General features: G+C 45.6%; 2 protein-coding genes across 3 annotated transcripts; both read left to right on the top strand.

Moving 5' to 3' along the window:
- Positions 1-43319: 43319 nt before the first annotated feature.
- On the top strand, positions 43320-59202 carry ARPC1A (actin related protein 2/3 complex subunit 1A). 2 transcript variants are annotated; one of them, XM_075058727.1, is made up of 10 exons: positions 43320-43473; positions 46788-46869; positions 47460-47564; positions 49812-50034; positions 51770-51877; positions 55283-55495; positions 56636-56711; positions 56912-57105; positions 57829-57919; positions 58810-59202. In XM_075058727.1, exons 2-10 carry the CDS (start codon positions 46806-46808, stop codon positions 58846-58848), a joined length of 1113 nt encoding a protein of 370 aa, XP_074914828.1. In that variant the 5' UTR covers positions 43320-43473; positions 46788-46805; the 3' UTR covers positions 58849-59202. The 2 variants fall into 2 exon arrangements, with proteins under 2 accessions (XP_074914828.1, XP_074914827.1); XM_075058726.1 differs by having other exon boundaries at positions 46765-46869.
- A 4220-nt stretch (positions 59203-63422) lies between these two features.
- Positions 63423-70764, top strand: ARPC1B (actin related protein 2/3 complex subunit 1B). Its single transcript, XM_075058962.1, has 10 exons — positions 63423-63629; positions 66071-66144; positions 66914-67018; positions 67583-67805; positions 68155-68262; positions 68619-68825; positions 69090-69165; positions 69243-69439; positions 69904-69994; positions 70458-70764. The coding sequence occupies exons 2-10, from the start codon at positions 66081-66083 to the stop codon at positions 70494-70496; spliced, it is 1110 nt and encodes a 369-aa protein (XP_074915063.1). The 5' UTR covers positions 63423-63629; positions 66071-66080; the 3' UTR covers positions 70497-70764.
- The last annotated feature ends 205 nt before the right edge of the window (positions 70765-70969 follow it).

The following is a 70969-nucleotide window of genomic DNA, read 5'->3' as shown; positions in this document are numbered from 1 at the left end:
GGGGCTGGCCCAGTCCCACTGCTGGGGCTGGGAGACGGTCCGTCTCCGGGACGAGGTTGGGGCTCCCGATGGCCTCTGGCTAAGCATAAGGATTTGGTTGGTGGTGGTCCTTGGCCAGAACCAGACATAGAGCCCTGAGGCTGACAGTTGGGGTTAGGCGAGGACTAACTGATAGATGTGCTTCAGGTTTAGGGTGGGCTCTGAGGGTTTTGGCTATTCCTGACCTCTGTGTCAGGAACATTTGGAGAACTACGGTAGGAGAGACAGGCAGGTGCTCGAGCTGTTAGTCTCCACTCCTTTCCAGATCTGGGCAGAGACCTGTTTTCTGACTTAACACTCCTCTGCTGTTGGCAGACACAGCTAAACCCTGGTGGAACAGTTGGCTCAGCCCTCTGTACAGCTGGTCCACCTAGGGCAGAGACACTCGGCAGAGCTCTATGTCTCTCCATGAGCTCAAATGGCCAAAGTCTGTGCTATGGATTAAAAATTCCCAACCTTGCCAACGGTCTGTGTGGGGTCAATTTGACGCCACATGCCAGAGGTTTCAGGGTTTTTTTTCCCCTCTTTTTCCTTTAAAAAAACCCTTCAGAAATTTTGGAGCTGTTTGTTTTGCCTCCATAATTCCTTGCATTAAAAGAGTGCTACAACTGAAAAGCTGAGCACTGAAAAGTTAAGACACCAGAAAGACAGACTTGAACTTCTCTTTCATGTGCATACACCTCTCCGTAGAGTTTTTGATCGTATTACTGCAGACTGTCTTCTGCAGGACCCATGACTCACTGAGCACCTAGTGGGATTTGAAAGTACTTGCTTGGCATTGTCCCCATCAGACCCTCTGTGCCTCACGAGCAGCGATCTGCCCTTGTTTGGTTAGAGACTGGTCTTGTCTCCGTACAGCCAATACCCCTCCAGCCCTCACAGGAATACACTGATCCTCCCCAAGCAAGCAACAGACGACAGCTGAGAATGAGGATACAGCTTTCGTTACAGAACCAGCATTATTTTTTAAATGACTAATAAATGCAAAAACATCTTGCAGTCTCCTGGGCCAGATCTTTATATAACCCAGTGATCCTTCAGCGGGGCTTTCTGGTCCGGATACCGTTCCTCCCCTAACCACCAGAGATCAGTTTGCTGCTGCTGCTGCTACTGAAACGCAACCCCAAAAGGCAGCATCTGAACCGAGTTCCTTGTTACTCCAAGGCTCGTCACTACAGCACAAAGGCTGAGGCTCTAGAGCGAGCCGACAAAAGTGATTTTGTATTTTCTGTTCCTCACCCTGCCCTCCTCCGTTTACAACCTCCTTCTTTGTAACTGGGAATGTTGCTATGGACACCTGGGCTACTGAGTTTAGCCTGGGATCCCTGGCAGCACTAAGAGGGATTGACCAGAGCCCTTCTTCCACATGGTCTGTATTACATGGGCTGGTTTGCCCCTTACCCGAAGACCGTTTTCCAATCTAAAACCTAGTTATGCTCCCCATCCCTTCAGGCAAGAAGGCTGGACTCTCAGTTTCACCTTAACATGATGAAGAAATCTGTGTCAGGGCAAGAAACTGAGCCCACACCGAAGGCAAACATCCTGCTTAGCAGACAACTCCCTCCCCATGATCTGTTGGCCGCAGAGCTTGCTGTGCAGCGCTATCAGGCCACGTTACTGCACGTCTCCTTCATTTTCTAAGAGAACCTTCAAAAACCTCCTTACCAGATAATGTAATCATGGTAACGGGAGGTGGCTGGATGAACCAGCTGCAGCCCAACGCGGGCTGTCGCAGTGGGATTTACCGAGTGCGGTGATGTGCTGGAGAACAGCGTGGCCAGGGATGATACAGGACGGGGTCTGTGCTATAGAAACTGCGATGACATTTCATTAAACTCAGCAAGAGGCATCCTAGTTACTCAGGAAGCAATTTGGCTGAGTTCTAGTCGTTGCTGATCTGTCCATGGGCTGAGTGAGCTTGTAGCTATTTAAGGTTTGCCATTTTGACCTGTATCACTTCATAGAGAGATCCGATTGCTCCCTTTGCAGCTCACTCCTCCTATGCGCTCAGAACAGACATTTATGCACATTACACATGAGCGAACAGGTCAGAACCCATTATTTATTTGCTGCATTTCACGTCTTTCTCCAAGATGTTTGTCTGAGAACTGTTTATGATCTCCATTCACAGATTCAAGGTTTGAAATAATGACCTAAAAAAGCCCAGAAAATATGACTTGCTGCGGATACATTCCTGAGACGTTAATCACAACTCTCAATATTCAAGACTTGAGCTGGCCACGGTTTCTGTGGTATTATCCTGCTCCTGATGGGACATGCTGAGTTCTTAGAATCAGATTTTCGGGGTGAATAGTCAGTTACAAATTCAAGAGGTGGGTGTAACATGAACTCTCTAATTTTCACCTCAAAGTGGCTGTTTATCTGAATCTTCCTGCTTGGAAACTCTATCCCAAGCGTATTCACCCGAAACACCCACAATGGCAATACTTGCAGAGTAACCACATCCCAGACACTCCAGCTGAGGCAAATATAGCAGAGAAATACTTAAAGCTGATACAGAAGCAGTTGCCTTTCAGGGCAGTTCACATCCCCTAAGCAACTGAAACAAGACCATAACACGACAACGGCCTTTATCCTCTCTGCTTGTAGGAAACACGCAGAATTTATTCATCATAAACATGGGGCCTAGAAATGATTTAAAAATGAAACTTTAATTCCATCACCAACAAGGCTGCTCCTGCCAAAGCTTCAGCCTGAGGTTTGTCTGCCAAAGATCAGCTCCTCTCACCGATGAAATCCGCCAGTCCGCCTTGGCAAGAAGGGCACAGCCAAAGACATGACTTTGAAGGAAGGCTTTATTAGACGGTCTTTCTATTTCAGCCTCTTGTCCCTATACTCCAGCAGCTGGGTTCATAAAACACCCTATAAGGAAAGGAAAGACAAGGAGAAATCCCCACGAAACGAAGCATTATCTGATCTCTCCTGAGGGACCACAGCTTTCCCAATCGGGCTCCCAGCATTACAGTCCGCTGAACTTACGGATAAGGAATGTGTTGTCTCTTTTAAAATCTAAGCGCTGGCTCAGGCCCTTTGGGCAGCTGTGGAAGAGCCTGGCCAGCCCTCGTAAACACACATCTTCCAGGATCATGGGTTTAGCCAGGTAGGTACTTGCAGAGTGTGGGGTGGAGATCAGGAAGGACCACGTGGCAGAAATCACAAGCAGAGGCAGAAAGAGAAAAGCACAGCGCCTGCAGGTGTACAGGAAGCCCGTCTGGATCTATATTCACCCTCTTTTATAACAGATAGACTTGAACTCACAGGTATTTTAACCATAAGTTTATTAAGTTCCGTGTGATTTGGGGGAAGTGAATTTTCAGAATTTTAACTCACCCCCAATTGTTGGCATGGCCTTACCACTTGACCTATGGCTTTTGGGACTACATTTACACCTAAGCTTTTAAAAACATATATTGCCTCTGGGTACCTAAACAACACGGTTGAGGGCTGCCTTTAGAGAAGCTAAACACCAGTCACTCCTACTGACTTTAGACTGAAAGGCCGGAATAAGATAGACTTTTTGTAGGTACTTAGTCTGCCAAAGACTGGACTGACAATGAGTGGACAACTCTGAAGATGTAAGTTTTCATGCTGTGCCTCAGTTTCCCCAGCTGTAAAAGCATGGTGAGGCATAAAGAATGTAAAGTTCCTTTAAGGCCTGAGACCTGCACCCAAGAAACTCTGTTTGATGCAGGTATGAACTATTTTCAGTCACATGCATTTATCTTCTGTAGGTGTTTGGTTTAACATTCATTGATCTGTTTCAGAGACCATGCAAGTCCATGTATTTCAGGAAGGTGACAGATAAAGCGTACACCTGCATCAAGTCTCAAATATACATTGCCAATCTGGGCATCTAACACCAGCGAGTCTACAGATTTAACTGTATAGATTGAGAGGGGAAATGATTGCTGAGTTGCTATCGTCTCTTATCGCTGCCTGAACAGAAGTGGAAATGGACAGAGGACAGTTTCTCCTTCCTGCTTTATGGGTGAAATTCATCCCAGAGCAGCAGATCCCAACTGACGGTGTTACACCAGGACCTCTGCGAGCCCTAAAACCGGTTTCCGAAGGTGCGGCACTGCTGTCTTGGAGTCCTTGCACGCATATATTTTTAGACCACCAAGCTTTTCAGGAGGATGGTGGGGAAAATGAGATCACCAGAAGGGCCAGCGCCGTCACCGTCTCCAACCAGTGCCAAGCTATTCTGATTTCAGCCCAAGCAGCAGCCTCTGAAACCAAACCCTGCTGGCAAAGAGTCCCCCCGCCGCCCACCCCAGTTACCCCAGTTAACTCCAGTGCGGCCGGCTGTGACTCACAAGACTGGCGTGAAGCATTGCTTGGGGCTGTCATCACGGGGGCTGCTGAGGTGGAACGGAGAGCAGCCCTCAGCCTGGGCAGTGTGTCCACACTGCGAAACAAAGCCACAGCACAGCCCGTGTTCCCTTTAATCTAAGTAATGCACAGTAGTGATGAAATCAGCTTTGCCTCTGCAGGGAGCAACAAGTCGAGCAGGTATCGTAGGTCCCAGGGAAGCATGTCTTTAGGTAGCTGGACACTAACGAAGACTACTCACTATCAGCAGTTTGACTGTTGCCTTGACAACATTAAAGCTAGTTCAGATGTGTGGGTGGGGGAAGGAAGACTGCTTGGAGTGTGGGACATAGTCTGCTCCCAACACGGAACAGGTCCCCAAAAATGCAAAGCCTTGGGACATGTCATGTCCTTGAACTCCCCTGTTCCCTCCTGTGGAATGGCTTTGCCACGGGTATGGTCTCAGGTTGTGACAGGGGTGAAAACCACCAAGGGGCACGTGAAGTGGATGTGCCGTGGACTCTCGTGGATGACCCTGGTGGTTTTTGATGCCTGAGGACAGGAGCTGATGAACCAGGTCCTCCCTTTCAGCTTCCTCTGAACCCCTTTCACAGCTGTGCCTGCATTTCTGCTATTTTGTGCACTGCTGTAACCTTTCACAGCAGAAAGGAGTGTGGGGGTTTATGCCCATACTGCATAAGAGGGTTTATGCCCATACTGCACAGGAGGCATCTGCACAGGAGTTGCCTTACCCCAGGGAGCGAGTGAGAAGCTCCGTGATTGCCCTGACTTACAGCTACTTCAGGGGTTTCTCTGGGAACTACAGACAACCACCAACACCCTCACTACTCCTGAAATCCCGCTGGCACCCCCCATCCAAGAACTGCCCTCATCAGAATTGGGCCTTAGAGTCTTGTGGCGTTCAGGAGCAAAAGATGGAAGAAATACCCTCCTTCTCAGCCATAGGCAGGTTGCCAGTGGCCCGGCACTGGACAGTGAGGAAGGCTGAAGAGAAAGTGGGAATATTCTCCCTGTGTCTCCTCAGTTCATCTCTCACTTTCTGGCCCCTCTTAGGAACTACCACCCAGGTTTGGATGTTGACTTGCCTGTTCCTTCTGCTGCAGGTTCCTATAGAACTGGAAGGTATTGTTGGTGTGAACAGGACAGCACCACAGGAAATTCCAGGCTTCTTCAATCTGCTTTCTCAGCAATGTGGGAAGCACTGTTCCCCTTCTTTCCTTCTAGTTTTACCTTCTGCCTAAAAGAGAAGCCAAGATGTCTGATGGTTATAAGGAAGAATGTGTGGATGATGCTGACCCCATGCAGTTCCTGGGTCCTCCTGAGAAAGAAAAAACTGAGGCCATGAACAAGCCCTATGACATCAAGATCTCCTGCTGGGTGAAGGATGGGAAAGGGGGGTTCCTTGCTGGGGAGATCCAGTCTGAAAAGGATGACAAAGCCATGGTGAAGATAGTAATCAACCAGCTAAGCTCTACTTTATGGGTTCAACAGGAAAGCTGTAGCCTGCTGCCCCCAGAGGAAGTGCAATGACGTCTGGGTGCAGACCTGTTTTGCTCTGTGGGTCAGCCAATTTGTGGGACACCTTTCCTGAGGCCACCGGCCAGGGGCAGTGGCTGCTAGAACCAGACTTGGAGTGGAAACATGTCCAAGAGAGTGTCTTCCCACGTGGTCCACAGAGACCCATCTGGGATAACGTCACCGACTTCCTCTTCCCCAACGCTGCAGACCATCACAGTGAAGAATGTCCAGCAGATGGATGGAATGGTGGATGATGAACCCACCTGAATTCAACCAGATCGATGACATGGCAAACGTGACCTTGCTGAATGAGGCCAGCATCCTGGACAACCTATGTCAGCACTACACCCAAATGAGGATCTGTGATTTGAAAGGGCAGAGGGGAATGGCAAAGCAGTGTGGGGTAATGGCAGGACAGGAACCTGTCCCGTCTCAGAGGGCCAGCCTGTGCTGCTGAAAATTGTGTGTGTGTGTGACTTAAATCTTCCAATGTCAGCTCATACCCAAGCCCCTTTTCCCTGCCTGTCTTCTGTCACTTGTTAAAAGCAAATGGCAAAGCACCAGGACACTTGAGTTCTCTGCTTTGCTCTGCCCTGTCTTCAAATTAATTCCCTGTCTTTCTTTTTTCCCATTCATAAAACAGGGGGTGATACTGATCTGTGGCTGCAATGAATCTACCCTCACACAGAGCTCTGGGGGCTTGCAGGTGGTCTGGAAACTGAAATAAATAGCAGTGGGAGGAATAATCACAGTGTTTGCAGAGAGCATGGAGATTCTTGAGAAAAGAGTGCTGTAGAGCAGCCTCAGGGATCCTCGGCCAGGTGGGATTTCCCAGCACTTTATTTCCTGCCACCTGCAAAACCAAAACACAGTAAAAAGTGTTTTATCTGGGTAAAACATTGTGAAGAGCACGTTATCCAAATAATAAAAGAGATGTAAGCATCAATAATCAGGGAGGGAGACCTGGTCTTTTTTCTCATGATAGCAATGAAGGATGTTGTTTGGTAGCAAACAAAAAGAAGCCCTCCATGCTACTGGCTGCTTCAGCATGCAGAGGCATTGCAGCTTGTAAGGCTGAGAGCAGTGGTTTCTCTTTTCCCCTTCTCTCTTCTCCTCTTCTCTTCTCTTCTCTTCTCTTCTCTTCTCTTCTCTTCTCTTCTCTTCTCTTCTCTTCTCTTCTCTTCTCTTCTCTTCTCTTCTCTCTTCTTTCTTTTTCTTTTCCTTTTTCTTTTTTCTTTTTTTTTTGTTACTTCTTCTTCTTCTTCTTCTTCTTCTTCTTCTTCTTCTTCTTCTTCTTCTTCTTCTTCTTCTTCTCCCCTCTGACTCTGCTCTGGGGGTCGATAAAACAATTCGGAATTTAAAGACATACATAGCAGCTACATTTGGTCTTGCAGCAAAAATCCTGTTATTCTAGCCTTGTGGGATTCCTTCGGTGGCTTCCTATTTCTCCTTCCAGCTTCCTCACCACCAGAGCTCTGAATTGTCAGGTCCCAGCTTGTACCTCTGCGCCTGTTTCCTCCTCCACAACTTCTCCCTGCGAGGCTGTCCCTACCCTACACACATTCCTAGCCTGTCTTATGCTGCCCTCTATCCTTGGAATAACCTTCCTCTTCCTACAAGCAATAAACCTCTTCTTTCCTAGCTTTCTGCCTGCAGACCCCAGCGTTGCCCTACCATTCCTCCGTGGGTCTCAATCCTGGCACGTCCCCAGAAGTCTTTTCTGGAAGACTGAAGTACTAAGCACTGAAAACTGCATTACACTTTGCATTTGGTGTTCCTTCCTGGAACTCAGGAGATTAGCCAGACTCCTGCCTGCTCCAAATCCACAAGGCTGGACCTCTGTGGAGAGCCTTTGGTAGGGCTGAACCTGAAAAGGAACTACTGCTCGCAGCAGTAATTCAGCTTTCTGTGGGAGCTGACTGACAGAAAATGTATTTACTGGGTTGCTTTGGATGGTGAGGAGTAGTTGTGCTCAAAGCCTAATTCTTTAGTGTTGAGCATCCTGCCAATGCTGACTTTTATCTTCTTTTTGTAGGAATCCCTGGAAGATCAAATCATCCAGGTGAATCCTGTTCTGGAGACCCTTGATAATGCTAAAACTACGAGGAAGAACAGTTCCTCCCGTTTTGTAAGTACCAGCCCTTCACTGATAGGTCACTGGTAGGTCATACAAAGATGGCCCCTCAGAAGAAATAAAAATTATTTTAAAATGCCTCCTCAAGCATTACAGTTAGTTTATATTTACTAACATTTCACATGAAGCATTATTGGTTCCCATTTTCTTGAACCAAGTTTGTCGGTCGATTTTGTTTTGACTTCATATTTTTATATGTCAAAAGAAAAAAATAGTTTTGATCAACCCCAAATCAATGCCCTTTCAACTGTTTACTTCTGCAAAGATTCAAAATGCTTTCATTTTTGGCAGATCATTTTTAATTTTGAAATTGTCAGTGAAAATGTAAAACGTTGGGGTTTTCAACTGAAGTCTCATTCCTCTCTTTCTGTGTGCTACATGCTTCTGCCATATGCTGCAGAGAAAGGAGGATTTCTTTAAGCTCTAATACAGAATCCAAGAAGAAAGAGGTTTTTTATAGATCTGATCTTTGAAAAGATTAAATTTCCTCTCACTGACTTGCAAATTTGCCCCTACAGGCAATGCTGTCTGTCCCTGATGAACGCTCAGAACCTCCCAGCCACTTTCTGTTTTCCTACAGATATTGCAATCTTGATTAACAGACTCATTTTTTATTTTCTCATCTAGGGCAAATTTATCTGAATTCACTTTGGTAGCACAGGCAAGCTGGCTTGGGCTAACACTGAGAGTTGTAAGGAAGTAAGCACATAATTCTTTATATTAATTTTGCTTTGGATTTTTTCTTGTGTTGAATGGAACCTGTTCTGATTACATCAGACACGTGCAAATCTGAAATGAATTCTGTTAACTTGCGGGATCTGCACTGCTGTAAATGAAACCAAAATCTGCCCCTACTTCCACAGTGAAGTTACGTGCTTTAGATGATGACAAATTTATTTCTTCCTTCTTTAGTTGCCTATGAGACTCTGTGAGCACATGAACGGCACAATGCCTCCCCCAAAAGCTGTACACTTTTCATTCTACAATTATACTGGAACCATTACTCACATTCATCAGTACAACACTATAATTGTCTTGCAACCAAGACCCTAAAAATAGCTATCCAGGGAAGGTGCATTGTTCTTTGTTTGCACACGTGCATCCAACACTAAATTGAGAACCACAAATCCCAGCTCTCAAGGTAAAAAGACCCCACCATGTTTCCTGACTAAAGCCCTTTAGCATGCAGAAAAAGGAGAGAGGAAACATATGGACCGGTTATTCATTAATGTGGGATTGTCTGCATCCCTCCTACTTTCAACTCATCCCAGATTTGCATCACACCCAGAGACCATATGTTGGATTTGCCTCTCCGGACAGTGGGCCAAGGCAAGTTTCAGGTTGTTTACTGGCAGGTTGCAGCTTCTTCCAGCCTGGCCTGGAGAGCACGGGCATGGACAGACCTTCGCTGTGCAAGCAGCAGCACTGGCACAAGGTCCTTCTGTACCCTCGCTGGAGCTCTGCTGGCAGACGGGATTGTATGAGTGCTCCCTGAAGTCACCTGGACTAACTAACATTGACAATAAAGGTGGTTTGAGTCAACCCAAATTTGTCTGAAGAACTCACATGATGCCATTCACCAGCAGAGCTATATGGACAGAAGACTTCAGCTGAGAGGCAAGAATGAAAAATGCCCAGTAGGGACGGCCAGCAAGGTCTGGTGATTTGGTACAGCTGAATGAATTGATACAGTGAGGTCTACAGGAGGATATTTTTTGTGGAGGCCAGAAGCCAAACTAAGCATGTTAGTGCCTGACAGGAGGTATGGACAGAGTGATTACAGGGTACAAAACATCTTTTCCAGAGCTCTTCTCAGAAAGAAAGGGCAGTAGAAGGACACGTTTCACAGGTCAATCTTACAAACCATGCACTGACAATTCAGAGGATGCTTAGAAGTGGGATGAGTTAGTCTGGAGATCTGTTCCTGAACCCATAACTGGACAAGTGATGGCATCTTTGCCTCCAGCTGCCAAAATAGCTGTACTAAAACTTGGGCCAGTGGGAATGTTGTGAAGCTTAAAAGCATGCTTTGAGAGCATCACTGAAGGACACTATGGTTCTGCTGCACTCACAGGACTTCCAAGGGACATTGGAGAAATGCTGGTTTCACTGATATCAAAAGCAAAATTCTCACTCACATTCACAGGGCCATGATTTTTCAATCTCTGGCTGCCACCTGCACCTGGATGTGTTTCCCTCTGTGTTTCAGGTCTAGAGAAGTCACCTGTCATTTCCCAGGAACAGCTGAGAGAGATTATCATATCTTCCACCAGCTTCTCTCCAAGAAGAAACTTGGAACTTACTGGTATGGCACTTTCTGTGTGTTATTCACTCCCTTTAATGCACACATCCCTGCTCAATCCTCTGTTTCTAGAATAAGAAACCTACTCACCAGAACTGTACTTGGCTAGAGATTGAAATAGGTTCTCTGCAGTGGGGGTTCGTTACTAATTATCCAGGAAGAAGAGGATTGCAAGTGACTTTTCCTTAGGCAGGCCAGAGTGAGAAGAGAAAGCTGTCTTCTCTTATCTTGATCAATGCATGGTGAGGTCCCGCTTGATCTGGCAGGGCTGCCACTAAGGTAAAAATGATCATTTTCAAACTGAAGTGTTGAGCTGCTTCATGTCAATTGCTTACGTATCCCCAGGACAGGAAAGACAGCCAGGACAAGTTTTTCAATACTGTTGAAAAGGTTTGGGCGTTCAATCCCACTTACTTTGACGTGGCTGCTATGTCAAAATCTCCTAGGTAGCCTAAGCAACTCATCCCACAAAAGGCTTTTTTCTTAAGTGATACACTCAAAACGTGCTCAGGAATTGAAACCTAGAAGAATCCTCAGTCTCCAGTCCTAAAGCTCACGTTATGCCTTGATTGTAGTGATGGCAGTTGGTGTAATCACCTCTTGGTCTGTCTCTTGCTGCAGAAACTGCTGCTTCTGCCCAAGCCTAATCATTACCACTGGGTGCATCAAGGTGTGATCACAGCAGACAACACGGATGATGGGGAAGAGCCACTTCTCACTAACGTGAGTCCGGAGAAACATCAGTGAACCTGAAAATACAGCAAACAGCACGCTGCCCCCCCCAGCCGAAGTTCCCCTAGGAATAAAATTCAGCTTCTTCAACCTAGGGATAAATAAGCTACTGAAAAAGCAGCTAGGGATAGCCTAAAGTTTTGTTCAATTGTCTGTGAGCTGAAGCCTGAATGTAAAAGATGTGCTCCAGAGCAAATGAGCTTGACGTAGGAGTTTCTGGTTAACATTCAAAGGCCTGGGGTTTGCAGGACTTCAAACGAGCTAGTTATAGGGTTTGTTTGAAGCCTGAAAACTGACAGATCTGAATGCTGTAGCAGAGACCATGGGTTAAAACCTGCTCATCTCACGCATATATATGTAATCTCAAGGAGCAGCTTTTGTAAGAGGAAGACTTGACCCTTTGTCTAGTTTTTACACACATTTTCCATTTTAATATCATTTTGAAGAGTATCTGTTACTGAAAAGAGCTTATTGGGAATATCTGCTGGCTCCTGAGACTATTATTATAAGCAGGACTTGAGCTACAGAGAGATCAAACAGTCTCCAGCTGCTGAACTTACAGTGCCCTTTCTAGCAGCCGTTGGTATTTTACAGCTTCCAGGATTTGTACATTGCAAACAAGCCTTTTGTACAAAGCAGATATGATTTTCATAGCCACTAAGACAGGCAGTCCCAAATCATGGCTCACGAGTAACACAATGCAAGATTCTCTGGCATGCTCAGAGTTGTGCGCTCTCCCTTCTCTGGGCATGCTGTGAGAGCAAAGCACAATGTTCCCAGCAGAGCTACGCTTCCTCCCTATCTGTGCTAGCTGAGATGTGGGATAATTGCTATAAGGGCATGTTGCTGCTCATGTCCTGCTGATTTTAAAAAGCATGGTGAAGAGTGGAATGAGCTGATATCCCACATGATACGTTGCGTTTTGCTCATGGTATCAGAGACACTTAGAACAACTGCTGTCAAAGCACATGGCTCTTAGCTAGCCTAAATCAGTATACGCAAGAAAAGCAGAGTCCTGGTTTACAGCAACATTAAGCTACTCTGTCCCATGCTAGTCTGAAGGAACCTGGCTGGTCAAATTTCAATGGGCTGGAAAATTATTTTAGATGTTTAGCACTATGGGCTGGCTTCCAGCTTATGGCGCAGATTAAGAATTCCCTTGTGTGGGTCTGTGTCCCTCCTGCCAGGTGGCCTTTGATGTCCTGGGCTCCTGTCCAGAAGAGAGGATCTGTGTTTACAAGCTGACTAGGGGTATCGTGCACTTGGGCACTATGAAGTTCAAGCAGAAGCCAAGAGAGGAGCAGGCAGAGGTGGAGAACACAGAGGTAAGTTGAGATCTTACGCTTGGTGACAGCAAACCAGGCTAAAGCCAGCATGCTAAGAGCTCAGCCAGTTCGTTAAGATTGAAAAAGCCGCTAAAACCAGACTCTTGTTTCCAGGGAATATAAAGTGACCTTAAACAACACACTGATTTTTTTTTTTTTTTTTTAAATGAACAGATGTGCTATTGAGAGTCAGAGCTGGCATTCACAGCTGCCACAGGGCAGCAGGCCTAGCCAGATGGCTGAGCTGTCAGCTAAGGACTTGATCCTTCTTTGTTGAACAGCCCTGCTTTGCAGGTGTTTTTGAAGCCATGGTGGAGCAAACAGGCGGATACCTCCCAGAGCATGTGGGAGCCCAGACACCTTGTTTGAGGTGTGTATTATTGCCTCTGCTCCATCCAGCAAGCTCTGCTGAACAGCGTGTGCGTGAAGGGACAGAGCTGAGACCTGCTTCCCTTCTGTCCTTCCAGGGAGTTCCCAGCAGGGCTGGAGAGCTCGCTTGCCCCTGAAAGCAGAGCCCGTAACCATTTTTCGGAGTATGCAGCAAGGGGATGGGGACAATTAGTGATTTTCTTCCTGTTACTCAGATTAACACGTTAATCTTCCCTCCAATATTGGCTGACAAAGTTACGCAGTTCATGAGTCTGAAGTCTGGAGAGCTCCAGAGGGGCCGTCACCAGTCCCAGGGTGAAAACAGGGAACAAGCTGGAGCAGAAGGGAATCCTCTTAGCACTATAGTGCCAGAACTAGGGATTTGGCCAGCGTGCACATGTTACCCAAGGCCACTGATGGCCATTGAAGGCTGCCATTGTAACAACCGTCTGGGCAAATCACCCAACTCCCTCAAGCCCAAGGGAGGCAAAGGCAATGGGGAAGAAGCTCGCTTTGAGCACCGCGGTGCATTACATTGGCACAGTAAGGGCAGACCGGTGCTGTTTCTGCCATACCCCTGTCACTAACCCTGAATAAGCTGGAACATGCACTTGCCGAGGTCAGACATGAGGCCAAGACGTAGAGGCCAAACCCTCTGCATGAATAGATCAAACTTCCATAGGTTTTAACGTACAGCAACACTGGGAAAAGTACTTTGCCGGTGCAAATTAATGTGTCTCTGTTGCCTTAAAGAAGTACTGCAGCCAGAGATTGGCTCTGCCACACAGAAATGTGCACCTCAGAAATCCCTTCCAGTAACGATTAATTGAAAACATGGATTGTGCAAATGTCTGTCCAGTGACGCAACAGTTGAACGTTTTAACGTAGAAAGAACAGCAAGGCTGTTTCATGACTCTTCAACATGTTGCCACTGGCCTTGATTAAAAATATAATCCTTATAGATATTCTGAAAAGGAACAAACCCCCCCAAACTCAAGCCAAGGCTTGTTTCTAGTAACACAAAGTTCTAGGAAAGCTACCCAAAAGAGACATCAGCCAAAGGATTAAATTCATTTTTGCTTCTGTTGCTTACGTGTTGCTGGAAGAGCCAGAGGCCTGCAGTTCACTGCAGCTTGTCTAGCCTTTCCTGGTGTATGTGACTTGCCTCTCTGCTTTGTTGTCAAGCAGCCATGCTAATGCTTAGCAGTGGGAACAGTATTTAAGCATATTATCAAACTCCACCAGTTATTCATATACTCCACTGCACAGACATACTGACAGAACATGATCAGAGCATGAATCACAGGCCTTTTGCTCTATCTTTTTTACACTCAGCAACTATTTCCTTTCTTTGCTACCAAGCAGGTTTTTGAAAGTGACATTTGACTGTGCCAAAATATGTTCTGTTTGTGCTTGGTTATACCAATCTATAAGCCACATTGTCCCCTCTGTCAGCGCATCAAAGTATGAGCCTAAAAGGTAAAAATATAATCTCTCTGCAACATCCTTTCCTTTGGCAGACCTGCAGAATCATTTATTCAGGGCAAATGATCTTTCCATGGTAAGGGCCCCCCATGAGTCCCAAGACTCTAGGGAGTGCATTAATGCTATTTCCATGCCAACATTAAATTGCTTCCTTTCCCTAGACCCACAGAGGATTTGTCCCTCTCTCTCTGCAGGTTAACAATCAGAAATCTGCTTTCTCATGCACTGGGCTATTCTCTCACTGTATCTGAACTGGTCATGCCTTTTCTCCCCTGCTCCCTTCCAGGTGTGACACCGTATCACAGGCTGGCTACAGAAGAACAAGGATCCCCAGAATGAAGCAGTGGTGGGCTTGCTCCAAAAAACCAGCATGCCCCTGCTCTGGGTCCTCTTTAAAGAGGAGGAGACTGCAGGTAGAGTGAACATTATGCGGTACAATCAATACTGTCAGCTCAATGTGTCGGCAAGCAAATGTCATCGGTTCTGGTGCCCAGCGCTTCCCCATCGTTCTTTTGCGGAAAGGATTAAGCCTGTCATTGTAACACTCTCTTCGTCCAGGTAACAGCCTGTGTCTGCCTCTGCATACTTCTCTTCCGTGCTGAAAGACAATCTAGCCCTGTCCTTGAAAATTCTGTCCCTCCAGCACTACGAGAGGCAGACAGTACACACTGTGTTCACTTTGCTCACTGAAGGCACTACCGAGCACTGCTGCAGAAACATGCTTGCGCAGATGGGAGTGTGAGCGCAGTCCCGGCTTAATGACAGGCTACATAATCCCCTCCTGGCAGTCAGTGGCCTTCTGCTGCCCAGACAAATGTCAGGTTTCTATCAACCAGAAAAACTTGCTGCCTACTAGGGTTGTCATCAGCCCAGCCCAGGACTCTGCAGTTGAAAGGTGAATGGGAAACAGTTTAGGAAACTGCTTTTCAGACTTCAAGCTACCAAACAGACAGGGTCAAATCTTACTTCTACTTCCTGCATGTGCAACTCCATCTCAGCCTATGCTAAACTGGTAAAGCAGCACTAGTGTAAGAGAGAGGAGGCTGATGTAGAGTGCAAAAAACTGTGTATGCCAACATACTGTGAATGCAGATCCTCTTCTTTTCCAAGGCCTATGTTCACTTCTGGTTTGAGGATTTCTTTAGAGTAGTAAACAATGAAAGAACAACCTCTAAACCAAAGGAGAATGCAGTTAAAATGATGCTTTTTGTTTTGTTAGTAGTTTATCCAGACAGCACTGAACTGCTCACTTAAGTCAGTTAAGACAGATTTACGTTGGAGGCTACAGTATACTATTTCAGTGTGACTCCTTTTCAAGATCATCTCTCACATATTTTGTGCAATGATACTGATTTTAGCTGGTGGCAGCAAGAGGCAGGAAAGAGGGTCCTCTTTTGTGACTGCCTCCAACTTCTACAGGGTAAACAATCACCCATGCCTTTGTACTTAAACTGCCATCAATGCCTTTGTATTCCACCAGCAGCCTAGTCCCCCTAGTTTATGTTCAACCCTGGCCAAGGCTAGCTAATGCTGTTACCCTGATTTTACCAATGCAGAACTAAAAGAGAGAAGGGTGGCGTTCAGTTAACTGAAACTTTGGTGTCTAGTGGCATTGGTGTAATTTAAAATGCCCTTGGGTATCTGGGACATCCACAAAGGGCAAAAAGATACAACGCAGGACTTAGAAGAAACCTATGTTCTTCTGGAGCGATGGCTGGTGATACATGAATGCATCTAAAATGTCATTATTTTTAGGCAACTGAAAACCCTCCAAGAGGCTTGCAGGGTGACACGGGGAGGATATGGCAGAGCAGAGAATTACATCCCAGTCTCTTGAGATGCAGGCCAGCACCTGGAGTATATCTTTCTGAGGCTGGTGTCATAGTACTTACTTACCTTAGCTGTCGTGAGTGCTAGAAACAGGACAAGAAAGGTCTACAGAAGCTTGTTAGTATTTTGCCTTGAAAGTCACAAATGAAGAGGGGAAATACATTATAGTGAAAGTCCTGTGTTACTGTTTCTGTGGTATTCAAAGCTGAATGCCAGCTAATATGGTTATGGACGAGTTCAATCCAATCCTTTCAGACATCCTTGTTTGTTTTTATCATGCACCGTGCTGCCATTTCACCCGCTCTTGATTGCTGACAGCCATGCAGGAGTTTTCACAGAAGCCTGAATGAGATTACTGCGTGTTGCTTGTCCTCTCTAGCACGCTTCTGTCTCTAGGGGCTGGTCCACCCAGCAAATAAAAGCCAATTGCTGTTATCAGTTCATGGAGCTATTTCTCTAGGCTTGCTAGTGGAGAGCAGGTCTTTTCATTGTTAACTCTTTGTATGACAGTAATCCCTGAAGGAATAGTTATATAACACTATAAGCCAGAATCATGAACAACATTTACCTGAAATTGTTTCAGGTTCACACCATGCCTGAGGTTGTGTCCACACATGTAAGTTTGTTCCCGTAGGCCATGTAGGACCAGGCTCACTTCCTACTGTGTGGGGTTCTTTTGTTTGGGTTTTTTCTCCCCAGCTGTGAAACACAAATGACTGCATTAAACAGAAAGTTTTCATTTTCTCTCTCCAGCCTTGGTAACTCCTGTTAGTTTTTTTACTCCATTCCTCTTTGTCTCATTCCAGGAGCAGCTGAACTAGCTGATGACCGCTTTGCACAGCACATCCCCGCATTTCATCCACTGCATTGTTCCAAATGAATTCAGTCTGGTAAAGCAATCCTCAGGCAAAGCCACACAGTGCCTTCAGCGCAAGCTGTGGCTGGCTCAACAGCAGATCTTTATTCAGGAATGAAAGAAGTTGGGTCATCACTTCACAGACTACCTTGTACCCCTTCAAGGGAATGTTAGTCTGAGAGACGCTTCCAAGCGCCAGGGCTAGAGACAGGATGTCTAATAAACCTCTCATTTCATGAGAGAAGCACAAAGAATTAGGAAATACACGACCTGGAACTAGACAAATTGGCACCATTATTTATTAGGCTGCATTCCCTCCTGCAATCCTTTTTTTGCGGGATCAACCACAGAGTGAGTTGAAGAGGGGAAGAGCAACCTAAGTTTTCACCTATGATCTATAATAAAGTGGAAGGGCAAGTAATGGAAAGCAGTGAACACAAACAAATCTGCTATGAATAGGCAGTTACTCATGTTGTTTGAATCTCAACACTGTTACTGAATGCACATCTTTCACCTTCAGGTGACAGAGGTATGCATCCTGTGCAGTGATCTTATCCATGAGAAATCAGAGAGGGCGTGGGTATGAATGCCTACTTCTAGTGCTTCTGCATCCCCCTCCGAGAACTTCCACTTTGCACAGACAGGTAGAAATGTCCACAAACTTCCTTACCACCAGTATTTCAGTGCCATGCCCATGGGGCTAGGAAGCTAAACCAGAGAAGATATTAAGCAATGATTAGCCTTTCTGCACTGCCGCTAACTGTAGCTCTTATATCATTATACCTGTCTTTCTCATTTTAGATACCAAAGCCTGAATCCCAGCATAATCCCTCCAGGGTTTGCGGACAATAAGAAGGCATCAGAGTTGCTGCTTGGCTCTATTGACCAGGGGGAAAAGGAGTACAGAATTGGATATAACAAGGCACTGTTTACTCCTACCAAATCGAGCTAAATAAATTGATGGCAGTTATGACTCAGCATGCCTTTGGTGTAGATATAGCTGCAGAGTTAGAGTTTCTACAGCAACCCACTTCCTCATGCATATAATGATCTCTCTTACACATGCTCCCCAAACTGACTTTTAATCAGACAGCACAGTTAATATAATGCAAATGAAGTGCACCTTCAGCTATGCGATAAATCTCACTTGCTCTTTACTATTCCTTAGTCAGGCAAAAAGCCTACTAACTGATCATTTATCCAATTTAAGACTGGAAAGGAAAATGGAGAGAGACTGTTGTAGCTGTCTAATATTAGCAGCATATATCATTAATTTTGCACATATGTTTTTGTCATAACATAATGAAAGTAGCTGTTGTAACAGTCATGCAAAAGGGAGCATTCTGTTCTTTGCATGAACCTAAAATCTGCATGTCCCAACTTTCATAATAATTACACAATAGTCATGAGTCCTCCAGCCTATTCTATCCTTAAATTTCAACTTACGGATGGAGGTTAAAGTGCGCCAGACACTGCCCTGATCTTACTTTTAAAGCCAACAGCCACAAGATTACTACTATTATTTTTTCATTGTGACTGAAACTACTTAGTGCGTTTCCTGTCACAGGAGAACACAAGGTATATTTGGGTTTCATCAAGGAAAAGATTTCCACCCCTGCTTTACTATATGCCACTTAGCTAGATCTTATGATGATCCCGATGTTATTGTTTACAGCTAGACACCTTGGGCCCAGAAAAGGCTAAAGAACTCTGGGCAAATCCATGCTAAAGGTGAAAGGAATCGGATTCCTAAATATTAGTCTTCCATTCCCATAACCGCCCTAAACTTTGTCCTTTTTTTAAATGTAAGCAGAGAACCAGACAAGATCACAATGGGATAAATTGACATGTAAAGACCAAAGAAGTAAAATATCCTCATTTCTGAGTGCTAACACATGGCACGTCCAGAGTTTCCTAGTCCTGAAGGCGACCTAGAATTCCAGGTTCTAATAGTCTCTTGCCTTCCAAGATATTTTTCTGTGGTGGGATCCTGGCCACACTGGAAGACGAGACACGAACCTCTGGCAAATATCATGACCGTGCTGCAATGTCATGCTCATGGCTTCCTGATGAGGACTGAGTACAAAAAGATGCTGGAAAGAAGTCTTCCTTGGGGAAAAAACCTAGAACTATTCTGTGACTCCAAGGCAGCATTAGAAACCAACCACCAATGTAATTAATTTACTAGCAAGAACCATGAAATGAAAGTGGGACTTCCAAGTTCTACATCCCAGTACACAGCAAAGCAATAAAGCTTTCCTGCTTTTTCCACATGGCTCCATGCAGTAGAACAATATTGCAGCTGGACAGCTGGGTAGCTCTGTTACCTCCTGTGCATCCATTCCAAAGACCAACAGCTGGAGGATCTCTGTAATTTGGTAGTGAGAACTATCGCTGTCAAGAAACCCTAACTCACATGGTGATGCTGTGAGTCTCCTGGAACTCAACCACAATACATATGTTCAAGTCACAAGATTTTGGTTTCGATCTGTGCACTTTTTCTGTCACTGCCTATGGTATCTGTGGCTGCAGGATAGAGGAGAAGGAAGACAGGAGGCAAAAAACAGCCCTTCAATTAGCTTCCAGTTTATTTCCATACTTGTGTATTTTTATTTGTATATTTCCAGCAGTATTTGTTTCTTTTAGTGCACAAAAGGTTCAATTTCTACATCCACAGTAGCATTTTTTAAACAATTTTAATTCTGTAGTCCTTTTTCCTGTGTCAACAAACTGCTATGACTCTTCTGGCATGCCAAAAAATTGTGGGGCATCGAGGCCTACCCCATTTGACTGAGACTACCTACTGACTCCAGCATTCTGCTGCATATGATTGAGCGTGAACACTCAGGAGTCCCCCTACATACATTGCCTGGAAACATGGTTGTTTCTGAGCCCCACATGTTCTGTTTGCTACAAGCTAGGTCTGAGGGCAATTCAGACGAATGTCCAGAAGCTTCTGCAGCTGCTTTTCTGGGGAAGGTGGAAATTGTACATTAGGGTGAGGAAAATACTCTGAGGTTGTCCTCTTCTGCAGAATTAAACAGTGGCAATTACAGGCACTGAGAACCTTGGGATGTCTGGGCAGGGAAGATAAGGGCTGCGAGAAAAAATAACGGCCATGTTCACTTAAGTAAAGACACTGAGAAAGCTAGTGACTTTCTTGTTCATTATTAATAGGGCAAGGGGCCTGAATTACTTCTTTCCAAATCAATGCCAGAAAAGTTAGTAAATGGAGAAAGCCCTGAAATCTGAGTCTAAGCCTGCTACCTCCAGGGAGTGGAAAGAGAGAGTCTTAGAAATTCAAGACCTGGACTTCCCACTTCTCAAAATAGCATAGAGAGAAGTGGTGAGATTATGAGGATGGGAATACAAAATTTCACAATTCATTAACATTTAAAAGCGGAAACAAAGCTGCTTGGTTCACTTCTCTTAAGCAGGACCCCATTGTCAGCATGAAGGGGCAGCTCCAGCTCAGATTCTCTTCACTTAGTCCCAGGATGGATAAGTCAGTTGGTTTTCTGGTAAGAGAGGAAAGAAAGCGTTGACCAAGACACTCAAGCTTAAGTGAAACAAAACTATATCAAAGCCAATTTTCCACATATAGATGAAAAAAAATCTGCCTTTTTACCTGGGGACACACCTTCCCAACTCCAGTGCAAACCAAATGAACTTCCATAGCCTTAGAAAGAAAGAGCTTTCAAAGGGTTCTGGTCCCATTTCGACTGGTATGAATCTAGATCATTATAAGAATCACTCTGCATTTATATCAGTTCAGAATCTGGAATACAGTCCTGATTTCTATGCTGGCATGCAGATCTGCTACTGTGCAGAATAACAACCTTTTCTAGGAGTTGTATTGCTCATGCTATAGATATGAAACCCTCTTTACTAAACAAGCACTTCAGGAAACACCAGGCCTCCCACTGGTAAGCAAAAACTACTAGGATCTGATAATAAAACGATCACCTCAAGGCTTTCAGGGACCATTATAATAGAAAAGTCTTGGTTTGGGAGCATCATTGCTTGAACTCCTTAGTTGCAGGTGAAACCGTTGCTGAATGTGGCCCAGCAGGAGGAGGAAATACAACTGAAGGAATTGGACATGAGAAGCATCATGTCAAAGACTTGGGGATCTCATAGAACACAGAAAAGAGCAGAGGAGCAGCCAGCCACCCTCAGCGAGGAGAAGAATGACCTCCCCATCCAACTGCATGCAGGCTGAGCATTATCAATAGGGGATGGTTAAAGGCAAAGAGCATCGGCTTTCTCAAATGACTCATAAGAGGCTCCTTTTCAGAATATGAAATGAATAAAGAGCATATGGGGATGATGCATGAGATTCACAGACAGCCTGGCTGTATCTTTAGTAAAGTCAAGTCCTTAGAAAACAGAGGAGAGTGAAAGGCCTCATGGCTAAAGCAAAGGAGCTGTTGTCACAAGTCCCGACTTCACTTCCTGGTCAACCACTGATGCTCAGTATGATCTACAGCAAGTCACGGTGGCATCTTTTTAAAATGCAAACTCCTCTTAAAGGATCTGTGTGTGTACAAACAAACAGATTTTTTGATGCTTAACTTTAAGAAGCTACGGCCTGAGTCATGGAAATTCAGATCAGCTATAACAACAGGTATGTTAAAGGAATCTTACTAAACTCTGCAGAAGAGGCAAAAACTTGCATTTCTTGCAAAAGGAAGTTTGCTGCCGTAAGAGGCACGAGTTTTAGCAGCCTTTCATAGGATGAACACTGGATTCCCACCTCTTCATTAGGAACAAGAGAACTTGTTGGATGCTGAGGAGTGCCTGGCCCAAATAATCAAAGATGGACCTACTGAGCCAGATCCTGGATATGAAAGAGCTGACATGAGTGCCAGCAAGCAGATGCTGGAGGATTAGCTCAGCAACTTGAAATGTGACTTGGAAGGGCTGGAGACTACCTTGCATAAAACTGAGAAGGAAAAGCAGGTATGAAGCATGATAGAGAGGTTTTTTCTGCCTTATTCTTCAGGGAAATGAACTCTGACAACCATTACAGCTCCTCCAGTCACAGCACCCTTTGGGATGCTCAAATTCACTCAGCTGATCTCCCCCACAGTTTCTTATATTGTCTTCCAGCATCTCATATAACCTGGGATGGATTTAATTCAACACTTCCCTCTTCTACCCCAGAGTAATAGTCATTTCACAGCAATTTCTCTACACAAAGACATCTGCATCTCCTCTATGTTCTTTATTAATTATACCCGCTTTTACATGGCAATGCTTGTAGGCCTCTACTTAAAAAATGCCCTCTTCCACAGCCGTGCAATGCCTTTCCACCTAGCCTTGGGGAATACTTCTCCCTCTCCTGCACCTGAACTGTTTTTTATTTAATGTAATTGGAGAAGTTTTAAATCTGTACTGTAGCAGCCATGTGGCTGTCTGCTGCTTCTTCTGAAGTCAGTGTTAACATCCACAGGATGTTAAACTCACAGATGCCTCATATGCCTCAGAATTTATTAACTGAATCTCAGATTCCTTCTCAAGAAATACAAGTTTCCAGTGACATTTTGTCCTGATGCTGCTATTGGCTTGTGTGATCCACAAAACCTGCATGATGTTCCCTTTCCTGTCTGCAGGCATTAGACCACAGAGTTCAAACTCTGACTTCAGATCTCTCTGCTCAGAATGACTCAGTCACTAAATTCCAAAAGAGGAGGGCTTTGGAGGAAGTTCATCAGGCAGAAATAACTGTTCCATTTTTCTTTACTCTCTCTCATTCTCATTCTCCCAGTCTGGGGAAAGGAAAAAAACCCATTGTCTGCTTGTTTAAATACTGCGAGACTACAGTGCACCGCACAAACACGAAGGGGGCTGTGTGTTTCTAGGTATTAACTCATGGCAGCACAGTGAAGTGTTGCCAATTTCTGCCACTGCCCAAAAGAGCTTTGTGAATTGCTGAGGGCAAGCAGGATTCTTCTGTAAGACTCAATGCTGGACCAAGACTCTCTGGGCCTATTGAAAATGCACAAAGCGCATAATGCTTTCAGGAAGCACCTCAGATGAATCTATTCTTTGGGTTTTCAGTCTGTTGCCAGGGCAGGGTAGTTAGTTTCTCACCCAACTCTGTGCACTAGGCTTAGTCTCTCCCTTCCTAGAAAACTGCAAGGTGAGGAGAACAATGTGAACCACCTGACCAAGAACAACAGCAAACCTACAACTCAGATGCATGAGGTGAGGTGCAGTGCAGTTGCGCTACGGTCTGTATTTTCGATGTCCCTCTTCGGTCTGTTTTTGACATCTTGGGCCCTTCTGATGAACACCACCTGTATGTTTGTTACAAAGTTCTTTTTCACGCTGATGCCACTTTTTTCAACTAGCCGGTGAACAAAGGAGAACTGTTTCCCAGGAGAACTGGGAACAAGAAATGAAGATCCACAGCAAGATGGAAAAGGCTCATCGTAAAGCAGAGAATGACCTCAAAATGATAATCACAAACCTCAGTGAGATGAAATGAGCCAAACTTGGACGATGTTCTAAGGAAGTAAGCATCAATTGTAACAGAATTTTCCAGGGTACAGGACCCTACTGGCTGCAGTTGTGCTACATCATAGCTCTGACAGCATTAGCTACACCTGAAAAGTCGCTTTATCATAAAGTCACTGGGAAAACCCAGTCATACCATGATCTCTTCAGTATTAAGCTAATGACAAGCAGAAGTCCAGCTCAGTAGTTCAGGCAAGCAGAATCAGAAATACAGGATTTTGTTTCCTAAGTCTTTTTCTGACTCATTGTCTGATATTTGTAATTCATCTTCCACACTCACCCACATATAAAATGTGTATAATCACCGGGAAGTTATGAGGCTTAAATGATTCATGTTTATGTAAGGCCTTATGATCCTCAGACAAAAACGGTTTTAGAAATGCAAAATATTATCACAAATTAGAACTTTATTTTAGTGTTACTATTGACTACTTTAGTGATGGGTCTGCCAGCACTTCTCTGACAAACCTCCTATTAGAAATTAACTTCCCAGAATACAAATAGCCAACTCTGTATTATCCAAACCACTAATTTACCTAGTTAAAGAGCTAAGTAGCTAAGGCAATGTGTACAATCATTAATAAATACTGGCAAGCTTTGCTAATTCAAATTCTAACAGTGCTCCACAGGGAGTACAAGATACTTGTGCTTCAGAGCAAGGCCACTGGGATGCTTAAGTGACAGAAGAAAAATTAAATGCTGGTGTTGGTCCTTCAGAACTGCAAACAGACAACTCAACTTCCTGGGGTGCTTGTGCCTTTACTTGCAGACTAGTTAATGATGGGGTAAGGAGAAGCTTCAACAAAGGAAAAAGGGACTTAAGTGCCCTGCCAGTCCCACTAAGGAGACAGGACACTAGATCTCAACCCACTTTCAACAAAGATTAACCTGTTTGCCACAGGGTAGAAACACTTACTTGGCTTAACTCATTTGCTGTAATATCCTACCTTTTCTTACCCCACAGTAGCCTGCTTGCGCAGCTTTGTCTTTTTGTAAGACTGAGTTGGCGTAAAAGATTAATACAGACCTTTTAAACCTACCCTGTTAAAATGGAGTCTGGAGCCTATCGGTCTTTAAACCCTTAAATTACAGAACCAGCCGAGAGCTAGTATTTATTTTTCCCCAGGTGAATTTTGACTTTTTTTTCTACAGTAGATTCTGACTACTACTCTATAAGCTTGTGAAACCCCTCAGCTTGGAAACATTTACCTTTTTAGCTTCCAGTGAATCAATAGTTCAGCCAGCTCTGAGATCCAGCTTGTCCTGTATATTATCCACTCACTCTAAACTCCACTTTCTTTGAAGTCTGGGGAACTGTATGCTCACTGCAGATGTCCTGCCATGCTGCTATGGCCAGAAGAAAGGTGATCTGCTGCAGGGACCTCCTCTTCTGCTTGTAGGCAGGCAGCAAAGACAGCTGATAGGCCTTTTCATCCACATTAATGCCAAAGGCTCCTGCAAGGCATTCTGCTTCTCACTATGGAAGGAAAGGTGGTAAATAAAACCAGAAGTGAAGCCACAGCTCACAGGATGCACAGTGTTACCATTCTGAATTCAAATATTTCTTTCATCCAAGGTATTTCAGTGCCCAAATACTTAATTAAAAACACAGCATTTCAACAAAAATATGACCCACAAACCTAAATCGTAGCTTTTTCTATGAACAAGCCTCTAGTTTCCTCAAGTAACCAAATCAGCTTGATTATATTCCTGAAGGCCAGATTCCAACATGATACAGGAAGCTAACCATGCTGCAGATAACATCAGTTGTCTACTGAGACACTTGGCCAGGTCTTTGCTGTTTTTTTGGCTCAGTATTCCCAGCTGTAGATCTCTCCCAGGAAAGAAAATCCAGTAGACCTGACAAACATATAGAGAAGGGAATGAAGAAATTAAGATTCTTGTTTGTACTTCCACAAATTTCTCTCGCATCTCTTGCTCAGAGACACTGTTGTGCTTGTGTGCACCCTCCAGGCCCCTGTATCAAAGAGTTGGAAGAAGACCTGGAAGCTGAGCATCCTATAAGAACACATGTAGCAGTATCTAAGGAGGAAAAAAACACCTCAGGGAAGGGATTACACCTCTGAAAATCCCTAACAACATTAAATTACTAATTAAAAAAAAAAATCCACATGAAGGAGTAATAAGATGGACAACCATCTTGAACCCTAGTTTTAGCCTATGCAAACTCACTGTTATAAATTGCACATGCTACTCCTCTCACAGAAACCTCTGAAGAAGCCAGCTACTGATGAGACAGTCCTCCACGGAGGAAGAGAGTAGCAGGACAGGAAAAATGGGCATTTCTCTGTCCTGTGCTTCAGCTATCAAATCACTCCACCCACTTTTTATAGTTCTGTAGTGATGCATGGATCCACTCTAATAAATCTTATGTAAATTGCCAGGATGCAGTTGTTAAATATATAATCAGATTCATTAACAATGGAAAAGCCTGAAGATAATTTAGTCCCGAAAAGGTAATATTTTAATAGAATACTCGGAACACATTCTAATGACTAGTACAAACGGATAGCATCAATAATAAGTAACATTTCCATTTCAATTCACTTTAGAAATGCTAGCTAATTAATTTTCAACTGTATCAGGAGATAGGTCAGTGTTGTTAGACACCTTGCACAGGTGGGAAAACACAGGTGAAGGAACTTGTCCAGTGACAGAAAAAGCAGCAATGTCAGTTAAAGCAGAGCATAGTGTTTGGGAATTCCTATTCCCTCTCTGAGTATGCCTCATGCTTGCTACCATTGTTTCCAAAATGGTTATGCTTCTAAGTATACATAGGCTCTTTGGCATGAAATAAGAATTTCTTCCCCTCTTTCCCACTAGGTGGAGAAACAAGGAAGATTGCCTGGAAGAAGCTGGTGTTGCAACAACAGCTCAGGTCAGACACCTTCCCAGCATCTGAGCATCTTGTCTCTTACCTCAGAGAATGAGAAACGTCAGTTGGACTTTCCAAAGGAGTAGCTTCTTCAGCAGCTTCTCTGAGCTCGTAAGCAGGCCAGATCCTGCAGACCTTACCCAACCTTCCCCTCACACTGCAGACCTTGGAAGGGGTAGAGCACCAAGGTTCCATGAAGTTCACTGTGAGCTTTGCTCTTCCTGTTGCATTGGAGTGGAAGGTGATCAGAGATTCATTAGAAAGTTGCTAATTCAGAAGCACACAGTCAAAAGAGGAGGCAGAACTGTTATGTGTATTTTCTATTGTTTTGCAAGGAAAATACATAGCCTTCAGTCCAGAGAATTACTCTGAGCTTCAGCAAGGAGGCCTAGAGATGGTTAATCTTTCTGGAAGATACCAGCCACCGACCTTCTAATGGATTAATACCAAAGATGGGATTTGTCCCAAATACAAAGACTATCAAAGCTAAATAAAAGGCTTCCAGAAGCCTTTCTTATAAAGCATCCCTGAGGGCCTTATCGAGACTCCAGGGCTGCCAGATCCCAGCTGACACCTTCTCGGCCCCTTCTCCCAGGAAGCTGGGCTGCTGAAGCTGCTCCTTGACCTAGAGAAGGCAGCACTGCAGATCCAGGCCATGGGCTCTACCCTGCTCAGGAAGCACCCAGTTGCCATGGCTGAGATGGCAGAGCTCGTGCAGAAGCCCCAGAGTGAAAGTGAAGCTGGAGATGGACAAACAGGTCATGAAAGCAGAGATGGATGACCTCAGTGCAAGCATGGAATCTCTGCAGAAATCCAAGCTGCTCAATCCAGGGCCTCAACAAACCACCAATGCAGCCAAGGGTGCAGTACAAGGCAGAATTCAGCCCTCTGCACTGGGAGCTCACTGATACCAGAGAGCAGCTGTTTGCAGGTGGTGCTGAACACTGCCCGTCCTGGCTGATGGAGCGGGCATCCCCCTCGCTAAAGATCAGGACACTCTGCACTCCCCCTGGCTATTACGGTCATCCCATTGTAATTACAACCAACAGGAATAAACCGAATTTGCAAGAGAGGGAGGCTATTTTAGCCCTTCAAGCCTTACTCAGCATCATATGACTGACCTCCCTCTTACAGCTGAACTCAGATGCTCACGTTCACAAGTAGGAAGATAACCTGCCTGAAGCCAATGCCCAGTTGGCTGAGGTGGAGAAGAGCCAGGCTGAATTTAATGCCATCAGGGTCCAAGGTAAATTCCTTGACAGCTTTGTGCAATGTCACCTCCCTCTGATCCTCATCTTCCCCTACATTTCATCCAGCTCTGGCAGCCCTGCCCTGTCTCCTCTAGCAAATCTGCCCAATTCTTCTAGCCTTCACTTCTCTCTCTCTCCAGTCAGGTTGAATTAGTTCCTTTCCTACTTCTCTATGCAGTTTTCCCACAGCTGAAAACAGCCAGCTGAGTCGGGAGCACAATGAAGCTCGGAGCAGGCTTAACCAGACTGTCCACATGAAGATTTCTCTCACCTCGCAAGAAGATGACTTCAAGAAGCACCTGAATGAAGAGTCAAAGGTACTGGGGAACACCAACTGCCTATAGAGGTTGCTGCTGTCATGGGACATGCAGTGCCTGCTCTTTTGCACACTGTCCACTTCAGAGTAACAAATCTTTTGTGTTAGCTCTCACAAAGGAAAACTTTCTCATCCAAATTAATCTCTGGGCTTGTTACCAGCTGATCTTGGAGGTGGTGTGGGGGACACGAGCCTTGTATGGATATGAAAATAAGATGCAGAATCTCCCACGAGTCAGCAGCAAAGAGCAGAACACACACCTTTGATTCTCAGTCCACTGTCCATTCAATGGATCATACATCAGTTTATTTGCCTAGATCACACAAGTTTGGCTCAAAATATACCAGTATTTCAGCACTCTGACACATCTGTCTTGGAAATTTCTGCTTACCTCCAAAAAGTAATTCTAGTGCTGCACCTGTATATCAAAAGTCTGGCAAGAACTCTCTTTGTGTCCAGAATAATCACCAAATGGATTTGCTGTCATAATTCTTTTGAAAGACTGAGAGAAAACAGCGATGACAACAAGCCAAGTCTGTTTTCAGTTGTATGAGCTCAATTCAATTCACTGCAGTACAGCAAAGAACAGGTACAGAGAACAGAAACTTGGCACCTGACCAGAAAGATATTTTGAAGCCTGAGATGTTTCTAGCTGGTCCAGAACTGAGTTGTTCAAGTGGAGCACTCCAGCTCTGGGGAGTGAGATCAGTGCATTCATACTTCCAATAGGACAGATGCATAGTAATGGCTGTGCTATGTCTTGCACTGCTGCTGTAGTGAGCCTGGCCAACACCAAGCATGATTTGGACCTGATGAAAGACTAGTTGGAGGAAGAGGAGGAGAGCAAAGCTGAACTGCAGTGCCTCGTCTCTAGATTCAATACGGAAGTCACAATCTGGAGGACTAAATGCAGGACTGATGCCACTGAAAGAGCTGGAAGAAACCAAGTGAGCACTCGGCTTTCAGGGAGTCTGGGATGGGACTTATGGCAGTCTCATTATTTAGTTTGGCTGCTGAGTCACAGCTTATAGATGTGATCTACTAGGACTCAATTTGTTAAGACAGAGAGAAAGCAAAGGGCTCCAGCCAAGAGAAAGAAAATAATACTTGCAATAATAAACAGAGACTATTGAGAACCAACACTTGTACACTGACAACAGAAAACCAACACTGATCCTTTCTGATAAAAGCTTGAATTTGGATAGCCTTTCTTTATTCCAACAAGGACTTTACTCTTCCAGCAGCCCTACAAAAGCCACTAGCATTTCCTAAGAATAAAGCAAGCACCAAACCAGATTAAACCCCTTAGAATCTGGTATTACAGGCTAGAAGTTGAGCCAATCTTTGCAGCAGTCTCTCTAACAGAGCTAACATAAAGGTGCTTTCACATAATAGCAACAAAAGTTAAGGCATCCGGAGGGTTTCACTCTGCACCTGAACAAGTTGAGATAAATGGAATAAGCTACTACATCTCTGCATGACTTTGTACTTAGACCCAGAGATACTCACAAGGGAGCAAGGCTACTTTGCTCTTAGACAATATGCTACCTGAATGGAAGGTTGAAGTGTCTGTCACCAGGTAAGAATCCAGCAATAAAGATCTGAGCTGCAGCCCAATATGCCATATCTACCAGTGGAGGGGAAGAACCAGCCACATCCTACTAACGGTTTTACAGTCCCTTTTCTGAGACTGCTGCCAGGATTTCACCTTTTCACTAGTGAAAACAGTGATGGTGCTCTAGGAGAAGAGTGCTGCTGACTCCTACCATTCCTCATTCCATGAACCAGGATATTTCTGCCCTCCTTCCCTCAGGACAAAGTTGGCTATGAAGCTCCAAGAAGCAGAGGTAACAGCTGAATCAGTCCAAGCCTGGGTTGCCAACACAGAGAAAACTAAGCAGAGGCTTCAGAACAAAGACCTCACTGTTGACCTTGAGAAGGCAAGAAATCCAGCCATTCAAGAGTGCATCCAGCACAAGCCTGACCAGCAAGATTAAGACCTGGTACCAGAAGCCCTCGAGTCATTCTGTTAACTCAGGTGGGCTTTGGACTAGTCCCTTATTTCTTAAGATTTTAAGATCTCTCTATTAAATGTCAAGTAATCCGTATGGCCATGAGAAGCAAGGCTAAGATTTATCACATCAAGAGAAAACCCAGATGAGAGCCGCAGCTAATTCCTAGGAGCACACAGCATGCTTCTCATAAGCTCATTAGCTGACTTCCAGAAACAAGAGTACAGCTAAAGCAAAAGCCCTTTACTGCAAGGCAAGGTATTCATCTTCTTTTTAAGGATAATGATATACTGCTTTGAACTTTTCAGTGTTGCAGTACCAGTGGGTTGACCACTGGTTATTAACTACCATACTCAAAGCAGATCTAAACAACATGTAGTTTAAACACTAGCAACGAATGTTCCTTCATTAAATTAGTATTTCTACTCTTGCTAGTGTTAGTGTAAGAGCATGAATAGTAGTGCAACTGTGGGACATTTGAATAAAAATGTTACTTAAAATAGGCACAAAGGCTGCTCCAAATCCACTGAAGTCCTTGGGTATCTGCCAGTGACTGCAGTCAGCTTTAGAACAGGTCTCAAGAGCTGAAAATCCCACATACAGCATTACGTTACTGGGCTGAAAAAATCTGTTTCACCATCACTTCCTTTAATGAAGCAGTTCTTTATTCTATGGTTCCTGTGGTGTGCTTGTCACCATGGTATCTGAACACATGTGTGGATCATAAGGATATGTAGAATATTTGTGATTAAAAGCTCCTAGGAAAGAAAAATTTACCTTTATTCTTTCCCTTCATGACAAGCAGTTAGACATAGTCTAAAATAGTCTTGAATAACATCTTGTTTGTAACCAAATCATCTTTGAAATAGAAAGAGTCACACTCATCAACCCAGGCAATTACTAACAGCACATCTGCACAAGGAATATCTGAAGTGGAAAACATTTGCTCCACAGCAGCATCATTATAACCGCAGGAGCAAGGAAGACTATCACACTGATGGGAACTGGGTGATCTTGTTAAATTCCTAATGGTGAGGAAAGAAAGCATCGTAAACATTTTAATCATCCATTCACAGTGACCAAGAGAAACTCTGCCAGTCATTAGAGTGGCTGCCAATTTAACTGTGACTAGCTGGCAGGACATGCAGAGAAGCGAAGTGTAAAGAAAACTTGTGTCCGGTGAATGCTTGGCTTTATCTTTCTAGGCCAGTGCTGCTTGTGCTGCCCTGGACAAGAAGCAGAGAGCCTTTGATAAGATGCTAGCAGAATGGCAACAAAAAATGCAAATTACTGCAGGTGGAAGTGGATAGTTCCCAGAAGGAATGTACACAACTGAAAATTTTGAGCTTAAAAGTGCCTATGAAGAATCCTTGGAGCACCTGGAATCTATGAAGAAGGAGAACAAGGCCCTTCAGGATAAGTACTGGTTTGACATTAAAAAACTCTGCAAATCATAAGCCCCTTGATTCCTAGTGAATGATCTCTTATAGTGTCTTCCAGCACCAGTTCCACTTTTCTTATTTCTAGCAGTGCTTTCACTCTTTGATGCACCTGAAGTTGCAGGTTAGATTCTGCTCTTGGGACAGAGTCTGCACTCACACACACACCACCCCTGTTGGATCACCCAAGATTGTAACTAGCACCAGTGTACTGCTTCCAGGGAACCGACTCTGGGGACAACATTCAGAATCGAGGTCCTTTCTGAACCCTCAAGGTGTGATCACAATAGCTTGGTTGTACTCACTGTTATACTAGGAGGTCATCACTACAGGCTGGGCCAGGTATCATCAACAGAGCTCTACCTAAGGGAATAATGGACTGGTTATGGCATTAGGCTTAGATAAGACACAGGCTGCAGTCCCAGCTCTGGCTACCACCATTCTCTCTAATTCTGAGCACTTCACTTAGGGGACTATTAACAATGGCCAACTTTACCCTGGGAGGATAATGTGCCCTTTAACCTCAGTGGGGAGGATTAGGCATCTCCAGGAATCAGTTCAGAGCAAGTCAGTTAAACTCCTGCTCAGAGTCTCTCTCTTGGCATCACTTCTCCCCCACTAGCTCTACAGGGAGACCAGATGCCTTGGCTCCCTTTTTTTTTTTTTTTTTAAAAAAACCACTTCTGTAAATTGCAAAAATTGATCTCTTACAGGAGGCTGGAAGATGACACTGTAAATATTTAGAAGATGCTACAATCTGCTGCCCTTGCGGCCAACAGAAAACAGTGATGGCCTCCCTGGCACAGACCCAGTATTTTCTAGGCTATCTCCCCCAACCCTTTGTGCTGGCCTACATCAGCTGGCAGAGAGCCCCATTCTGCTGTAGAGAGATGATGTGGTCTCCTGTTTTCATTTTGTAAGAGCAACCATCTAAAAGTGGGAGAGGGGAAGGCTGGATAAAAACCGGGAAAAAATTTCTCTTGATTTAATGGACTTCATTCTTCCACTTCCATGAACACATGCAGCTAGCAGGGTTCATTCAGAAATCCAGGATAATATTTAGCAACAAAAGAAAAGGGCAGCTGATATAAAGTGACTGGAACCATTTCATGCCATTTCCATTCAAAGAATCTGTCTGGTGCACTTGGTAAAGTTCAGAGTCCTGAAATAAACCTATCATATGAAATATCCGTTTTCTTCCCTAGAGGAAATTAAGGATCTAATCAATCAGCTGGGGGAGGGAGGGAAGAGCATTCATGAGCTGCAAAAGGTAGAGACTGGAGATTGAGAAAGATGAACTGCAGGTGGCACTGGAGGAAGCAGAGTCTTCCCTGGAGGTTAAAAATGCTACACATGTGTGAGTTGCATGCCAGCCTGGTGCCTGCTGCCCACATTCCATCAAATGGATTTTGTATGTATAACCCCACAAAGGGCATTTATTCATCCATCTGTTGCCCTCTTCCTTGCAGGCTGAAGAAAGTAAACTGATTTGCATGCAGTTCAAAGTGGCTCAGGTTAAAGCTGACATTGACAGGAAAACATGAGAAGGAAGAACTTGAACCAACCAGGTATAGCGATGATATAACATTAAGCCACAGGCAAAGGCTGCAGACACTAGGAAAGTTTTATAATCATTAAGGGGAATTACTGCTTGGACCAGATTGTCTGGAGGTTGTAGAGTCTCCATCATTGGAAGTTAAGTGCAGTCTGGTCACACGTTGTCTAGTGGGACTGGTTTGGCAGGAAGTGATCCAGATTTCAGGCAGTAGATTTTTAAGATGACCTTTTGAAAGCTCTCCTAGCCCTATGTTTTAAAAGAATGTATTCATGAATGGCTTGGTGCAAAATCCTGGTATATCAGTTTTAAACAGGTTTGAAAAGTTACTGTATTTTTATTATTTGGTGGGCAATAATTTCATATAAAGGCTGGATCAGACTCAACACAACAGAATGCTGTACCATATGCTTCACTGGACTCTGCAGAAATAATCACCAGCATGCAATTGAGTCTCTGCAGGCGAGTCTGGAGACTAAAGCAAAGGGGAGTGCTGAAGCTCTCAGGCTTAAGACGATGGACACTGACCTAACCAGCATGGAAATGCAACTGGATCCTGCCAACAGGAACAACAGTGAGCTTGTCAGGACACTGGATAAACTGCAACAGCATGTCAAGGTAAACTGGAGAGGGTGGAAGCAGATCCCTGGATAGGAAAGCATACCAGTTCTATTTTATAGCTTAAGCAACAAAGCAGTAGATTATGTACTCTTGTTTGGGCAGACATCTTGAACAAATTGTGAATTTATATTCAAAAGCCCTGGTTCTCCCACTCATATCAATTTCAATCTGCAGTAGTTCCAACAAACCTTATACAAGACAAGCATTACTATCAGCTTTTGTCCAACTAGAAACCCAAAGAACTATTCATATGTAATTAAAACAAAAAAGTTCTGCTTTTAAGAGAAGTCGTAATTGCTTTTTGAACAGAAATGGACTAGAAACTAACAGAGACTTAAAACTAAGGAGCTTCCTCTGGCTCTTAATTTCTAAAATAAAACTTAAGTAAATTAGTAAAAGGCTAGTCTCTTTGTTGGAATAGAGTGATACAACTGCTGCCAAAAATTCAATTTTAGTAACTTAAAGAGTAACAACAAAGATTTTTTCCCTCTATACACATGTATATATACATATACACACTCAAACCTAACTTGTCTTCTGTTACATCAGTCTCAGTCAGAAGTAATTCTCTTAAAGTCAGTGTGGCTACAATGATACAAGGCAGACATACATGATACTGGGATCCAGTGATGGGTTTGGGGGGGGGGGCGTTGTTTTTTTTTAATTATTTTTAAATTTGGCATCACCTTAAAGAACAGCTTTGCAGAGAGACCTCCTACATCTTTCAGCTTCCTCTCCCTTTGTTATTTACTTTAATCTTTCAACTTCGGATCTAAATAGATGAGGATGCTTGCCAGCATGAGGAAGAGCTGCAGGAGCGGTACACGCTGCCTCAGCCCACTACAGAGAGAGCTGGAAGAAGTGCAGACTGGCCTGGAGGGCAGTGAGCACTCTCACAAACTCTAGGAGCAGGCAGAGGTGATGGAGAAGGCACAATGAACTCCATGTCCATGTACAGAGAAAGTAGAACTATTTATGCAACAGCTATCTTGCCGGAGAGTTTACATGTAAGTGGTTTAACATTAAATCTTAACTCTGGGTAAGAAGTGCAGGATTAGGCCAATAATGGATAAATAACAGTGGTCTGTAAGATAGGTCTGATAACTCTAAAGAACATGAAGAGCTCAGCCTTTAGAGATATTACACTGATAGCAGGATTTTTAAAAAAGCACAATCTTGGCCCAGCTTTGCTCCTAGCAAGGCCTATGAAGACTTCTAGCAAATTTGGTGGAAGAGTTAAGACAGTGCTGAACACTTTTGAAAAACCCACCTTAAAAGGGACAGTGTAAAATTCTGCCTCCATTGAAACTATAGTTTTACTAGTTGTTTCCATGGTGCTCGCTTTTCTTCCATAGACTGTAGCCCACAGTGAGATCCATTTTAGTGAAATTTTAAGCATCCTTGTGTTACAGATTGCAGTATGAAATAACATACCTACCATTTCATTCTGTGCATAGATTTAAGAAGCTACTTTAACATTCACCATTACAGTCTGCAGTTCTTTTCCATAAAGACCACACATGCTAACATTTCCAAGGAGAAAAGTACAACTTCTGGAAAGGACTGATAATAAAAGAAGCATTTCTCAGTTGCAATTATGGGACATCAGTTATAAAAACTGAGTCGTAAATGTGGCTTTTATTCAAATAGGTTAAAAAATGCAACCAATACATTCACTTCCAATTGACTGATAATAAAAGGATACATTTTTAGCAGGTGAACTGCTATCTCCATACCAAATTTGGGGTTTTAAACTTATTTGTTATACAAAACCTACACAGCACACAACTTGTGCAGCATTCTGGAGCACAATGGCACATTAACATGATGTTGTTTTGCCGAAGAGCAGCTTGTGTTGCTAGAATGCAGTTTTTCTATTAAAGCCTTTGTAGTTCTCCTTCCTTAGAATGGTTTTTTGTTTGTTTATTATTTTTACAGCAGCAACAGCAGTCCTCCAATGATTCATATCAGTAAACAGTAAGCACTAAATGAGCTGTGGGGCTCATATTTTCCATGAGATAGAGAGACACATACATATTGTAAACTGTGGAGCAGAGACTATGTTTGTTGAGAATGCAATCAAATACAGTTTCAGTTGGGTCTAAAGCCAGCTGCTGCTACTGCAGCATAACTTTGAAATAAATAATATTGGTATATAAACTCAAATCCATACACAGAGAAATTCAGGAAAACAGACTCAGACTCAAGGCCTTCATGAACAACAGGATCTACTTCTGCCTCAGAGGTGTATCATCACTTTAGCTCTCATTTAAACATGAAGTAAATAACACAGGTCCTAGTGTTCCATAATGCAGATCCAGTGGGATGAATCCCACTTGGCTTAACAGTGCACAATTTTATAGAGAAAAAACAAACTACAGAAAACTGTGATGCACAAATCATCTCTTTGAGAGCCAAATGGAAAAGCAGAGCAGGTAAGACATTTGGGGTCTCTAAGACTTCTTTCTGCCCTCTAGAATCAGTCTGCTTACTATTAAATGAAAGCTGGAGTCTGACCTTCAACACACTACTAATAAGCATGAGGAAATCATCAGTGAGTACTGAGCAGCTGATGAGAGAGCAAAGAAAGCTGTGGCTGATCTAAGTCACCTCCCCACCTTTCTGCCCTTTACACTGGTAGCTGGAAACCTTAAGGTGTATATTCCATTATTTCTCTCCAGTGCTGATTTTAAAGCACAGTGATAATAATACATGTTAGCACTTGCATTGCTTTTATGATCCTGAAAAGCAGAATGCATGTTAGCTCACTGATTGCAACCTGGCAAAATTAATCCACAAAAGAAATCCACTTCCTCTCTGCCTCCCTGGTAATCTGCATCACAGATGGCACCCTGAGGAATTCCTCCATTTCCTCTCAATTTGTCCTTTCTTTCACTTATTACACAACTCCACTCATCACACCTATCAGGCCTCCAACAAAGAGTAGGCCGGCTTCCCTCTCTAGCTAGTCAATGGCATTCGTAATTGGCACAGAGGGGAGAAAAGTTGCCAGCACCGAGCAGATTGCTCCTTTGGCACTGTGCTGACAACTGGCACTTCAGAAATATCATAGCTAGCTGTGGATTTAATGCACAGCATTTCCTCCCAGGGTGAGGCTGAGCCTTCTGCCACCTTTGTGCTTTCAGCTACTGCATGTTCAGAGAGTATCTTCACTTTCCATCTACAGTATGCTCTTAGCCACCCTCTTTCCACTGAAGGGTAGAAATAAAAGCCTGAAGTGTCATTAGAACTAAAGCTATTGACTTAATAATAGGTGGGGATAATACCTTTGATTAGTCCAGTGGTACTACGCAAGCATACCACCACCTGGTTTATGATCCAATCTAGAGTTGTCCAAGTCAACTGGGATTACTTCCATTGATTTCAGTGAACTGTGGATCTGGTCTTTAGAAAGGCAACCTATGATACACAGAAAAATTAAAGATATGGCAAAATTTCTCAGAAGGTAACATACAGATATCAGGTCTACATATCCTAGCTTTCAATGATCTGTATGAATAGCTGTCAATCTGTTTCATACCTTCCTCACAGGCTTCCTGTGTGGCAAAAGATCTGTGTCAGGAGCAGGATCATTACGTGCACCTGGAAAAGATTAAGAAGAACTATTAAACTGCAATAAAAGACCTGTAAGTCAAGATGGAATTGGCTGAGCAGTTAGCCCTGAAAGGAGAAAAAAAGCATCATCATGAAACTCCAGGGTAAGAACATCATGAACAAATATATTAGAAAGATCATTCCAGCAGAGCAGCTGTGAAACTTTTTCTTGCACCTGAGTTTCCACATGCAGCACAAATACCTGAAAAGGAACATCTTCATTTAACAACCAACATGTCCCAAAGGGAATGCTCTAATTTAAGGAAATCCAGACTAGGCAGAAAAGATGCATGTAGGACACTCTCAAGCCACTGGAGCGCAAGAGAACTTCAGCACTTTGCACCCTGTGCAGAACTCATCAATCAGAATCTTTATGGTGCTTGAGTATAGCAGTAACAAGCCACTGGTATGAGCAGCTGATCTACACCCACGAGGGAGAATCCGCAAGGTGTACTGTCATCAGCGGCATGAGTTGCCATTTATTTATCAACTGCAACAAAACTCTAGAGCATGAGTAGCTTCAAATTCCTGGGGTAGATACTATCTTCCTATTTCTTTTTCTGAACCTCATAATTGCACATAAGTTATCCTTCTGCTCCTTTTCAAATTAAGGAACTGGAAATGGAGCTAGACTCCAAACAGAAACACCATGTGGAGACTGAAAGTTCTGCACAAGAACAAGAGGCCTCTCAAGGAGCCAGCCTTCCACAAAAGATGGCTACAAAACCAACTAGCACCATGCAGGAGCAACTGGAAAAGATGCAGAACAAACTGTAAACTTAGAAGAGGCAACTTGAGGAAGCTGTATGTATTCCCTGCTCCAGCTCACTGTTTTGTCACTTGGGAGTTGGACTCGATGATCCTTATGGGTCCCTTCCAACTTGAGATAGTTTATGATCACACAATCGCACCTTGTGCACACCAGGGGCACTTTGCCTCTCCAAAACACATACTGCAGGAAGCACATGTTCAATTTATACTGACAGCATCCCTAGACACAGAGCCCATTGTAGGCTTGCATGCACCTTTTGAGACAGTCACCCAAAAGTGTGCATCATTCTCTACAAAGGATTCTTCTCTCCCTTCTTTGCAGCCACTTCCTGCCCTCAAATGCAGTCTCTAATATGTGCACAGACATGAACATGCAATTTAAAAAGCACCTATTAACTACCATTCTTTAGAGTCATGACTGTACTCTTCACCTTGATGTCATTATGCACAGATATCAGACATGTTCCAGGTCAGTTTTTTCCAGTGCGAAGATTTCTCTTGTTAAATCAAAGCATTTCTGGTACAGGAACAGGAGGCTAAGCAGAGCCTGGCCAAGTAAAGGAAGACCATACATGAACTGGATGATGCAGAGGATAAGGAGATGGGATGGTTGAATCAGCTCTAAACAAACTGCATACCAGGCATGGTGTCTCAGCAAGCAAAGGGCTCACTTTCTGGGGAGGTTATCCAAGTGCCTCAATCCTCTTCCTCTGTGTCAGTGGCTCAGGAATAGCCACTGAAGCTGGAGCTCACATGTCTGAACCCACCTGCCATGAATTTATTAGAGCAGAAAAGGGTGTGGGATGGCAATGAGGAAAACATAGATATGTTCTCAACACCAGCTGACTCATGCAATTCCCTACAAAAGGGAACAGGGATATTCCACAAGTCTCTCTACACACAGAGATAAGTTCTGAAATGGCTAATGGTTAGTACAGATGTGTTTTCACTAATGGTAAAACAGACAGGGGAAAAGAGTAGCATCCCTCTGCTTCCAAAAGGGATGCACATTAAGGGCTAAATCTTTTCTCAAGGGCACCAAAACTGCACAGCAAGGACTTCTCTTAGGAAAAAGCCCACCTTATCCTGGCATGGTACTCCAGGACACTTCCATACACTCCAGAAGTCTAGCAGGGAAGACAGGGACCAAAACCATACAAAGCAAGTACCATGCAATTCCTACTCCCTCTCCTCCTTTCCCTGGGGTAAAAACAATGGGTTGCACATAATTGCTTATCAAATGTGCTTAGATATTACAGCATTTCTACCTTCTTTCTTAGCAAGGTTTTGAAAGGTAAATAAGATGCTACTGCAACACAGCTTCAGTCCCCTCTTTTCTTCCACAGTACTGTGTACCTTGCCCAAAGCCGCTCATTGAAAAATTGCTGTAGTACTGATTAAAACAACAGGTCTCAGATATCAAGAAGTGGCCTACCTGGGAAAAAGACTAGAAGACAGAAAAAGTGTACAATGATCTGCAGATAGAAGAATTATCTGTGTGTCAGACCTGGAAACTTGCAAATATACTTCTCAAGTATACCTGGAATGATAGAAGATATCCAACACTACTCGAAAAGGATCTGCAAACACAGATTTGGGATTTTTCAAGTCAAGGATAGAAGGTGCGATCTGGGCCACCTCTTGCAAATAATCCCCCTCATCAATAGCCTTCATTCATAGTCTTAATAAAGGTTATTGTATGGAGAAAAAACATGAATTTGTTCACAGCAAGACAGCAGAACATAGTGTTCGGGGCTGCCGCTCAAACCTAAGATGCTAGACATAGCAGGGTGTTGCAACAGGAGGGTATAGTAGCGCAAAAAGAGCAAATTCAGACAAGCTGGGAGGCAGAAACAGCTCCTGTGGCAGCACAGTGGGGTACAGTCTGCAGGACATGAGACTCTGTTGGTTGCGGGAGAATTACTCCAGAACTAGCAGTGCTGACCCTTAGGGAATGCCTTGAATCAGCCAACATTAACAATGCCACTGCACAATTTTGCTGCCATAATCTAAAAAAATGGTGATAAACACTGCTGCTGTTTCTTTTCTAGTGATCATTTTCTGTAGGAGCTAGAGTAAAACACTGCTGTCATCCAAACATCCTGCTGTTGTTCACCAAGCCCTGCTTGGACAACTGGAACAAATGCATTTAGGCATACAACCTTTGAAAAGCAGGCTAACAGAGCACAGATGCTGCCAGATGTCACACACTTTACACTTTGCTCTGAAGGTGGTCATTTAGAGCCTGAGCCTAGGGGCCTGCCGGCCTGAACACACAGGCTTCTACCTGCTTCACCACAGATCTTCTCTGGCAGCAGGGGAAAAGCAGTCAGCACCAAGCTCATCATCACCTAGAAAGCCAGTATGCAAAAAGACTGCACAGTAAAAGTCTGGTCAAGCTGCACGCAGTGGGAGCAGTCTTCCTTTTTTCTCATTCTGTATTATGACCGCTGCACACATTCCACATAAAGTTAAAACAGGAGTTGGCAAGGTGGACACAGTATTAAGTAGCAAAAAAGCAGGACATTTGGATACATGGATTCTCCCTGCTTAAAAATCCCAGATTTGCAGTTATTTAAATCATCAGTGACTTTATCTGATCTTAAGACAATGTTCTTGACAATTCAAGGACATTACTGATAAAAACCAATTTTGACAAATTACTGTGATCTAGATTGCAGTTCTAGAGAAGCAGGGACTACAATTAGGGGGAAAAAATTACATTTGTTGCATCTTTTAAGCATCAGGCATGATATGACACTGTGCTGGCAATTGCTGTATTTTCAAATACTTGGGTGAACAATGCACATCTACAATGCCTCTCACAGTGAGTATTTTTATCCACAATTACTTGTTTGTATATATAACAGCATGCTTCCAAAAGACCTCTTTTTGACTAGCTGCTACCCATCTGCATGCATTTGCTGCATGAGGATGTCCCAGCTCAAAATTTTTTTATATACATCTTAAGGTCAGACTGCATCTAAACTACTTTCACTAAGATCAGTTCAGCCTTGCTTCCGAGGCCTTAATCTCAAAAACATTGGCATCCTTTCTGGTTTAGCACAGCATAATTGTATCAGCAATACAGCAGGAACAATGGTGGAAAATTCTCTGGAAAGCTTTGCTGGAGACAGGGCCTTAGCTTTTAATGCTTAAAAGCTCTGCAGAGTTCCTCATTTAGATACTTTCACTCCATCTGGTGAAAATAATTTTGTAAACATAAAACCATACTTAAACGTAATTTCATTCCTGTTACGTAATTTTACTTGGCCTAGTTGTGTATCTTTAATCTGTGCAGCTGATCTAGTTTTATCGTTAAGCCAATAAGGGCTGCATGATTACATATCTCACAGTTACAGAACCATAGTAACACTGATTTAGGAGACCTGCGACTCTAGCCTCCTTCCCGAATACAAGATCTTGTATTGCACTTTTGCCATTCTGACAAATATTTGTCTGATCCATACTTAAAAACCTCTAAAAAGAGCCCTACATCCTGCCAAGTCAGTCCAGCACAGGGCTTGACTACTTCAAAGGAATCACTGAGAATTTTTTTCACTGTAACCTAGATCTGCCTTGCTGTTATCTTTGCTTATGACTTCTCGCCCTACCCCCAGTAGACATAAGAGAACAAATTGTTCCTTTCCTCATAGCAGCAGCCTTTTATCTATTTGAAGACTTACCACATCTTTCCTCAGTTTTCTGTCCTCTCAACAGGCTCAGCTAAAGTCATGTGTTCACAGACTCTGATCATTATTGCCACCTTTTTCTCCAAATCATTCATATTTCTCTTGTGCGGAGCCCAGGACTGGACATACTCTTCTAGCACAGCTCGGCAGAGCAGGATTCCTGCGTGTTACTAGCATTTTCTTACCTATGTGGACCTGCATGGTGTCTGCCTCTTCTGCAACAGCAAGACGTTATGGACTCCTGTTCAGTTTACGATCCACAGCAGCCCTTCCATCCTTTCCTGCAGCACAGCCAGCTGCCCAATTCTTCCCAGCCTTGTAATTCTGAAGTTGATTACATTAAAGCATACAGCAATGCACCTGCTACCGAACCACATCCTATTTTTTCCATAGAGCTCCCATTTTGAATTCTAGTTCTATGACTGTGTTTATTCTGCCTTCAAACTTGATCTCATCTTCAAATGCAGTAATTACATTCTTTATTTCATCATGGATGAGTAATGGACCCAGGGTAATTCCCTGTACAAGCACTGATATCAAATACATTTTTCCTCAACCAGTTTTGCAACTCCCTTAGAGCAGTATCATCTAGACTGGTTTCCCAGTTTATTATTAGAATATCCTACAAGCCAGTGTCAGAAGCTCTACTAAAAAATCAAGATATATGATGTATACTGCTTCTCCCTTATCTGCAAGCGTTGTTATGCTGCCAGAAAAGGAAATTAGATTGGCTCAATTCATTCACAGCAGAGCCATACTGGCTAGCATTCACCTTCTTGTTTCCTTCTAGAGGCTTATAAATTGTTTATTTTCTCTCAGACTCGAAATTAAACTCACTACTCTATTGCTCCTCAGTATATCTGGGAGTCAATAATCTCTCCTCACTCCCCCAGACTTGCCTTTTTTTGTTGTTGTGTTGTTGTACTTGAGCTCACAAAACCTCACAGGCAATGGAGTTTAAAGTTTTACAGGAGCCAAACCATGAGACCCCTAACAGCAAGCAGCTCCTCAAGGGGATTAAGAGTAGGGCAAAGTAGTACAAATGCACTTCATTCTATATCCCAGCCAGACAGGAGAGAACGTCCTACAGCATCTGAATGAGTTAGGTATAGGATTGTTATCCTCTGCCATGGAGAGCACCTTCCTTCCATCCTTCAGCCTCCAAAAGGCAGCTCACAAAGACTCCCAGTGTGGTAGCTCTCCAAGTCCCTGTAAGTCAACCAACACTGAAGAAGCCCAAACAATCTCCCCTCAACTCCTCACAACCTCCTCCCCAAGCCTACAGCTCTCCCCTGCCAGCCCCCACCTCAGGAGATCTCACACAAACCAGCCCCTCCAGCAGCACTTCGGGCCTCCCCAAACCCAGACTACCCACAGACACCTAACTCCTGCCCCTTCCAACAGAAGCAGCCACAGCCTCCTTCCCCTCACAAGGCTGCAACCCACCAGGGATAACACCACCTCCCCTCAGTCGGGGGGGCCGACACCTCTACTGCGCATACGCGCTCCCCACAGCGCACGCTCCCGCCGCCTTTGTGTGAGCCGCGGGCACGGCGCCCGCCCGCCCCGCCCTCCCCGCCGCGCAGGCGCAGAGCGACTCCCCGGCGCGCCCCGGCTTCCCCCCGCCCCTGCAGCGCGGCGGCGGCGCAGGCGCAGCCCGCGGGGCGGCCGGCGGGCGGCGCGCAGGCGCAGAGCGCGTTTCCTGGCTCCCTTGTCAGTGCCGGGTTTCCCCCCCCCCCCCCACGGCCTCCGCCGCCGGCCGCTCCCTCTCCCGCCGACCGGAGCGGAGTCGCGTTGACTGACCAGAGTCCGCGAGTCCCGCTCCGCTCCCCTCGCTTCAGGTGAGTCCCCAGTGCTGGGGGTGGGTGTTAGCGGTACCTCCGGGCCGGCCTGCCTCCGCCCTGAGAGGGATTAGGGGGGGTGGGGGGGAGCCTGCAGGCCCGCCGGTGCTAAGGGGATGGCGGGGAGTCACCTCAGCCCCGGCCTGCCCGGGGGTGGGGGGCCGTGGCCGGCCCTGCCGCTGGGCGGGGCGGGGGGGGGGGGGTTGGGGAGGGCACCTTTCTGAGGGTGAGGCGCTGGGGATCTCCTCAGCCCCTTCGCCCTGAAGGGAGGGGGGCCGCCCGGGTTGGGGACACACACACACACGGATGGGGCCGGGGAGGGAGCAGCCGGGCGGGCCCCCTCCAGCCCTGCCTCCTGCCCCACCGTGGCCTCCGCAGCAGCGCTGTGCACCTGTGTTATCAGCGCCGGGCAGGGCCGCAGCCCGCAACCCATCCCAAACCGGTCGGCTTTATAATGGTAATGGTGTCCTGTGTCAGTAGGCTTGCCTGTGAGGAGTCACCCTCTTGGGAGAGCTGCGCTGAGTGACTTGGGAGGGAGTGACAGTAGTAGGAGGCAGTCCTTAATTATAGGCGCTTCTCTTCCAGATGTTTGGAAGTAATGTAGGTGCTCTGAAAATAGGCAAGGATTAAAAAGATCCCTTTCTCTTTCTTACGCACATGCTATCTCCACTTATGAGTCTGCATCCTTGCTAGTTGCTTGTCCAGGGATGGCCTTACACCACATATTTCTCGCCCCATTGAGAGATGACAGCAGCTGAGTCCTGTGCTTCCCAGCCTTGATCTTTTCAGTCTACACGCTGAAAGAACTCCTGCTGTACAAAGGTGCAAGATTCCGCCCCCCCGCCCCGGCCTCCTTTTTTTGTTTTAAATTTTGTTGAAACTCAAGGACAGTTACTTTGCATTTGAAAAAGATCAGGGATAGCTGTGTTAAGTACTTGACTAACAGAGTTATCATAACAGTATCTTCCCTGTGTGAGATTCTGAGGCTGGCTGAAGAGAGGGCATTGAGGGGTTTACTACATATGAATTATATCAGGAATCGTAGAGCCAGTTCCATTTTCTCTAGTGAAATGTGAGTTTGATTTTGTCTGTGTATTGGTAAGGAATAGATGTAACTGGAAGACTTCACTGAGATTTATCTTTCTGAAGAAAATAGCACTGCAACTATCAGATGACAGAAATAGCAGTACTTTTTGAGATTATCATCACTGTTGTTTTTTATGAATTTGTTACCAAATCAAAATGGAAAACAGTCGCTTGCTCCAAGTTATGGTGCTCAAGAAACTCAACCAGTGGGAAGGAATGGATCATATTGCTTGTCTAGGCTGTCTTTGGGAACAGCATGTAGGTTAGTAAAAATCTCTGAACCAGAAGTTAGGATGGGACCATATTGTTTATGTGTAGTGCCAATCTGTGAAGAAAATACCAGGGTTGTATTAGAAAGTGTTTCAAAATAGCTGCGTTCCTTGGGGAGGGGGAGATTGGATATTTTTACATTTTATTTCGGAAAGAGTGGAAAAGGCTGAGCATTCCTTGTTGGTAGAACAGCTCTGCAACTTTTCCTGTATATGGAAATGTACGGCTACTGAATGTTGGCATGTACTAAAGCAAGATCGTGGAAAAAGCAATTTGCAGTTGTGTTTTGCTTATATTAACACATGGAATCTCAAATCATGGCTGTCCAAGGTCAAAGGTAACTTGGATTATGTCAACGTTTTCACATTAATAAAAAATAATTAATTCTTTTGCTTAGGACTGCATATATTTAATAGCTTCATTTGATTGGTAGAATATGATTATTAGAAAAAACATGAAAATCATGCTGGTTAAAATTATGACGACTTAAAGCTCGTATAGTTATATTTGAAGTACATTTGAAATGTATCTGTAAGTTGTATTGCTTTAAAATAGCAGTGCTTGATTTCTTTAAAAAAAAAAAAAGGAGAAAAGAAAATGTCTCTCCAGTTATTTGGATTGGCAAAGTACTGTATCATCTCTGCTCCAAGACTCAGCGCTTTCAGCACATTTGTTAAACTAGTGGTGTGATAGTAACGGCTAAGCTCCGTAAGAATGTACTCATCTTTCATTCACTCCTGAGTTTCTGTTGGACTGCCATTCATTTCCTGTTTGCTTCCAAATTCCTACCTTGTCCTGAAGTCTCCACCCTCTGCTAACATGGCCATACTTGGGTATGTTGTAATTTCAGGCTATAATGGGTGTGGATGTCTTGGAATGACATCACAGAGGTATTTCTTTTTAGATGTATATGTAGGGGTAAAAAGACTTTGATCCATCAGCCAAGGTTAAATTGCTATGAAAATGAGTGGAATATATGGAAGGAATTGACAAATCCAAGTTGCATGTATTGAATTTTGCACATTTAATTATTACAGGTGACCTGGGGTTTTTACGATGTTACCTTCCGCCCGTTTATGCTGCCCTTGGTTAATGCAGGACATAGAATATGATATAAAATTTTAAACAACTTTGTATTTGCAGGTCGGTGCGCCTCCAGTTACAGGTGTTCAGTACTGTCTCTTGTAGCAGTCGTAAGTTAGAGAAAAAACTAGATCTCTAGCTTTTTTTAAACAAAATATTTACAAACTAGAATGATTCAGCTTGTTCTTTTAGTGTTTGAATCTCATGGGGGAAAAAGTCTAACTGTAAAACTGTTTAGTGCTAGAATTGATTTGAAGAAATTAGTAATTAGTCAGTTACTAATCTTAATAATTTTTCCCTAGGATACATATAAATGAGTTTATCAAATAATCCATCAGCAGATTACAGTTACATATAAATGTTCTGGACACACCAATTTAACCCCCTGATATATATATATATATTAAAAAGATAAAGATTTTATTATAGTGCTGCCTGTAAGCCTTGATAGTTGTCAGGATTTTGAATCAGTTCACTGAGATATGCTCCTAGAATTTTTTTTCCCAAGTATTCTATTTCTATAGTAAAACTATTAGGTTTGTTAGATTTCCTAAGAACCTGCTGTCTTGCCCATGAGGATGTACTAAGAAGCATGCATATATGGCTTTTAGGGCAATTGCAATTAGCTATAGTAAGCAAGACAGTTAAAATTCATCAGCCTGCTGAACATATCAGGCAGTACAGCAAAGGCAGCTCTTTAGTGGCCTTAACTTATTTACTGAGTAAATTGTGATCTTCTGTAAGTAAATTGTAATGCTGGACTGAAACAACCTTGGTAAAGGTTGAAGGCTGATTTTGTTTTAATAATTATCTAATTTTGAAGTGTTTTGTTTTCAATTTTACACCTTTCAGCTTTTTCAATTTTTACAACATAGGAATATCTTTAACTCGGAATGTCTCTACATCAGTTTTTACTAGAGCCAATCACCTGCCATGCATGGAACAGAGACCGTACTCGTAAGTAATACATTAGTTTTAATTTTTAATTCTTTTTCAATTGCTATTTTCTCTTTGCTGTCAATTTGTGATCTTGTAATGTTCTGGATCACATTTGGTCAAGGTATGGTGAAATACATAGTGCCACATGTTAAACGTTCCACTTCTGATGCAAAAAGCACGCGTCTTCTAAATCTGAGCTATTCTAAACCCATTACTGGAACTCTGGCATATGAGCAAATCTAGTCTTGCTAGTGTTCCAGAAAGCTTTGCCTCTTGGTCTGCACCTCATGAGAATGACCTGGCCCTTACCCTCTATGACCCTCTATTTCCATACCCCAAACCAGCTCTTTCTTTTAATAGCCTAGCTTTCCACTATAATGTGGACTGTTATGTTCCAAGGATATTGTCTTTCTGTGCAGTATACTCATGACCATGTTATGACCATAATTATTTGAGATTATGCAGGGATGTTGGCCCTTTGTTTACAAAACCCATGTAATGCTCTGAAATTTGAGAATACGGGTTTTAGATTAGAAAGTCTTTCCAAGTAAAGCATTTGGTATTAAAAAGCCTTCTGTACTATTGGATTGGTTTATTTCTTCTTCAAGAGATTGCCATTAGCCCTAATAATCATGAAGTCCACATCTACAAGAAGAGCGGGAACCAGTGGGTAAAGGCTCATGAGCTAAAGGAACACAATGGACACATTACAGGTAAGAGAAGATTGTGCTGTGCCAGACATGAAGTTTGTCCGCCCCCTGTTTTCCCCAGTTGAGAATCTGAATAGGAAATCTGCAAGTGTTGAGTAAATAGATCTTTTTATAGGTTGGCATGCCCACTTACGGAGAGCTTTGCAGTATTTTTCTGGACTTCATGCAATGAATGTTAGGAAGGAAAGCCCTATTTCATTTCCAGACGTTTTGGTAGAGTTACTCAGCCTTTCTTTCTTATCTGTTGCTTATTTTTCATCTGTAACGACATAATAAGAATAAATTTTCAGTCTTGTCGTGTCTCAAACTCTCCTGGTGATACATACTGCTCCCTTTCAAGTGCTAGTGTTAAAACTTCATCAAGTGTACAACTGTTGCATTGGTTTGTGGTTTCCAAAGGCAATAAATACCCTTTTTAGGGACTGTATAAAGACTTGAAGTGGTCAGTTGCGGACTTATGGCGTACCATCAGTGAGCACATTTTACTGCAGTATCTGTATGCACAATGAAAATGTAAGAAGAGCTGCCACAATGAGTCACGAGGTGTTATTTTTAAAATATGATTGCCCTGTGGTAGTCTTTTATATTACTGGGTTTTTTTCATGGTGATATTTTAATAAGGGCTTTATTCTCTAAGGAATTGAAAGTAATTAATACAAGCACTTGCCCAAAACATCAATATCCTTTATTCTGTTCTCAAGTCGCTAATGGGCAGAAGTATCTGCCCAACAGAGCTTTACAGGAACTTTATTCAATTTATCTGATTCTTGTTGTCAAAGAGCACAACTGTACGTGCTCTTTTGTGAGGAGTCACTTGGGCTGAATTTACAAATGACATGCTGTTCCCCAAAGACATTTCTCTGCATTTTACTTGTACCTGTTAGTGTTAGAAGCCAAATATTCATGACTTGGGAAAACAGCCCTCCCTGCTTTCCTGCATTGCATATACCTTTGGAATGCTAAACGCTGTGGTGGTTGTAAAGAGTAGACTTAAACGGTGGTTAGACACAGGAGATGGACTGATCAAACCACTTGTTGCCTCTGATGGGAGTGATTCAGCTGCTGCCCAAGGTCCCTTGTCTTCTGTGTCTTGATTCAGAGATTTGTGGTGAGCTGCTTCTGTTCACTTACAGGAAGAGCATTATTCACTCTTTTTGCTGGCGTAGTTTTCTGCTGAGCTAAAAAGCTGAACTTGCCATGGGTCAGAAGAACACCAGCGCTGGTGTAAGGGAGGTGGTGGGCAATAGAAGTAGAGAGGCAGGATGGTCCCCCCTTTCAAAAGCAGTGCTAGATTGGCTGGTGTAACTATGGTTTCAGACTACCAGCCTCTTTAAAATTGAACTTTTTAAGCATAAGCCTATTTTGAAGTAGACCATATATAAATAATATGGTTAAATTAGTACAAATTATTTCCATATCTTTTATCCTTTTTTTCAGTTTGTGTGCTTAAGGAATGTTTTTAATACTGAATGCAGTTATGGAAAACCGTTGAAATATAATTTTGTGGCAAGAGAGTTCAGGATTGTACTCTGCATCTCGAGAAGGATGCTAAGGAAAAGATGAAAAATAATGTTGCTGTAAGACTTTCCAGTTAAGAGCATCCCTCATTACACAGGAGAGGAAAGAAGCAATGGCAGACTTATCAAAGGCTTCATTTTGTTCTTTGAATTTGTTATTTTTTGCTTGGTAAATGTTTCTCATGGCACTGCTTTAATAGGCATGGAAAAAATGTCAGGATTCTGTCAGTAAGTACATAAAGATTGATAACTTCTAACCAAAAAAAATCCCCCTGCTATCTAAACTTTTAGATCATGACTGCGGTCTGGCAGCAAGCAGACAACTATGTTAGAGGTTTGTGCATAGTTTTAGTTTTAGAATTGCTGGGTTTCAGCTGTTGAAACAGGTCTCTTGCAGAAGCCAGTGGTTTGCAGCCTGCGGGTGGACAGGCCTTAGCCAGTCTGCAGAGCTCCACCTGTTGGCCAGCCCTCAGAGCGGGCTTTCTCAGCGGGCAAATTCTCTGTGGAACCTGGAAATTTGGGATCTGCAATTTTGATGAAAGCTAGAGGGACAAACTGATATCCCTAACAGTTTAAAATGGTGCCTGGAGAATAAGTGAACAAGGGGAATACTAACAAAACATTAATGGCTGTCTCTGTGGTAGAAGGCTGTGAGATTGTCTTTGTTCTGGCTTACTGTAAAGCAAACAGAATGTAAAGGGAAAAGTTTATTAATGTGAACTCTAAATTGTAGGTATTGACTGGGCTCCCAAAAGTGATCGCATTGTAACTTGCGGTGCCGACCGTAATGCCTATGTCTGGAGTCAGAAAGACGGCGTGTGGAAACCAACCCTTGTGATCCTGAGAATTAATCGTGCAGCCACCTTTGTAAAATGGTCTCCCTTGGAGAATAAATTTGCTGTGGGAAGTGGAGCTCGACTTATATCTGTGTGCTACTTTGAATCTGAAAATGACTGGTGAGCTGTTTAAGTTTAATTTCCATTTATACCTTAAATGTCTGCATGGGAAAGCTAAAGCCTGGATTTTAGGTGGTAACTAGGTTAATGTTTTCTTAATTCCTAAAATCTTCAGGAAGTGTAAGAGAGATAGGCCTCATCAGTTCCTTCATGGACTTTTCACATCTTAGGGAGAGGATTCCCTCTTTTACGTCTTTACTCTGGTGTAGCACCTAAAGGCCTTGGACTTAGCCTATTTTCAGGTTATACGCGTTGGTGTGGATGTGTTCCAGCTGACTGCCACAAACATATGTTGCTTTTCTAAAAGTGCAAGAATTTCTGCAGAGTAAAAATTTCTTTAGCACAACTGTATGGTTGAAATAAGAGAAATGTTTTCTCCCCCCAACTTCTTCCAGAATGAATGAAGAAACCTTGACTTGAGTCTTTCTTCCGTATAGATTATTTTGGGCCATTTCTTGTCATTAAAGAATTCAAGTCTGTCACTTATCTCCAGGGTGGTCGATTAGAAGATGTTTGAGCTTGTCATCTACCTGTTCTATATTCTGTCATATATTTTTATCACAGTTTATAGATTTTAGACAGGACTATCATAGATATTTCCTCCATTAATATTTTTTTCCATTTGGCATCTAAATGCAGTGCTTCTGATCTTTAATGGATCTACGTTTGTAGCTGTGTGTTGGAGCTACATTTACCATCATCTGTAGGTGAAATCAGTATGTTGAATATCTATTATTTTGGGTTGCATAAACATGCATAAAAATACAGGTGTCTGTGCCTGCTGTTCTGTATTCAGTCTTCCATGTGGAGATGGTAAAGAATGAGACCATCTGCAAAATACATTTTAAAGATCGTTTTGGACTTTTATGCCTTCCAACATACTCAGTTATTAACATTTTCTCTGCCTCACTTGTCTGCAGAAGAATCAAACCCCCATATGTTGAAGACAAATAATTTAATGCGATCCTTGAAACTGCTTGTGCCTGATGGAAGTAAATTCACAGAAAAAGCACCATCATCCCAAAGGCCATCAAGTGAATAACAGATTTCATTACTATTTTGTAAATAGTTCAAACAAACTAAATCTGCTGAGACATATTTAGGCTAATATTGATGCATTTGACATCAGGACCACTTTTCGCTGTACCTCAAATAATTGAGATGTATACACTGGTCATATAATTGGCAGTTGACCCATTTACTTGTTGTGTTTTATAGTTACTGTATTATTAAACAGTAGAAAAGTCAATAGGCAAGAGAGATGGCTGTAAAGCTCATTAGAAGGAGTTGGAGAGGACTTGTACTTAGTGATCTAAGAAAATAGTGCTGCTTAGCTCAATATCAGAGTCAAAGCTGAGCTCTTATTCATAGGATGTAAGGGACCAGGCAGTTACTGTGCAAAATTCACATTAAGGAGTTCCGTCTGATGCATTATAAAAATTAGTTAGAAGGGGAATAGGACTCAGGTGAAGAGATACATATTTAACAAGAGTTTCTTCATAGTATTTAGAATTTTAATGAAGATAACCATATAAAGTTCACAGACTGTACAAGGGAATATGAAAGATTTGGACGTAGTGTGTGTTTTGCAAAACTGATGTGTTTAGTCATTGGCAAGGGGTGATCTTTTTGAGGAGTACTTCATGGATTTGGGGGAGTCTGGTAAAATATTTTCATATGAATTTTCTCTCTCTCTCTTTTTTATTTTTTTTATTTTTTTTATTTTTTTATTTAGGTGGGTGAGCAAACACATTAAAAAGCCCATTCGTTCCACTGTCCTTAGCCTGGACTGGCACCCCAACAATGTTTTGCTGGCTGCGGGATCCTGTGACTTCAAGTGCAGGTGAGAGAAAATAAAGCATCTGTAAATCAATTTGGATTACTGGTTCAAGTTAGTCAGTAGCATGAGTATGTTGATCATGCATTTGCTATTAGAATAGAAGATGGCTCATTGCATACTGTTGTTGTTACCAAAATAAAATATCCAGCTTAAGAGACTTTGGCTTTGGTGCTGCTGCATGCTGACTTTGGACTACTAACATTTATCTGTTGAGGCACACGCCTGAATTTAATGCACTGATGGGTTTCTTTACTAGGAGTACATGGAAGTACTACTACTCAGCACTCAGTGATGAGATCTAGTTTTTCGGCTGAAATTAGACTAACAGGTGCTATCTTGTAGAACAACATCACTGTTACTTAGAGTTTAAAAACCAATATCCTAATGCTGCAGTTCCAAAATCAGGGTAACTCGGCGCTTCCAAAGGAGGTGTCTCACCTTTTTCTTTCCTGAGTCACTTGTTCTCTCCCCTTTGCCTATGCTAGCCTTAATGTTCTTGCAGCCCTGTGGTGAGCAGGGTCAAGGAATTGATCCTCCTGAAACTCAGCATAGCATTTTGAAGAACAATAAGAAAAAGGTTGGTAAAATCAGATCGGCATGTGAGATGGATGGGGTAGTCTTTCAAACTGGTTATGAAATTGCAGCATGAGGGATAGGTCCTGCAAGTTGCTCTGTGCTGAATGATTGGGGTCACTGCAATGAAGTCTGCATGGGGAGCTGTCTGCAGAGTGGTTGACTTTAATTCATATTTTACTTAATCACTTGTACCTTGAATAATAATGAAAGCCTCTTTTCTTAAATTTTTTATGTAATAGGGCAATTTTTAAGCTTCAAAGTGTGTACTAAAAATTACTAAGAAGGAGTGGGAGGGGGAGGTGGGACCGATTATTACATTCCTTATTTCAGAATGAAACCCGTGCATCTAAATTCTATCCTTTGATACCTTTTTATGTAAGGAGAGATGTTAAATGGAAGCTGAGGGGAAGAGGAGAGTTGTGTCCCTTTTCTGCCTTAGCTCCGGTTTTAATTAGAAAAACTACATACTTACTTCTTTTCACAAAAAAATGTGTCGTAAAACATACTCATTCATCTTCCAGAAGCAATTGCTTTTCACATGTGGAAGCTTTTTCATGCGTGTTCATAAAGCATCTTGGGACTTTGACGTTAGGTCAGCTGATATATTTGTAGATATATTTCTCTCTCTCTCTCCCCATTACTTTGGACTTGAGCTCTTTTGTCTCCAGGCTTTGGTGCTTGTTATGTACATTGCATTCCTGATGATCTCCTCTTTCCTGTTTTGGTTGAGGAGTTAGATTTGCATCATTTTCTGTTCAGTGTGGTTTTGGGTTTTTTTTTGGGGGGGGGTGTTGTATTTTTTTTTTTTTTAAGAAAGTCAAGGTGTAGTTCAGTCAATTTCCTAGGAGCATTCTCTAGATGACTTGCTTTGTCTTTTGTTTCCCATCAGAAAACTCATTCTGTCCTGCATCTTATTTCTCTGAAAATGGGGTGTATTTTGAAAAAAACCCAGATCTTGGTTTAAAACATTTGGGAAACTTTCTGCTCTTCCTTAACATTGTACTTTAGGATGAATCATTTAATAATTTTACTGTTTTTATCATAGAAATCTCCATATGGAAACATTTAAGAAGGGAAAAGTGGTGGAGATTGGTATTGGGTTTATGTTTCTATTTCTTCCCCAAAACCATGAAAGAATATTCTCTTTGGTAAATGATGAGTGCAGATCTCTAGAATTCCAGTTCTAGGGAATGTTCAGTTACAAATTAAAGATAATAGATATCTGGGCCTGAAGTATGCATCTATTCTGATAGGTGGTTCTGAAGAAAAGTATGAAATGGATCTGCCAGAGCTGCTGCCAGCTAATAAGCAGCTAAGTGGGAGACATTTTGGAAAAAGAGGGCAGAAGAGGCTCCAAGTTGATAGGTATTCAGCAGAGTTTTTTTGGTGGCTGGCCTAGATGAGCTCCTCTTACGTTTGTCTTTAGAAATATATATATATATATAGCTAACAGCACCACATAGGTGTGAATTTTACATTCTGGCTGGAACAATGTTGCTGTGGGAATGAAAGTCATTTCCCAATGTTCTTTGAAGGCTGGGGCCTTCAAGCTGAGATGATTTTGGTTTTAAAAGAGAGGGAGACTTTAGTAAGGGAAAAGACTTTTTTTTTTAACTAAGAGTTATCTTCAAGGTCTTTCAGTACTTAGGAATGATTTTTCTGCCTTGTGTCAAAGGCTGTTGCTTTAAACATCTTGTCCTATTTCCATACATTAAGAGAACTGTCCTTTTAGATGTCTCTATACAATTAAGTTTGTTGAAGGATTATCGTTAGATTATATTTAAACTGATAGAGCCGAATACAAATTCATACTTAATTCTCTGAAAATCTGTACCTAATATAGCTGAAGTTAAACCCTTCTTGTTCCAAATGATCAGCTTTATTTGAATACGCTGAATATAGGTACCTTTTGAAGTGCATACCCCATACATGTGAAAGATTTAAAAAACAGGGAGGGGGGGGCAACATTGCCTTAAACTCACTGTAGAATAATTCCTTTTTGTGTTTGACTGCAAACGTGAATATTTGATTACGGGTTTTCGTTTATACTGAAATGTTTCTCTGGTAGTAGTATGGCGTAGCTCACTTGCTCCTCCTGTGCAATGGACTCTAATCCTATGTTTGTGACGTCCCAGTAACTTCCATGGTAACAGTCAAGAACACCATATTGTGGCATGTCTGAATCATGCAGAAGGAATTTGATGAAAGGGGGAGGCTTTCTATTTAAACATATCTTGAAAATTGTAGTGCTGGGAAAAAAACTGTAAAAACATTGTGGTATTTCAGGTTTTCAAGACATTCTTTCAGTAACGAGCCAGAATAAGGTGGCTCAGAGCCCCTTTGCTGGCATTTGAACATCAGTTTTCTTTCTTTGAAATCCTGCTAAAAAGTGAATGTTCTTAAAAAGTGGGTAATTTTGTAGGTGTTTGTATTAGCTTCTGATTATACAGTGCAATTCGCAGTTTTTCTCTAACTGAAGAATCGACTCTCAGAGTTATTAGCACCACAAAAGGATGAAAGGGAAGTCTTAGCACAGTGGATAATGCAATGGCAATGTATGTTTTTGTGCCATCTTCTGGAAAAAAAAGGAGAGAGATACAGGAATGGCATTTATGAGAAACCTATATGCATTACACACACCCTTTGTACTATTGCTTTCTCTGTGTATACCGAAGCTTCCAAGCCACTGGTGGCTTCTTGTTTAAAGATACCGTAGTTTGGGGGGAGGCAGGTTTTATTAGAATGCATCTATGAGCTTCCAATGTGAAATGTATATGCAGCTCCCAGGAGGTTTTTTCTGTCTTTGTTCATGCTGAAATCTTTTATTTGCAGGGTGTTTTCTGCTTACATTAAGGAAGTGGATGAAAAACCAGCCAGTACACCGTGGGGCTCCAAAATGCCGTTTGGGCAGCTGATGTCAGAATTTGGGGGTGCTGGAAGTGGCGGATGGGTGCACAGTGTCAGTTTTTCTGCCAGTGGTAACCGCCTAGCCTGGGTCAGTCATGATAGTACTGTGTCAGTTGCTGATGCCTCAAAAAATATGATGTAAGTATGCTCTTTCTGTTAGTCATTAGCTGTTTGACATAGAAGGAAGCACTATGTGGAATATTGTGCTTGCAACAACGAGAGCCAGGACTGCTGTTTCCAGTTTTGACAATTTTACTGTAGATTCCTGGAGTCTCTTTGAGGCCTATATAAATAAGGTAGATTCTTAGAATTTTAGATTATAGAATTTAAATTTCTTACAAGAATTCTTCATTGACGTTATAGTGAATTTACTCTGGCAGGGAAAAAAGCATTGGAAAAAAAATACAGCCCACTCTAGTGATTGGGGAAACAATATTTCCTTGTAAATGGATTCATGAGAATCCAGAAACATGCTCAGTCCATAACTACTAAGACCCTATCCCCAAAGAGGATCTGGAAAGTAAGTTGTTCATTTCATGAACTGTTAATTCCAACCACTGTCCTTAAGACACTGTTACTGCAAGATTTCAACTTACACCTTCCAGTCCAAAAAAATATTTTATTAAGAATCCCTCCTTCTGCTCCTCATCTTGATCTGAATACCTTTTCAGTGTCCGTGGCCTTCTAAGGAAGAAGGAAGAGATTCCCCATATGTTTCGATAGCAGAGATCTCTAGTGGATCAGCCAGGCATTGCTGTGCTTCATTTTGAATTATGGTTCTGATGGCTACAGCTGTATAAGTACCTGGCTGGGGACATCATTAAGTATAAAGCGTTCTAGAATTCTTTTCTCATTTGTTAAAAAATCACACAAGTTGACTTAATTTACCATACAGGCTTTTTCCTCCTGAGAAGATGATGTCAAGCACTAAAACTTGATGTTGGGTGTTTTTTACATGCAAATGAAATTAATAGCTTCATCAGTTTGAACCTTTTTTGAGGGTATTCTTTTTAAACTTTTGCCACTGTTTACACAAAATACTAGATAACTTCAGCCTCTCACCTGGAATACTTTGTGTTTGTTATAGATCTTCCAGGACACTTTCATTAGGTTAAAACTTTTTACTACAAATTACAACCTTCTGGTGTCACCTCAGGACAACTGAGCTACACTGACGTCTTTTCCAATAATCCTTGTGTGGGAATGGTCTCTATTTTTTGTTGGAGCAAAAGATGAGAGGTTTCAGTGAAGTCCTCTAACAAATGTTCTTGTGTTCAGGGTTTCGCAGCTGAAAACAGAGTTCCTCCCACTCCTGAGCGTGTCGTTTGTCTCTGAGAACAGTGTGGTGGCAGCTGTAAGTGTCTATTATTTTCTCCTTGTAGAGTGTTGTAGTGTTTTGAAGAGGGAGAAGCACCACACATTATGAAGTTAGTAGTAAGCAAGCTCTTCCATAGTGTCAGTGTTTGCATTTCTGCAATTAACAGCAGCAGAAAAACGAAATGGTGATTATGTTGGTTATGTTTCCTGACATGCTTTCATCATGTCTGGTTGTAGGGCCATGACTGCTGCCCGATGCTCTTTAACTGTGATGACCGTGGCTTGCTGACCTTCGTTTCCAAACTAGACATTCCAAAACAGAGCATCCAGCGCAATATTTCTGCTATGGAACGCTTCCGAAACATGGATAAAAGAGCCACTACAGAAGATCGTAACACTACCCTGGAGACACTGCACCAAAACAGTATAACGTGAGTGTCTTGGCTGCCAATACTAGGGACAGGAATGCTCTTCATATCACTTTGGTTTCCCAGGATGTGCTGCAAACTTATGAGAGCTGAAATTTCCCATATCAAGTGGGTTTAGCTGGTATCCCGTTTTCATTTTAGTCTTTCACTAACAGCTGTCTATTTCTGGGACTTACGTGGAAGCTGGTAAAGTTAATCATTAATATGGCATGCATGCTACTGCTGTTTGCTTATGTTTAATGTGTTCTGTTACTTGAACACAGTTTATCTTATCAAATATGTAGATGGTTCACAAGAGGTTTGTAGCACTGTGCAAAATGTAGTCGGCAAAATTCACCTGAAACAGGAATTCACATACCTGCTTCCTATTTCAGATGTTTTTTTCCATGTGTATTTATTCATCAAAAGGATTGATTCAGGTTAATTGAGTAAAATATCCTTGGATTTAAAAAACGTATGTGAGCCCAGAGGATGCTAACATTTCTGAAGCAATTTGTCTTTATTCGAGGAAAATGTTTAGGCTACAGTCACCAAGTGGTAAAAGAGCTTTCAACATCCTTTTTCTTTGATTATTTTTCTGAAGCATTGTACCAAAAATCTAGCATAAGCTCTGCTATACTCATGTCTCCCTTTGAGAGAGTAGGAGTTGAATTCAACCCAAATTTCCCAGCTTTTTGGCTCTCTGGAATGGGTGTCTGTGTTACAGCTACCACTCTCTGTTTTCAGCCAAGTGTCTATTTATGAGATAGACAAACGAGATTGTCGTAAATTCTGCACCACCGGCATTGATGGAGCAATGACCATCTGGGATTTCAAGGTATGCTTTTACTACCATGTTTATGTGAACTGGGTGCGGTGGTGGGATTTTTTTGATCTCTAGCATCAACTTCTGGGGCTCAGCCCTAATGCAGGTTTTATTAGCAGTAGGAAATCCAGACTGGAATATTCAAGACCGTTAGTGAAATCCATAAGGAAGACAGATCCAAGATTCAGTGTAAATGCAGATATACTTTTCTTAGCAGATGGTGCTAGTCCAGACTTAATTTTTTAAGGGAATCACTTAATGTCCCTGTAGGAATGAATCCCACTAATTCTTTCCTTCTCTGACCTCTACCTCAGCCACAATCGGGCTGGAACAATCATTGGTTCGACACAGCCCTCTACGTCTTCTTGCTCCCATCCCTTTGGACTCAGCTCACTGTCTTTCTGCCGAAGATGGTCCTGCCCTCTCATAATTAACTTACCAAAGTAGTAAGAAGTTACCTCAAACAGAAAATGCAGTAAGCACTGTACTGAAAACTGTAAAAGGATTTAATAATGCAAGTGCTTGCTTTGCTGAGGACTGTCCAACAGAGGTCTCTGCTGGCCTCCCCAAGCTGCTGAGAGCTGTGCACTGCCTTTTAGAAAAAGAATAGTTTGTCTGTATTCTATGATGCCAGAAAGCTCTGGTGGAGACAGGAGCCAAATAAGAAATTGAGGTGACATACAAGCTGCTTTAATGCAGTTTCAGGGGAAGGGGGTGGAATCATTGGTCTATATTTGCATGAGTTTGAAATGAATGACTATAGTCATCTCTGGCTCTTGAATAGGAGTCTAATCTCAAGTATTCAGGGTTTTTACTTGTTTTTCTTAGCATCAGCATTTACACTGAATTATTTAATACAGGATACTGTAGCAGATTGTGATTAAGATTTTCTCTCTTTCAAGACCTTAGAGTCCTCTATTCAAGGTCTACGAATCATGTAAAGATGGATTTCCGTGATCTAGCAGGACAAACTGCTTGACAGAATGCAGCTCCTACATCTGCACAAGCCCGAAAAGGGAGGAGGAAGGTTGAATATTTGGAAACACTGAGAAAATACAGCTTGACAGATTTTCTTTTGAATCTAAATTTGGTGAATTGTGTTGGTTTCAAAATCAGCTGTGATTGTTCTTTTTTTTTTATTTTTTTTTCGGTTGGTTGTTTCATTCCATTCTTTACCAAAGCTGCTCCTTAAGTAGTTTATTGCAGGAAGTTGTGAATCACTAACTTAAAAGGGGAATTTTATGTAAATTGTCTGCTAGAAATAATAATAATAAAAAAAAAAAAGAAAAACTGATTATTTGTTTTGGTGCTCATTAGCAGTGATTAAAAAAGGGATATTAAGGGAATTAACTCTGAGAGAGAGAGCGGGAAAACCCTGTACTGATATTTTATGGTCTTAAAACAGGAAAAGTAAATCTTAACTGAAAGTTTCTTAAAGTTGACAGATGGAGACCTGGAGTTATGATGATCTGGATGTGCAGATTCAGCTGGGCTTCTTTCAGGAGAATTGTTCCCTTGAGTTGATGATTTTGGAGGATGAATAATTTTCTCCTACTACTCTTAATTCTGTCTGCCTAGCATTTAATCCAGTAATAATAGCAAATTAACCCAAACGTCTTTTTTATTGTCCGTTTAGTGGCTCATAGTTTCCAAAGGTGAATGACCAGAATTATTTGTAGTTACTTTTTAGGGTTTGTACAAAGACTTCTCACAGCGCAGTGCCTAGGATATGGGGTGGAAGGCTGCATGTGCAAAGTGAGGCAAAAATCTGCTGAGCCAAATCTTAGGAGGACAAATTAAAAGCAAATCACTTTGTAAGTCCATGAAGCTACACAGGCCTGCATGTTGTGTTAGAGCTGAGTGCTCAGCCTGTAAAATTCTGTGTTTATAATGACTGGTGGAGAAATGAAGCGGACTTAGAGGTATCAGCGTGGTCTGGCTTCTGTGCAGATCCTTTGTCTCCAGGTGACTGTAACTTTTGAAGTTCAGTTCTGAGCCTCAGTAGCTTACGGAGGCATTTGCACATAACTTATTTTATTCACATGGTCTAGATACTCTTAACTGTATTCCTGCCTTGAGGCTTGAGGCAGGCTGTGCTCTGGAGAGGATTATCTGGCTCACAGCATTGCTTTACAAGGTTTAAGACTGTGACATTTCTGTTGAAAATGCAGAAGTGTCTTAAAAAAACCCCAGTGACTAAATTTACCACTTCCTCTGGAACGAGAGTTGCTTCATACACTGCTCACTTCTCAGCTCTGAGTGATTGAAAAGGGAGGGTGAAAGATAAGCTCACAAAGCTGACAACTGCTGTTGTTCTGCTGCAAGTGAACTGTGTCCATCACAGAGCTGGATCATTTTCAGGTGCGATGTTGGTTGCGTGCAGAGAATGAACTATTTTTCCAGTTCCTTCAGGTTTTCTTGTGTCTCCCACCTTCCTCCCCTGGCAGCCAAGCGTGGCTTTGCAATTTCCTCTCCCTTCTAAACATAAAATAATGACTATTTAACCTCTACTCTTGCAGTCTAGTGACCTGATGTGTGTGATGACTTGTGGTGGAGTTGGGTTTATCAGCTAGAATACAATGCTAAAGGAGTTAAGTGTCTTCTGGATCAAAGTAGTCCTGGCAGATGGGCAGGGGAGCACGGGTTTGGCTTTGTCCATCTCTGTATGTACTATTAGATGCATGTATCTCACAGACAGTAATGATTTTGGTTTTGAAGTCACTTCTGAAAGTGTGATGGTTTATTTCCAAAAAGTATTAAAAAAAAAAAAGTTCTAAAATCTATGGTCCAAATAACATAAAAGGATGGAAAAAAAAATCATCTAATGAGAGAATGGAGAAAATGGGTCTCTAAATGTTTATGCCTTGTTCTTTTTCTGTGTGAAAGAGCTGGAGGTGTTTGCTCCAAAAAGCCAACAGACTGAGGTTTGATGAAACTGCCCTAGGTTACTGCCTGAGAGCAATATGTATGCTAGAAGTCTGAGATTAAAACCAGATTGGAGATGCTTATATAGAAAAGGACTGAGCAAGGGGAATATAAACACCCATCACTCAAGACATAATTCAACTTAAAACCGCCCTGTGCGCAGGGGCCGAGGAGAGCTCTCCGCCTTGTGCCCCATCCGACGGTGGGGTACGATGGCTCTCTGGATTTCCAGGCCATCACTCCGCTCTGAGAGGATGTTCTGCTGCCATCCCACCTCCGGTGTCTGAGCTGCGGTGAAGGTAGGTGGTTGTTTTACCTCTACCGTTTCCTTGGTCGCCTCCCCCGTCTGTAAAGCTGTCCTCTGTGTCCAGCGTGGGTGAGAATTCAGTAGCGTATTTAGCTAACCGCAGCACCAGCCTTCTTGGCACGTGCTTGCGTGTGCTCGGGTTAACGGTGCCTTTGAAAGCAATGTTCACAATAAAGCTCGTGGTTGCAGTCTTAATTACAGGATAACTGCTGGCTGCGTATGCTCGACGTTACACGCCAGTTAACAGACTGTTTAGGGGCAAGAAATGGGGCGCTATGTGAGCAGGGATGCCAGGGACCGTTCACTGGGGCCTGCCTGAAAAACTCCCCAGCCTCTAAATTGAAAGAAGCTGCAGAGTCGCTGCCGCTTTCTATCCCCTCGGCCCCACCTCGAAAGAAAACCCTAGCAAAAAACCGTGCTGGTGTCCCCAGCATCCCTGCAGTGGCATAGTTTCTCTACGGCCTTTCTGCAGAGGCCCTGAACATTACAAGACATGCTGCCGTGGATGCAGGAGGATCTTTCCACTTCAGAAAACGGAGGCAAAAGCAGGTAAAGGATTTAGCCAAACCTCGAGTTGGATCTGGCAAAAGACCCAGCGGGGCTGAGCCTTCATCCCTGGCCTCCGCAGCACTGACTTATTCCCCCTGTGGGCTGTCGAGCCTGGTGGAAACCCAAGCAGTGTTCAAAACCAGTGTGTCCCTGGCAGAGGCAGCTCGTTGCACTCATTAGCGCAGGCTCAGAGAGGAGCAGCAGGAGCAGCCTCGAGACCAGAAGCAACGAGGAAACGCGATGGCAGGCAAGGAATTGCTCAGTGGGCAGCAGGATGCTCTCCTCTCCCATCTCTTAATAACATCCCCCAATTCCTACTGCAGAAGTTAAACTGACCTACCGTTCGTTCGCATCCCTGCCTGGAAGGGATCCGATGTGAAGGGATGAGCAGAGGGATGGTCTCCTGGCCTGCGTCCTCCCAGCCCACACGGATGAGAGTTGCCGGTCTTGGTGCAGGGCTGGAGGCAGTGGTCGGACACCTGGAAAGCCCGAACCCACCTGGTGAAGAGCAGAGGCAGAGCAGCTCGTAGCCAAAGGAGGACTAGAGAAAACATGCAGGCAGCAGGAAAAACTTCAAAAAGCCGCAGCTTTCAGCTGCGTGGGAGCTGCGTCCCTCTTGCTGCATTTGGGGCAGCAGTGATGCTGGGCACGAGGCTGGGTGCTGCGATGGGCAAACTGCTGCCGGAGGATGGGGCAGCTCGCTGCTTCCGAGAGGGACTTGTCCCTCCATGGGGATTCACTGCTGATGAGAGCCGCAGAGACCCACCACCCTCCGGGGACATCTCGGTATCTCCATGTGTGTCTGCTGCAATCGTGAAGGGAAGCGTGGCTAATGAACTTGAGGACCAAGGGAGAGATGAGCTGCCTGCTCAGTGCCACCCTGCAGAGCCTTTATCTACAGCTGACCCCTCTCACGGGGATTAATTCTGCAGCTCAATAAACATGAGGTTATCGTATCCACATCCTGCAGCTGAAAACCCTGTCGGGGCCCTGTATGAGACCCCGGTGCGCTGCTGTCCCGATTCTGCGACGTTACTCGGGGAGGGAAGGGGTGAGTGCATCCCTCCACGCCTGACTGCAGCCAGCTCGCAGCAGGGGAAGGAGAAGCTGAAGCCCATCTCTCCTTCCCAGCACTTCCAGCAGGAGCTGAGTCCCTGGGAGTTACCCTGCCCAGCTGGGAAAAGGATAAAAATGAGTTGTTCTGAAGCAGGAGGGGAAAAAGACCCAGAGGGGTGCATGGCTGGTAGGTGGGGGTACACACATGGTGCGTTGGGGCGAGCAGAGCTGTGACCGCAGCCAGCCTGGGCTGGGGTCCCACTGGGCTCAGTGGGATGCAGGAACCGGCAGCAGCGGCCGGATCCGGGCGCCGTGGGGTCCTGCCGAGCTGCGAATCTCCCCGGCCGTGGGAGGCGATGCCGACGCACGTCTCGCCCCGGGTGGGCTCCGACCGCAGCTATCGCCTGCTGCGGGCAAGCAGGACCTCCGGGCCGCATCCGTCCCCTTCCGAAACGCGTCGGAGACCTGGGGGTGAGCAACCCTCCCGCTGCCGGAGGGAGAGAATTGGGAGAATCCTTCCCTTCAGCTCTCCCGGCTGCATCCTTCCCTCGGCGCACCCGGGACGAGTCGCCCGCATCCCACCGGACGGCGGGAGTTGCCGGGAGCATCCCGGGACTGGTGGCTTGTCCACGTGCGGCCATGGCGGAGAGGCCTTGGCTCGCAAGCAAACAGGCAGGCAGGGGCAGGGCGGCCGCCGAGCTGCTTTGCGCTCCCCCAACGCCCACGTAAGGAAGTGGTTGCATTTCTCGGAGAGGAAAAGGGAAGTCGGACTGCCTCGGCGGGGCAGCCAGCAGCTCCCACCGCTCGCTCCGGGGCTGCCGTTCGTGTCGACTGCCCAGAGTCCATGAACTAGCCCTGCTTGCCCTGCCTGCGCTGCCCAGCAAGGTAAGGAGCCGGGGAGGCAGCTCTGCCAGCCCGACGAGGAGCTCGGGTTTGTCCCGTGGGGGGGACTGTGGCCGTCACCCCTCGAGGGGAGGCAGGGAACCCCCGGCCGGGGCTGGTTTGGGGTCCGAGGGGGGTGCGGGCGACGCCTCGCCGCTCGTGGGTTCTGCTGTCGCTGCGTTCGGGGCTTTTTTGTTTGTTTGTTTTTCCAGCTTTGGCAGCAAGTTGGAGTTTTATTCTCTTGCCGGAGGCCCGGCAGCTTGCGGGGTGTTGGAAAGGGTTCCCCCGGCGGGGGTCCCATGGGGGTTGGTGCAGGCAGAGCCAGAGCTGCCTGCGATCTGCCTGCCTCTCCTCCCCGGGGCATCGACCGCCTCGGATTTTACCCAGCACGAGGAAGAGGAGGGTGGGAGCTGCCCTCCATCTGCCCTGGGGCAGCGATGTCCCCCCCCAGGACCAGGCTGGCTCTCGGGGTACCCCACACCAACATCGGGGACTGAGGGTGGGTGTCCCCGACCCGGCTGGCGGGAGGACGGGGGGGTGACACCCTGCAGGCTCCGTGGGGAGCAGAGGGGCTCCCACGGGTGGGTGCTGGGGGCTCGGTGGTGCAGGAGGACCACGCTATTCGTGGGGGTCCTGCGGGACCCCACCGTGTCCCTGCGCTGGCGGGTGCAAACCCACCTCCCGCCGCCCCGCCAGGCTCGGCAAAACCGAAAATCCAGCTCCTCTGGCACGCGGCTTTCTCCTTGGGACCGGGAGGAGCCCCCGGCGCTCGGCTCCTGCCAAGGTTTGGTTATCTCCTCCAAGGATGTTTCCGAACTGCTCGGGGCTGGCCGGGGGAGATAACGGAGCTACATCGGGTCCCAATCCCGCCCTGTCTGGCCTTCTGAAAATGCCCTTTTTCCTCCCTCGAGAGCATCCCTGTCGAGCAGGGGGATAGCCACGACCCCTCCGATGCTCTTCCCGGCTGGGAAAGGGGTTGCTGAGCTCTCCGTGGGTCACCCCACGGCTTCCCCCACCCCGGGCGGGAGCACAGCTCAGCCCACGAGGCGTCAGCAGGGAACTGGTCATAAACCAGCCGTTAGGGAAATGAAACATAAACCGCTGCAGGGAGCGATCGGAGCTCGAGCGGCCGAGCAACCCCTCGCTTCCTACTGCAGCGGCTGGGGGATGGCTTCGTCTCCTCGGCGCGGTGGCCCGAGCGGCAGCGGTTTTGTACCCTCCCGTGGGTCACCCCGTGCTAAACTCCAGTGGGATCGGTGGGGCTGGGGTTGGCAGCTGCCTGCTCAGCCGTGCCCACGTCCTTGGCCGGCGGGGACGGGTGTTTGGGCAGGGATTCGGCCGTGGGATACGTGACGGCAGGGGCTGTGCTGGGCATTGGTGTTGGGATTTCTCCCAGTGCACCTCCATGGATTTTCTTTTCACCAGCCCGGGGACAGAGGTTTGCTGGGAGGGACTTTTTTTCCTTCCCCCGTACCGTTTTTTTAGCTGCCAAAGAAAACGGGCAGCGTTCAGGGAGTTCTCAAAATAGCTGAGAGGCAAACTGTGAGTAATCCCCATCCGTCACACCCTGGCGAGGTGTTTCCCTAAATCCATGCGTTACCTCGGCCGGATGGCCAAGGGGCTGTGCCGCTGATCCAAGCCCTTCCCGGTCCTGTGGCACCTGGAGGGGGCTTGCAGGAAGCTGCTCCATCCCACGGAGCCGTCGGCGGGTGACCGGAGCGGCCGGTGGGCGCTGGCAGGAGCGGTGGGAGCTCAGCCAGGGGAAGGGATTAGTCACCGGCTCGCTGGGGCTGAGCACGTATGGATTGGGATGGGACGGGATGGGATGGACGTGCCTCCACGGGGCTTTGGCTCTTCCTAAATGAGATTTAGGGAAGAAGCAAGCGGATCGGGTGGGAGCAGCAGGAGGGAGGAGATGCTGCCCATAGCAGGACCCCCAGGATGCGCTTGGGGCTGGCAGTGCCGGTACCGGGGTCCCTGTGTACCCGGCTGGCTCCTGCCCACCAAGCTCCAGTCGGCCAGGGCAGGACGACAGCGTGGTTTGGAAGTCCCCAAGCGGTCCCTGCTTCCCATCTGGTGATGGGATACCCCTGGGGCACCCAGCTGTGGGCATCTGGCCACGGGCACCCATCTAGGACCCAGCCATGGGATGCTCAGCGTGGGGTGTCCGGCCACAGGGCAGCAGCATGGGGAACGTCTCCTCCAGCTCAACCCGGACCCTCTCTCACCCCCCTCCCCGAGCTCAGGCAGTCTCTGAGCTTGGAAATCCTCCGGGAAAACCCTTCCCTGGCAGAGGGGGGGGCACGGTGGGCTGCAACACGGGGCTGATCCTGGTGGGAGGGAACGCTCGGCGGGGCTGGGAGCTGGGGGTCCTGCTGGGCGCTTGTCCCCATGGCCAAAGCAGCATGTCCTGAGGGCCACGGGGGGTCTCGCTCTGTCCCCAGCCCGCAAGCCATGGCTTACCACAGCTTCCTGCTGGAACCCATCAGCTGCCATGCCTGGAACAAGGACCGGACCCGTAAGTACAGCCTGGGCACCGCATCCCAAAATCCCCAGGCATGGCCCAAAGTACCGACTGTCCCGGCGAAACATCCCTGCAGCAGGCGATGCCCCCCCAAGATAGGGCAGAGCTGGGTTGAGGCTGGGTTTGGGGAAGCAGGTCCTGCCACAGACAGATTTTGGGACTGGGACAGCACATATTTCCCCCCTGCATCCCCCTGGTCCCGCTGCCAGGGCAGAGCCTGGTGCAGGGGGGGGTCAGCACAGCGTCCAGCCCTGAGGCACCACGGCAGCCGGACGAAGAAGCTCGGAGAGGAGAGGAGAGCAGAGCCGGGTGATTCACGGCCGATGGCATTTCCCGGCCACAGCGGAGGGGATGTGGGAGAGAACAAAAAGGGCTTTCTCTGCTGTGGCTGGCGTGCTGGGCAGGCAGAGCAGGATGGGGTTGGATGGGAGTTGAGCACCCGCAGCCATCCCATCCCATCCCATCCCATCCCATCCCATCTGATCCCATCCCATCCCCTCCTGTCTCATCCCATTCCATCCCACCAGCCCCACGGGACCACGCGCTGGGCCAGGGATGACGCTGGGCTGTCGGGTCAGGGGGTGTTTGCAGGAGCAGGGCCAGCTTTGGGACAGCACGGGGCCGGGGCTGGGGGGTTTGGTGGGACCCCACTGTGCAGATGGAACACTGGAAGGGGCAGGTCACCCCTGGCTGGTCCCGCTCCCCTCCCAGCAGAGCCCATGACCCAGGGGAGGGCTTTGCCCCTGCTGCTCTCACCCCGCAGAGATCGCCCTCTGCCCCAACAACCACGAGGTCCACATCTACCGCAAGGATGGGGCCAAGTGGAGCAAAGTCCACGAGCTGAAGGAGCACAACGGGCAGGTGACGGGTGAGTCCTGGCTGACGGAGGGGATGGGGACGTGGTCCTGCCCCAGCGCCGGTCCCAGCCCCGCTCGGTGGCACCGGCAGCGTCTGGATGGGGATTGTGCAGCGGGTAGAGGAGGGGGAACAGTTTGTGTCTACGTCTCCTGGCCCTAATCCAGCATGTCAGAAGGCACCCAGGGGTGGGATGGGATGGGAGAGGTGGGTAGGGAGGGATGATATGGGATGGGATGGGGTTGGGGTCAAATGGGGTGGGTGGGTGGATGGATGGGAAGGGATGAATAGATGGAAGAGATGGGATGAGATGGGTTGGGATGGGATGAGGTGGGATGAGATAGATGGAATGGGGTGGGATGGGTTGGGATGGAATTCTTTGGGGTCAGAGGGATGGGAAGGGAAGGGATGGGGTGGGATGGTTTGGGATCCATGCAGGAGTAGGGCAAAGAGGGATTCTGGAGCAGAGACCACCCAGAACAGCTCTGCCTTCAAATGGCCTCCAGCCCCGAGTGACCCATCTCCATCCCCATCCCCATGGCTCCCTGGGCCACCATCACCCCTCTCTGCCTTCCAGGCATTGACTGGGCCCCTGAGAGCAACCGGCTGGTGACGTGCGGGACCGACCGCAACGCCTATGTCTGGACGCTGAAGGGTAACGTCTGGAAACCCACCCTGGTCATCCTGCGGATCAACCGGGCCGCCCGCTGTGTCAAGTGGTCCCCCAAGGAGAACAAGTTCGCCGTGGGCAGCGGCTCCCGGCTCATCTCCATCTGCTACTTTGAGCAGGAGAACGACTGGTGAGGGTCTGCCATGGCCTCGCTGGGTCTGTCCTGGGGGAGATGGAGCAGAGATGGAGAAGAGATGGATGGATGAGATGGATGGATGAGATGGATGGATGGACTGGGAGATAGGAGACCAGAGGAGTTGGAGGTGAGGCAGAGAGGAGCTGGAGGAAGAGGTGAAGACAGATGGGGAGATGGAGGGATGTGCTCCCCATGCCCAAGCTGCTACTGCAGGATGGTGGCCCAGGGCAGCTCCTGGGGCACTTGGAGCCCTGACCACCCTCAGCCAGCCCCTCCTGAAAGCCCAGGGTGGTTCCCAGGGGTGGTGTTGCTCCCCCACCGATGCCAACCGCTCTCCACGCAGGTGGGTTTGCAAGCACATCAAGAAGCCCATCCGCTCGACGGTGCTCAGCCTCGACTGGCACCCCAACAACGTCCTCCTGGCCGCCGGCTCCTGCGACTTCAAGTGCCGGTGAGGAGCAGCGGGGGTGGGTGACTGGGAGGACCTGAGGTGGGGGGATGCCCCGAGGACGGTTTGGGGTCCCACCCTGGCACAGCACGGAGGTGTGTTGGGTAGCTCAGCACCCTGGCTCGCCCATGGGGCAGGCTTCACCCCTCTGGGTGGTGCTGGAAGCCAAGGACGGGGTAAAGGGGAGATGTGGGGAGGGCTGAGGGGGTGCCCTGGGGACCATCCCAGCATTACAGCACCCAGCAGGGCATGAGGGGCAAGCGGGGCACCCTGCGGGCTCTGGCAGGGAAACTGAGGCACGCAAAGGGGCAGGGATGGTGCTGCGTCCAGGGACGCACGGCAAGGCTCTCCCCTCCCAGGATCTTCTCAGCCTACATCAAGGAGGTGGAGGAGCGACCCAGCCCCACGCCGTGGGGCTCCAAGATGCCCTTCGGGGAGCTGATGTTCGAGTCGAGCAGCAGCTGCGGGTGGGTGCACAGCATCTGCTTCTCGGCCAGCGGCGCCCGTGTAGCCTGGGTGAGCCACGACAGCACCCTCTGCCTCGCCGATGCCAACAAGAAGATGGCGTAAGCAGGGCTGGGGAGAGGAGGGGGCTTGGGGTGGGGGGGGGCTGGGGCAGCCATACTGTCGTGGCAGGGGGGGTTGACCCCAAAACTGACCCAGGGATGGAGACATCTGGGTTTGGGTTGGGCCAAGCAAACGCGGACGGAGGAGGTGGCACATCCTCTCCTGGTAGTCTTGCGGCTTCCACCCATGTTACGAGCTGTGCCAGTCTCAGCGCGGACAGGCTGGAGCTCGGCTCGCTGCTAACACCCTGCCCTCCCTCACAGCGTCGCCTCCCTCTGCACCGAGACCCTGCCTCTCCTGGCCGTCACCTTCATCACCGAAAACAGCCTGGTGGCCGCGGTAAGTCCGGGCTGGGGACATGGGGCCATGCCAGGAGCCGGCAAAAGGGTGCTAAGCAGAGCGACCTGGTTCCCCAGGGCCACGACTGCTACCCAATGCTGTTCACCTACGAGGAGAGCCAGGGCACCCTGACCTTCGGAGGGAAGCTGGATGTCCCCAAGCAGAGCTCCCAGCGCGGTCTCACCGCCCGCGAGCGCTTCCAGAACCTGGACAAGAAAGCGAGCTCGGACACTGCCAACGCCACGCTGGACACCCTGCACAAGAACAGTATCAGGTGCGTACTGGGGGGGGGGAGTGGGTGGAGGGCCAGGCTCAGCTGGGTCACCCTGGGGGTTGCTTGGGGGTGCTGGTCCCCAAGCATCCCCTGGCAGTGTTGCTGTCTGGCCTGGGAGCTAGGACAGCCCTGGAGCATCCCGGGAGCATCCCTGCATGTGGGTGGGGGAGATGGAGGGATCCAGCCCTAGGAGCTGGGACAGCCTGGAGCATCCCCAGAGCATCCTCGGAGCATCCCTGGGTATCCTCGGAGCATCCCTGGGTATCCTCAGAGCATCCCTGCACATGGGTGGAGGAGGTAGCGAGGTCCAACCCCAGGAGCTGGGACAGCCCTGGAGCATCCCTATACATGGATGGGGGAGACGAAGGGGTCCAGCCCCAATCCCACCCACCGGCTACCGGGAAGAACCGAGGGCTCAGCAGGGACCTGGGGCTGACTCCCCACTGTCTCTTTGTGCCCCACAGCCAGATCTCGGTGCTGGCAGGCGGGAAGGCCAACTGCTCGCAGTTCTGCACCACGGGGATGGACGGCGGCATGAGCATCTGGGATGTCAAGGTAAGGCATCCCCACGGTGCCACGGTCCCCCAGGCTGGGAGCATCCAGCATTGAACCCTCGTTAGCCACGGCTTTAATTGCAATCCCTCACCCTGCTGCTGCGCAGCTCTTTGCTGTGGTGGTGGGGCCCATCCTGCCCACGGGGGTCCCACAGTCGTGGGTGGGATCTCCTTTAACACAGGGTTGGGTGGGGGACACCCCTGGGTGGCACTTTCACAGCTCACCATCAGAGCGGGGGTTGATGCTAGCCTTGTGCAGGGAACCAGCACCCCCTCCTGGCTTCAGGTTTGCCCACGTGGCTTGAAAAATGAGCCAAAACCAGTGGAAGTTGGGATCTCTTCCTCGTGGGGATGGGTTAGCACCCCAGGGGACAGCTTCCCCCCCGCTTTCAACTCCCCAACCACCTCCAGTTGCCTTGGAAAATAAAAAGCTGGTGACGAATGACCTCCCGGTTCATTTTTAGAGCCTGGAGTCAGCGCTGAAGGATCTCAAGATCAAATGAAGGAGCCATCCGGGAAGGGCGTCCCGGCTGCCAGCCCACCCCTGCTACGCTGCGCCTGCCTGCTTTCCCCCGCGAGCCCCCGTGCCACGCGAGCCGGCCACGGTGCCACCAGCACGCTTCCTCGGCTGCCAGCCAGCCCCGGCGGCTGCTCTCAGACAAAGAGAACAGGGTTTTTTTTTACTATTTTTGTTACCATCCTACCCGATGCTGGTCATACATCGCTTAAAGAAATCAAGAATAAAGTAAGGATTTTCCTGCATAAATCCGATGATTTTTATTTTTTTTTTGCTTTTTTAAAAACAAGTTCAAGGCGAACATGCGTGTGATTAGAGCACATCACAGCTGCTGTGCCGCATCTCACCATGGGTCCGTTCTGCTGCCAGATTTGAGGATGAATCAGGACCGTGGGGATAAGGGGAATGTCACCTTCCCGTTCCCTGTTTCAGCACGATTTCAAAACAGGATCGGTACTA

This window comes from Buteo buteo, chromosome 27 (assembly GCF_964188355.1).
Source record: "Buteo buteo chromosome 27, bButBut1.hap1.1, whole genome shotgun sequence".
NCBI lineage: Eukaryota > Metazoa > Chordata > Aves > Accipitriformes > Accipitridae > Buteo > Buteo buteo.
This window is presented reverse-complemented; position numbering and strand designations above follow the sequence as displayed.

Coding starts and splice junctions, on each gene's coding strand:
- ARPC1A (XM_075058727.1), top strand. CDS start 46,806: ATGTCTCTACATCAGTTTTTACTAGAGCCAATCACCTGCCATGCATGG. Junction 51,878..55,282: donor TCCTGTGACTTCAAGTGCAG/GTGAGAGAAAAT, acceptor TTTTATTTGCAG/GGTGTTTTCTGCTTACATTA. Junction 55,496..56,635: donor GATGCCTCAAAAAATATGAT/GTAAGTATGCTC, acceptor TCTTGTGTTCAG/GGTTTCGCAGCTGAAAACAG.
- ARPC1B (XM_075058962.1), top strand. CDS start 66,081: ATGGCTTACCACAGCTTCCTGCTGGAACCCATCAGCTGCCATGCCTGG. Junction 68,826..69,089: donor GATGCCAACAAGAAGATGGC/GTAAGCAGGGCT, acceptor CCTCCCTCACAG/CGTCGCCTCCCTCTGCACCG. Junction 69,166..69,242: donor AAAACAGCCTGGTGGCCGCG/GTAAGTCCGGGC, acceptor CTGGTTCCCCAG/GGCCACGACTGCTACCCAAT.